The 72,089-nt window shown below is 35.7% G+C and overlaps 4 protein-coding genes across 14 annotated transcripts in view; 3 read left to right on the forward strand and 1 right to left on the reverse strand.

The window, feature by feature from the left end:
- LOC110115942 overlaps positions 1 to 7,272 on the forward strand; it is a 15,011-nt gene extending 7,739 nt beyond the window's left edge. The window contains exons 2-4 of the mRNA XM_020849360.2: positions 5,032 to 5,183; positions 5,267 to 5,608; positions 5,720 to 7,272. Of these exons, the coding sequence (XP_020705019.1) occupies positions 5,039 to 5,183; positions 5,267 to 5,608; positions 5,720 to 6,837 (1,605 nt within the window). The 5' untranslated portion in view covers positions 5,032 to 5,038 and the 3' untranslated portion in view covers positions 6,838 to 7,272. The remainder of the gene's footprint in view (positions 1 to 5,031; positions 5,184 to 5,266; positions 5,609 to 5,719) is intronic.
- A 5,009-nt stretch (positions 7,273 to 12,281) lies between these two features.
- LOC110115947 (zinc finger protein ZAT4-like) lies at positions 12,282 to 13,919 on the forward strand. The gene has a single exon (XM_020849366.2). It carries the CDS (start codon positions 12,495 to 12,497, stop codon positions 13,680 to 13,682), a length of 1,188 nt encoding a protein of 395 aa, XP_020705025.1. The 5' UTR covers positions 12,282 to 12,494; the 3' UTR covers positions 13,683 to 13,919.
- A 4,121-nt stretch (positions 13,920 to 18,040) lies between these two features.
- LOC110115934 lies at positions 18,041 to 59,335 on the forward strand. Of its 11 annotated transcripts, none has more exons than XR_003700854.1 (12): positions 18,041 to 18,731; positions 28,454 to 28,616; positions 34,338 to 34,427; positions 34,524 to 34,620; positions 36,491 to 36,629; positions 39,236 to 39,471; positions 49,872 to 49,895; positions 49,990 to 50,301; positions 53,272 to 53,835; positions 54,011 to 54,112; positions 56,641 to 57,116; positions 57,193 to 59,335. XR_003700854.1 is itself a non-coding variant. In XM_028695173.1 (4 exons), exons 1-4 carry the CDS (start codon positions 28,391 to 28,393, stop codon positions 36,624 to 36,626), a joined length of 549 nt encoding a protein of 182 aa, XP_028551006.1. In that variant the 5' UTR covers positions 28,196 to 28,390; the 3' UTR covers positions 36,627 to 36,832. The 11 variants fall into 11 exon arrangements, 1 of the variants encoding a protein (XP_028551006.1); XR_003700846.1 differs by lacking the exon at positions 18,041 to 18,731 and having other exon boundaries at positions 28,196 to 28,616; positions 57,193 to 57,290; positions 57,391 to 59,335; XR_003700851.1 differs by lacking the exon at positions 18,041 to 18,731 and having other exon boundaries at positions 28,196 to 28,616; positions 57,206 to 57,290; positions 57,391 to 59,335.
- On the reverse strand, positions 22,055 to 22,757 carry LOC110115935 (nodulin-related protein 1-like). The gene has a single exon (XM_020849349.2). It carries the CDS (start codon positions 22,692 to 22,694, stop codon positions 22,257 to 22,259), a length of 438 nt encoding a protein of 145 aa, XP_020705008.1. The 5' UTR covers positions 22,695 to 22,757; the 3' UTR covers positions 22,055 to 22,256.
- Positions 59,336 to 72,089: the final 12,754 nt, after the last annotated feature.

The raw sequence follows: 72,089 nt of genomic DNA on the forward strand, positions 1-72,089 counted from the left end.
TGTTGCAAGTGCTAGATGCGCATTCGTGGGGGCATGTTTCCGTCAATTCTACAGTTCAACTAATATGTAGCTATTGCTAATAGCATGTGTTTGAGAGCGATGTGGGCGCATCTCTCTCTTTTTAATGACCTAGATTGTGGGGATGGGACAATGTAATTAAGTTTATTGAAATTTTCAAATTAAAATTAAAATTAAAATTGGGATTAACTTGAATCTAAATTGAGATTGATCCTTTGCTAAGCTTTTTTACTAGCCTATTTTATGATGAGTCTATTAATAATAGTTTGAGTCATGTAATTTATATCTTTGGTTTGAAGAAAATATCTGAAATATAATTTCAATCTTATGAGTGGAAGTTGATATGAGATTCTTTCAAGTGTGGTACAAGTGCAACAATTTGATTAAGAAGAAAATATCTCATTGAACTAGCACGGGGCTTTTTTTTTTTATTTATAAATATTGGTAGTTTTATTCCAGGGCTATTGGTCTAGTTTAGTTTTCTTTATTTTTGTGGAAAAGTGATTTGTCAAAAATATGATTTTGTGGAAACATATTAATTTATTTGTTGATTTTTTTTTTCAAATTTTGATGAAATTCTTTGATATCTATAATCATTTCATTATCAATTTGACTTAAAATTCTACTATCTCTTGTTTTCGTTTAAAGAATATGATTTTGATTAATTGGTAACTTATTGATATGTGGTTCACTGGTTCCTTAATTTTCCCTTGCATGAAAGCATTCTAGTATTCTACATATCATATCAACTATATTGGAAAATCTACTTAAGTCAACCTACATAAGGACATTTATTATATTCTTAGTAAAATTACATATATACACACAAACACAATAATATAATTCTTATGATTTAATATTTTTACATATAAGAATACATATTAGGATAGAAATATAGTTATTCATGTATTACTGTAACAAGTTATAGATATAATGTATAAAATATTTATATTAGTTTATTATGTAATATGCTATGGATCATAAGTTATGGCATATTATATTATTATTTAGATATGAGTGAATATGTGTTTGTGTGTAATTATATATTAGTTATTCGTTTATGTATATTTAAATATACCATGTATAGAATGTTGAAACATATCTCTATATATTTAGGTAGAGTAAAAGCCCAAAATTGTCTCTAAACTATTAATGAATGCCCAATTTAATCATTGACTTCAATAATGACCCAATCTAGTCTCCCAACTATTTAAAAAATATCCCCATTTAATGCCCTGTTAATTTTTTTTGTCAAATTAGCGGAAAAAACCGCAAGTTTGGCTTTGTGTCGTCGATATTTTAGAAAAAAATACTTTTTTCTTATCATCCTCAATACCTTCCACTATAATCCCTCTTGCAATAATCTCTGGAGATGGAACGCAGAGGACCAAGACTTACTGCTACGAGCGAGACAACATGTTGTATAGATGAAGATCGTGAGCGAGATGAGTTACTATTGCGAGTGACACGATGACTTCGACATCTGAAGACCTTGAGTGAGACAACGGGCTATCGATGTGGAGGCGACGTGTTGGCGACTGTTAGGCCGGTCCAGCCTGGACTGGCCCAACCTGGACCGGCTCAGCCGGTCCGGGTCTTCTCCAGGCGGAAACGGAACAGGGGGGAGGCGGAAGAGGGAAAGGGCCAAGGGGTGGGGTCCACTTGCAATTCAAACATGGTTTAAGTGTTTTTGGAGGGAGAAGGAAGGGTAGAGAGGTCCTTTTGCTTTTGTTTTGAATTAGATTGTATTAAGAGGGAGTTAACCTAGGTTTGAGTTTTTCATGTTGATTTTGAATGTGATTTGGGAGAGAGCTAGTTTTTCTTTTGGGCTCTAAGCTACGGCTAGAGATTTGGAGAGTTATTCCTTCCTCTCGAATCGAAGGAAATGCTAGCTTGGGTATATTGAATGGTTCTAGTCGTGGTGGAACAAGATGGCTGATATGGTGTGATGAATGATTTCATAATACTGATGACATGGATGCATGTTTGTTTTCTCAATTACTTCCTAGTCTGAATTGCTCTACGGTCTGAATTACTCCTGATGCAGACATCCGATCATGAAGATTTTCAGAGGAGATGACAATCGATGGTCGAGATCTTTCTATCTTATCTTAATTTTTTATTTGTAATTTTTATTTTTATTATGAATTTTCCCTTTTTACCCGTACTTAAAAGGGTCATCCTATGTAAGCCCTAGGGGCATATATGCCTTGTTTTAGTTTCTTAGGTCTATATATAGAGGCCCTTGCTTGTGTAATGTAATGATGAATTATTAAGAAAAGAAATTTTGTTTGCACTTGTGTTCTTTGGAGAGAACTTGGGTGAGATTCCTATGGGAGGGAATCAGAGTTTCCACCAGCCACAGGATGGGTTCGGGCTCGTGGCTTGAAGTCCCTTGGAGAAGGGCAACGTATTACCCATCAGCTGCAGGATGCGTCCGGGCTCACGGTTGTATCTTTCTTTCCCTAAATCATTTTCTCCTCCTCCCTTGACCGCCGACCAAATTCCCCCACTTGCCACCAACCGATTCTCCCACAAACCCCTCCAAAGCCACAAGCCTCCTCCAATCTATCCATATCAACCGCCGGTCATAAACCGCTCCACCACCATCTCTTAGTTGGCCACCCCATCTCCTCCCATCCTCCTAGCCGCCGGCCACCCCCATCCCTTTTTTCCTTTTAATGATGATTTCAATCATCATTAATACCTACCAAAATTAGCCTACCTAATTTGGGGTAAAAATTAAATATATTTGAAATTCAAATTTGAATTTCAAATACTTTATTAAAATTAACTAAGCTAAATTAGAAAAGTTTCTGGATTTAAGTCTAATTTGATTTTAAATTAGATTTGATTTAATTACCCTTTTCCTAATTTAGAATCATGATTTAGGTTTTAAATTCCCTCCCAATTCCCCTCTCCCCATTAATTACACCCATTATATCCTTCCTTAACCGCCAGCCTCCCTTTCACTTCTCATTAGATCCCAAATTAAATCCCTATTAGTTATTTCCTTATTTAGCCTCTTGTTATTTGGAAAGAATTTGAATTTAAATTCAAAATAAATTGAATTCCAAAAGTTTTCTAATTAAACCAACTCTTATTTAGGAAACTCCTCAAATCTGAAATGAATTTTAGATTTAATTACTTTATCACTTTTAATGCTATGGTCCGCATACATTGTATGTGGACATTTCTCCTCCCTCCCCATATGGCCGGCTCCATCTCTCCCTTATTTTAATCATTTCCTTCCTTATCAAGGAATCCAATTATGGGCATAAGTAATCACCTATTTATCCTTCCCTCCATCAGCCGGAAATTTGAAAACTACAACTCCAACTAATGAAGGCCACTAATATTATTTTAAATTTGTAAGAATAATTAACAGGAGTTGGGGGGGGGGGGGAAATAAAAAAAAAATCAAATATCCAAATTTTAATTTCCTATCCATATCAACCGCCGGTCATAAACCACTCCACCACCATCTCTTAGTCGGCCACCCCATCTCCTCCCATCCTCCTAGCCGCCGGCCACCCCCATCCCTTTTTTCCTCTTAATGATGATTTCAATCATCATTAATACCTACCAAAATTAGCCTACCTAATTTGGGGTAAAAATTAAATATATTTGAAATTCAAATTTGAATTTCAAATACTTTACTAAAATTAACTAAGCTAAATTAGAAAAGTTCATGAATTTAAGTCTAATTTGATTTTAAATTAGATTTGATTTAATTACCCTTTTCCTATTTAGAATCATGATTTAGGAAGTTTTAAATTCCCTCCCAATTCCCCTCTCCTCATTAATTACACCCATTATATCATTCCTTAACCGCCAGCCTCCCTCTCACTTCTCATTAGATCCCAAATTAAATCCCTATTAGTTATTTCCTTATTTAGCCTCTTGTTATTTGAAAAGAATTTGAATTTAAATTCAAAATAAATTGAATTTCAAAAGCTTTCTAATTAAAACAACTCTCATTTAGGAAACCCCTCAAATCTCTCAAATCTGAAATTAATTTCAGACTTAATTACCCCATCACTTTTAATGCTATGGTCCACATACATTGTATGTATACCTTTCTCCTCCCTCCCCATATGGCCGGCCCCATCTCTCCCTTATTTTAATCATTTCCTTCCTTATCAAGGAATTCAATTATGGAATAATTAATCACCTATTTATCCTTACCTCCATCAGCCGGAAATTTGAAAACTACAACTTCAACTAATGAAGGCTACTAATATTATTTTAAATTTGTAAGAATAATTAACAGGAGTTGGGGGGGTAATAAAAAAAAATTAAATATCTGAAATTGAATTTCAGATGTTTTTTTTTATCCCCCCCCCCCCCCCCCCTTCCCTTCCCCCCCGGCCAATTTTTTTTAAACATTTAAAAAAACAGTTAATTATTCTTACAAATTTAAAATAATATTAGTGGCCTTCATCAGTTGGAGTTGTAGTTTTCAAATTTCCTGCTAACTGGAGGCTTGTATATTTATTGCAACTCATTTAAACTGAGCTCAGAAAAATCTTGTTAAAAAAAGATGAATTTTGGTTCAAGTTGTCTAGGGGCAGCAGCATTGTTTTCTTAAATGGAATAAACTGTCTGCGGTCATTTTTTTAAAATGACTATAAACTTGGCTTTTTTTATTGTGTGTGTGTGTGTTTAATTATATTCATTTGATTAATATCAGCTAAAATAAAATGCTTTGACTCGTTTTAGTTGTCCAAAAAGCTCTTATATGCATTGGAAGCAACTTAAGCTGTGGCTTTGTGTTAGTAATCTTTATCGTTGCATATCTTGTGAGCAAAGCTATATTATACTCCTAGTCAGCACAACCATTGATGGTCATGTTCAATCAATTTACTAAAAATTTCATTTCTTGTTGGCGCCTAGTGAAAATTTTTATGTAATTTTTATTGCATTGCATTTTTCCAGTGGTCTAATTATTCTTATTGCTGTAAATACTATCATAGTTTGTAATAGCAACCTGTATTATTCCTTCTTTTCCAGCTTGAAGATGTACAACAGGCAGCCTTGTGTTACCGACGACTCATACCAGCTTTCCTATGAACACCTGAGGCAAATGGAGTGTGCTGGCTATTTTCGGGCATCCACAGAAGTTTCTCCATTTAAATTTGTTTCTGGGAAACATCACGTGTCTGGTAAAAGGAAATATGACTTCATTTTCTGTGTGATATGAAGGTTCATTTTCTCTATCTGATAGTGTATTTTTGTTATGATGAAGATAAGGAGTGTTTTGACAGCAGGGAAGATCCTAAGGCTAGTCTTGAGGGTGGGGGTTATCATATTTGCTCAGTTGCTAAAGACATGGATTACAGAATGAGAACTGATGGCATATCCAGTATGTTCACTGACGTTACTTCTTCGCTTGACTATGCCGTTACTTCTTCGCTTGCAGCAGAAAGATCCTTGGGAACTGAAGCAGTTGAGAATGGTAAACGGTCTTCAAGCTATTTTTGCGACGACGCGGTGAATAAGCGGGCAAGGCAAGATAATGAAGCAGGGAAGTTGGAACAGCTTCATGAAAACTCTTTTGTTAGTGTTCCCCCCGAGGGAAAACTTCCAGGTAGACCTCAAAAAGAACCGAATCCTTGCATATAATATATGCTATTGTTAAGTAGTGTTAGTATGTGGGCATTATTTGGAATTAAAATATACCATGATTTGCCTATTTCAGAAGAGGCAGAATGGAGAAGAGCAGCAGTTGGTGTGGATGCTCATGATAAAAGCTTTGAAGCAGATAATTTGACACTCCCTTCGTTAACATCCAATCCGGCGGAAATGGCTACCGGGCTTGATCAACCTTCCTGGTTCTCTTTATATCCAGGATATGAAATTGATCACCGAATAATGGGATTTGATCAGCTGGAAGATACTTATTTCCAATTTTCTGATCATTCCCATCGGCGACATGTACCAGTCGGACCAGTTCATCAAGCAGATCTTCCAAACTGGATAACTCGGGATTCTAATATTGCTTCAGACAATGGAACGACTTCATATGCTGGTCCTGATGAAGCTAGTGCTGATAAGTGGCTAGGAACCTGTGTCATGCCTATGCCTGACCGCGACTCCATTGCTAAGGATGTTCCAAGCTGTAAGATTGTTTGTGATTGCACTGATGAAGGTTCCATCAACTGTGTGAGGAAGCATGTGATGGAAGCCAGGGAAAATCTTATTAGAGCATTGGGACAGGAAGAGTTCATACAAATGGGATTTTCCCACATGGGAGAGAGTGTTGCCCAAACATGGACTGAAGAGGAGGAAAATCTTTTCCATGAAGTGGTGTTATCAAATCCTGAATCAGCAGGAAGGAACTTCTGGGCAGCGCTCCGCAAGGCTTTTCCATCCACCAGTTTTAAAGAGTTGGTCAGCTACTACTTCAATGTTTTCGTGCTCCGTAAACGGGCCCATCAGAACCGGTTCGATCGGTCGAACGTGGACAGCGACAATGATGAGTGGCAAGAAAGTAGCGACGTTGAATTTCCGTTGTCCGAAGAAGGAGAAGAGGAATGCGAGGAGCCTCTCGTCGGAATCGAGGGGGACGAAGGTTCGGCCATACAAACCATTGATAGAAACTCAACAGATTCTGCTGAGAATCAACATGTTCAAGTTGACTCCTCTACTTCCTATGAGGGTCTGAATATCTTGGAATGTGGAGATGATGGAATCCTAAACATGGCTGATTATGAGCATAGTAACGCCCATGGTGATTCAAAACCCTGGAAAATGAACTCTGTTGGAGCAAACAATGAAGATATTGATTGCTTTCCAACTCACAATGTAATTGAATAGGTCTTTGTGAAGGGATCTCTTCAGGGAAAAGCTGCAAGAGATGGTTCCTGAATTGCTCTGAAACGGCTGGAAATACTCGCTGCATTCAGGTATTCCATACTGGTGGATCAATCTCAATCCATTTTTTCACTGTAAATCCATGTCGCAGTTTAGGTAGGCCAGGTCCTATCTTCTTAAAATCACAATTTCATGATTCTGCTAGATGCGCATATGCAGAAGTTCAAATTTTTTCTATTGTATTTTTTTTTATTTTATAATTTTAACCTTTCTTTATATTTTTATTTTTATATGGAAGGAAAAAATGTAATGGACTCTAAGAAAATTAAGAGAAATATTCTTAGCCTTCCAGTATTCATTAGAAATACTGTTTTATTGTTTTGATTTGTAAGCTCTTGTTTTGGCAATATCTTGTAGCATTTTTGTCAGTTGTCCTTCTATGTATGCACGGAAACTCATGCTGTAGAATTGGAGAGATTATTCTATGCGGTCACTGGACGGTCTAGAGGTGAATCAGAATGCGTCACGTCATTCGGTACACAACAATACACATCACCGGTACATAGCTAAAAAGTGATGTGGCGTATCCTTATCCGTCTTAGGACGACGTCTGATGACCAGTGGCGGAACCACTTTAGGCTTAGGGGGGGCAATTGACCCCCTCAAAAAAATTTTTTTTAGGACGACGTCTGATGACCAGTGGCGGAACCACTTTAGGCTTAGGGGGGGCAATTGACCCCCTCAAAAAAATTTTTTTTTTTTTTTTTTATAGGAAAGAGAGAAAATTTATAGAGAATTTTTTTTTTGCCCCTCCTAGAAAATAACTTTTGCCCCCTCTAAAAAATTCTTGTCCTAACTTGTCCTAAAATGTTTATATATTTCTTCAAATTTAGTTCTAATATTTTATTCCGTGTTTTTCATGACGGGGGGGGTTGTCCCCCCTAAAAAAAAAATTTTTTTATAGGAAAGAAAAAAAAGAATTTATAGAGATTTTTTTTTGCCCCTCCTAAAAAATAACTTTTGCCCCCTCTAAAAAATTATTTTGTCTTAAAATGTTTATATATTTCTTCAAATTTAGTTCTAATATTTTATTCCGTGTTTTTCATGACAATCTAATTACACTTTTTTTTATTGCTTAATTTTTTTAAATAACTTATGTATTGTACTTGCCCCCTCAAAATTGAAGCTGGTTCCGCCCCTGCTGGTGACCGCACAGAATAATTTCACGTAGAATTGTTTTTTTGTTTTAATTAAAGATAAATAATTTAATGGGTAATCTATCAATTAAAAATTGAAATATATCGCTGAAAAACTTTCAAATTAATGCTTAGAATGGGATTAGTTTTGGCTGTTGACAGTATTTTGTAAAGTTGTTTGTGAAATTATTGTGAATATTAGTTAAGGGAAATATAAAATAATGAAACTTATAAAGTAAATCTTATAGTATTATATTTGCGATCGGATATAACTTTTTGGAATGTTTTTAAAAATTTTAAATGAATTATCTTTCCCTTTGAAGTAGGGATCTCATTTGTTGTGGCCCTTCTCCATTTCTAAGAAAATACAGAGAAAAATAGTTCATATATGATATATATTATTTAGGTTTCGTTTGTGATGGTTCTTTTACTTTTTTTCTTTAATCATTTTTAGTATAAAAAAATTAATATTTGTATTAAAAAATTGCTATAAACAATAGTAAAAAAACAGTCCCAAATGAAGCCTTAACCAACATATGAAAGCACTTAAAAATTTCATGAATTTTATAAGAAGTGGGATATGGCATACAATCCAATAAATTTTGTTCGAATTTTGTTTGAATTTATTGAAGTAAAGAGGAACTGAACACTATCGCAAGAGTGTTCAGTTTCCTCTTTACTTCTCTTGTTTGGATAGGCTGATCAGGAGTATGTATAATGGATTTATATTAGGCTTCATTTGAAACTACTTTCTGTTGCTTCTTAAAATAAATTTTTAGGTAAAAATTTTAAATTTTTATACTAAAAGATTATTTTAAAAAAGTAATAAAAAAATCGTCTCAAATGAAGCTTCTTCTTCAAGTCCATACACCATATTTTCTTCAATGCTAACGTACCCCAAAGGCATCTTAAAATCGCCTTCTTATTTTCAACCGAACCAAACATCACAATGAAAATATCGTTGTGTTTGGTATGATTGTGGAGAACACTATCTATCTACATAGAAATACAGCCCAAATTTTCGCTCAACAATTATCTTAAATTTTGTTTGGAACAACTTTCTTACTGTTTTTTAAAGTAACTTCTTAGTACGAAAATTACTAGTTCAAAAAATATTTGTACTAAAAAACTGCTTTAAAAAATAATAAGAAAGCTGCCTAAAAAAAGAGAGATTATTCTGTGCGGACATCGGACGGAAATAACCATCTGATTGAGACAAATCAGACGGTGCTCCCAGTAAGATATCCGCACAGAATAATTCATACTAAAAAAAAGCCTTTCATATCTTTTTAAATCCCTGAAGAAGCCAGCGTAGGCTGCGAGCAACATCTACAGAACTACAGAAGAGACATGAGAGAAACGCCAAGCCAATGGTGCAGTTGCTCAAATTCTTGCAAGAACTTTGCCTCTTCAAAATAAACGCTGAAGACAGTGTCAAATACCATTATATTTAAATTATTTCTTTATTTATTTTTGTCTATTTCAGTTGAATTTGAGTATCTGAAAATTATTTTTTAAAAAAGTTATATGAACTTCATATTATAATCAAATTTAATAAATATTTCTGATGTGTTAATTTTAAAATTATAATCTATTTGTTCAATCAATTGCTTTATTATATTTAATTTTTTTCATTTAAATGTTGAGATTCTTTAATTATGCTTAAATTTGTTTAATTAGATGAATAAAATATAAAGAGTCTTGATTAAGCAAATGTCAACCTAATTATTCATAAATTATCAAAATGTCCTAAAAAATGGGAATTTCTCTATCAAGAAACCTTCCATTGATTTTATGCAATTTATCTAAATGTGGATAGATCTAAATGCAAATTATTTTTAATTACATTAATATACTTAAATGAAAGAAAAATTGACCTATAATAAAAATCCCCTCCCTTGCTAATATTATTCCCCCCTTGTAAATACACAAATGACCAATCAATAATATATTTTTTTTTCTTTATGAGCAATCAATGATATCAATTAATCAAATTGTCATAAAAAACCTTATTTATTTAATTATGATATGTATGCATATATATAATAAATTGGACATATTTGGATAAAAATTTGGACGTGTTTAATTGGCGATTAGGTTTGAGTTGACCCGTGAGCTTGATAGTGATTCATTTCATTTTTTTCCTTAAATTATTTTACTTGTTATGTTTGTTTTTACTTTTAATCAATTAACTTAAATTTTATAGTTAATGTGTTATAAATTTTTTTAATTAAAATGAATTTTGGGTCAAATTCAAGTTGCCAATAGGTCTAATTCGGCCCCAACTTTTTAACCCATTTATTTATATGATATATGTTATCTATGAAATTCTATGATTGCTCTGACAGTCAGTGGCGATAGTTGTGGCCAATGTTAAGATGAAGACTATTGAGAGAGGTGGTAGGGTTGACGACCAACAATGGTGATGACATGTGGCACCAATTGGCAAAAACGAAAAAGAACTTATAGTGTATTTAAAAATCAATCAAATCTAATGATTTTAAATACATAAAAAATGTAATGAGATTTGCATACATATCACTTTATATCATGCTATTTATATATATAACACTAAAAATTTTTAATATTTCATGCCTACCACGCACATACAACTTTAATATCAAATATGTCACTCCTATATTTCATTTCTATCACTCATACAACTCTATAAACTTCAATATTTCAATTTTTGCACCCATATTTGATCTATGGGTTGTAGGCATTAAATATTAAAGTTTTAGGTGTTATATATGCAAATAACATGATTGATACGTCATCATGAAATTACTTTATCGGGCACGAATCTAGGCGCAAAAATCAAGTTGCAAACTTCATAAATTCAATTTCAGCGAGCTTATAGTCAAACTGAGCGTCTTGGAAATACGAACCCAACGACACCAAATTCAACTCAATCCGAGCCCAAATGAGCCAAAATCAAGCACCCGAAGCGCTGTTGGAAAGCTCGTACCACAATTTAAGTTACCAAATTCTGACTTGTTTAAGTGGCGATTAGGTTCGAGTTGACCCATGAGCTTGATAGTGATTCATTTCATTTTTTTCCTTAAATTATTTTACTTGGTATGTTTGTTTTTACTTTGGATCAATTAACTTAAATTTTATAGTTAATGTGTTATAAGTTTTTTTAATTAAAATGAAGTTTGGATCAAATTCGAGTTGCCAATAGGTCTAATTTGGGCCCAGCTTTTTAACCCATTTATTTATATGATATATGTTATCTATGAAATTCTGTGATCACTCTGATCGACGGTTAGTGGCGACTGTTGTGGCCATTGTTAAGATGAAGACTATGGAGAGAGGTGGTAGGGCCGACGACCAACAATGGTGATGACATGTGGCACCAATTGGCAAAAATGAAAAAGAACTTATAGCTTATTTAAAAATAAATCAAATCTAATGATTTTAAATACATAAAAAATGTAATGAGATTTGCATACATATCACTTTATATTATGCTATTTATATATATAACACTAAAAAAATTTAATATTTCATGACTACCACGCATATACAACTTTAATATCAAATATGCCACTCCTATATTTCATTTCTATCACTGATCATACAACTCTATAAACTTCAATATTTTAATTTTTACGCCCATATTTGATCTATGGGTTGTAGGCATTAAATATTAAAGTTTTAGGTGTTATATATGCAAATAGCATGATATAAAATGATATGTATGTAAAATCTCCAAAATATATTAAAAGTTGTATTATATTTCAAACCAAATATCAATATTTTAAAAAATATTACATTTAGAATATTTCATACCTCTTTTACTATAAATCTAACAATTAAAATTTTAAATTGCATAACAATATGATTAATGTCTCTTTTTAATGTAAAATAAATTTATTTTTTATGCATTTATTTTGATATGGTTGATACTAAAATATTACATTATATAAACATATATTAAAACTTAAATATTAGATGTAAATACATTTAATTATATAAATGCGCACTAACAAACTATAATTCTTCCACCAATCCACCGGAGGTAATACGTGGCTTAATCACGGCCGTCCAATTCACCACCGTAGAGTCCTTAGTGAGGTACACGTGCAGCCCTTTTGGGCTTCTCTTCCGTTTTTTTCTTCCAACCTTTGCTTTCATGCATGGATTTCTCATCCAACCGCACAAACTACACAGAAATAGGAATCAACTTCTCTCTGTTTGAAGAATTCAGAGCTATTCCATAAAAAGATATTGAGTTATTGAGGAAAAGAAGCAAAGTAGAGGACGAGCTTAACTATAGGTAATCTCATTGCTGTCGAAGAAGCTCGCCAAATTCTAAGCTTTTTTTTATCTTCTGATCGATTCAAAATGAGAGGATAGAAAGAAATTCGTTGGATCGTAGGGATTAGTTTGAGTTCTGGTTTTTTTCTCAACTTAAACTCTGCTTCCCTGATCAGTTTTGGTCTGATTTTCCTATTTGAAATGGAGACGGTCCGCTGTGAAGTTTGCGGACGAAGCTTCCCGAGTACTAGATCGCTTGCAGTGCACACGAGGTCTCATGCTGTGCTGAAATCTGAGGAGGAGCCAATGTGTACGTATGGACTTAGAGAGAATCCGAGAAAATCATGGAGGTTGAAGGAGAAAGAGAGGGATATGCTTTGTAATAATTGCGGGGAAGGATTCGGTTCATGGAGTTCTTTTTTTAAGCATACGAAATGTCATTCTGAGACGAGAAGAGATGTTCTTAGCGTGGAGGTTGATGAAGATGATGAGGAGGATGAGGAATTCGAGGAAAAAGAGGAGGATTTACAGAGTAATGAAAGTTATGAAGAGGGAGAAGATGGAATGCAGAGCGAATCTGAAAGCCAAGTTACTGCAGTTGTTTTTCCGGCTAGAGAGCGGAGGAAGAGGAGGAGATCACCGGATTTATCGCCGGAAGATGAGAATGAGATAAAGTTGGGTGCTTTTTGTCTGCTGATGCTATCAAGAGGCACCGAGTCTGTTACAAATTCGTCTGATAAAGTTTCAATTGTAATAGAAGAGGAGGTGGAGAAGCAGAGAAACAATTCAGGTTTCACAGCATCCGATTTTGAAATGAATGAGCTAAAAAATGTTCAATCTTTTCAAAAATATGATTTTGGAATGAATGAGCTCAAAAAGGTCCAATCTTTTCAGACTGAATCTGAGTTTTCCCATAAACTAAAGAAGTCAAAGGCCTCTCCCGATAAGAAGCATCTCAATCCTGTTGTTGCAGGGCTTGGAAAGAGAAGCACATATAATTGTACGTTATGCAACAAGAGCTTTCATTCTTACCAAGCTCTTGGAGGTCACATGGCAAGCCATAAGAAGATCACAGATAGTTCCTTATCTGAAATTCAAGGAACTGGAGAACTCAAAATTCAGAATCAAAGATCAAAGACTACTAAGAACAGCCATATGTGCTCAATTTGTGGCAGAATTTTTGCATCTGGTCAAGCTCTTGGTGGTCATAAGAGATCACACTTGGTTCCAGCAAACAATGCTGCTTTTGCTGATGCTGTTCAAGCTTCACCTGCAGTAATTGAGATAGAACAGAAGAGTTCTATCCTTGATTCACTTGATCTCAACCTTCCTGCTCTTGATGATGAAATTTATGATAATTCTAGTGGAAGTATTGAAGATTGCGTCTGAGGCATTTGAAATTTACGTAGTCTCATGCGAAATCTGTTCGAATTCTCCTTTGAATTTGAATCGGCTATTCATTCATTTCATCCTCAGTTCAGGACATTTGAGGTGTTCTTACAGAAATGATCCAGTGAAGTAGCTGATTACTCGATTAAGAAGCTAAATTGCTGCTGCACATTCTTGTTACTGCTAATCTGTTCTTTAATTCGAATTTTATATTATTTTTTCTTAGAAACAGGAAGTAATCTTTCAGCAAATGGTTGAACAAAATCTGTTAACTTTTACAATTTTTTGAGAATTTCTGTTAATCTTTCAAAGAAAACTTTAGATTGCCAAAGGTTGGTTGGCTTCTTCTCTCATAATTGGCCAACTTTTGTTAAGTTTTTCATTGCAAGTTGACTTTTCAAGTGTTTAGGTTCAAAAAAGTTCTGTTTCAGTGCTAAGAGGGAGAGAGAGAGAGAGAGGATTTTTTTTTTTGTTCTTTTTACCATCATTGGAGAAGATGATTAACAAATAATTAGAATTAAACTAATGATGATGATGATCATTTAATAATATATTATTTTCAGATAAGTTAGAATACCTTCTCTTAATCTTTAGAAAACTTTTGCCCTTTGAAATCATCGCCAACAAGCACTTGTTAATGGTTTCTGTCAACCTTCTGAAGAAATACAAGTGTTAGTTAAAAAATGATCTCAAATTGGTTATTAAATTGCCCACCAAAAGATAAGACAATACTGCTCTCTCCTGCCCATGCTGTCCTTCATTATCATCCTTAGAATCCAACATGAACAATACCGGTTATTGACTGGGGTTTACTATGCCTTGCTTCTGCCTTACTGGATGAATTATTCTGTGCGGATGCCAAACGCCGTTCAGAGCCCAATGAAATTGCTCCACATCATCTCCTACTTGGTACTGCGGCTCAGTACTGCTCGGTACCGAGCTCGGTACTGAGCTCGGTACTGGATGATGTGGCTGCACCTAATTCACCTCTGGATGATAAATTGTGTCCGATATTCGCTCATAATAATCTCTCCTTACTGTGAAGCTTACAAAAACAGAAGAAGCAAAACCTTTTTCTTTGTTAAGTTTTACTTCAGCTTTCTAAATTTGCAAATTCTCAAATTTTTTTAAGAAAAGATAGAAACTTAGAGGTTCTAATGGTTTGATGGTTTCAGCTATAAGACATGTTATAATCCTAATAGTTCTTTCATTCACTAGAAGATAAACTGATATGGACAAATAAAACTTTGTGCAAGCCAATGAAGAAACTGACAATTTTGCTGAAACAACTAGTTTTATTTTCATCAACATGCCTTACTTTAATAGAGAAAAAATGTATTTGATCTGATAACTAAACTGTTTTTAGCTTGTTTTCTAGTTATTATAGCAGAAATATGAGTTATTGTGGTAATTAAGTAAGAAATTAATGTTCAATTACTTATAATTAAGGTTTATTTTTCATTTGAAGACTCTAATTCTGAACTAAACTATATTTCTATCAAAGGCTGAAGTATGCTTGTGCAGGTGCAGGCTTGTTTGCTCAAGCTGAAGGTTCTCTTTGTTAAGTCTGCACTACTGAAACAAAATTTGACTAGCTATCAAGTTATGAGCAGATGATTCAATTTTTCGGTATTTAGACTTCGTTTGGGACGGCTTTCTTACTGCTTCTTAAAGAAGCTTCTAGTATTAAAATTTTAAATTTTGAACTATAAAGCCGCTTTAAGAAGTAGTAAGAAAGTCGTCTTAAATGAAGCCTTAATCAAATTGAAATGTTTATTATGTGGCATATAATGATCTGATTTGTGTATTGTTAGTAGAAAACTTCTTTAAACATAATTGAAATACACTGTTGAAATGTGAAACTAAGAGCTGTAGGCCTTGCTCTGAGCTTGAACTTCTAAAATGTGAATATAACTTATTTGCTCCTCATTATTTGAGCTTATTTATTGATTTTGTTGAATATAACTTGATTTATATTGGCCATTGTCCACTTAAAATAACATTTATCATTAATACATATACGAGTTACAAAGGATTGCCCTTACCTATATTGGGATAAGTCATGAAAACAGAACATATAATAGCTTGTCCTTGTGGCTATCACGTTGATGAGATGAAGAAAATTAATGAGTTAAAAGGAGAAAATCACCTTTTTTTTTTCTTTTTACTAGAGGTGAATGTGGGTGACCTTGAGGTGGTAGGCAAGATGATTAAGAAGGTGGAGCCCATTGAAGACAACAAATTAGTCATCTTCGATATGCAGTGATGACACAAATTGAAGGTAGAGTAACATAAGAAGGGATTGCGGTTTGTTGCATCTTGTTGGTCTGCGGAAGCAATTCCTCGCTGCGATCCCACGCTCGAATCTCCTAATCTGTCCGAAAAAAAAGAAAGGATAGCGCTCAACCTCATTGTCATTTCGAACATCACCGTAATCATCTCCAACCCTGACAACCTTCCTCCGTTACCTCCAAGCGCCTCCAATAGTAGTGTCACCCCCTATTGAGGTCCGTTTTGGTGAAGGAACTAGGATATCATTGATTCATAACATCATCATTAATGTCAAATAATTTGATTGTTGTTGTAGTTCACATTGACTTCACTTCTGTCGGTGCTTTCAACACCCTTTTGATCACTCTTCACATCTCCATTTTTTTTTATTTTTACTTCATCATTATATAAATCAACTAGTCCTCTCTCTTTTTTTTTATATCATTCTTGAAGTAGCTATCAAGTGATCTAGTTGAAGAACACTTGAAATCTTCTTCAAAAGAAACCCCTAATTTAAGCTCAAAATGTCACCATTTCATCTTTTTTACTTGGAATAAAGATAATGAGGTACTCATAGGAAAAACAACCTCTAAAGGCTCTCTACAAATCATAAAATTTCTATCTAAACAAACTAACTATTCTGTCAGAGTTCTAATTACTTGTAAGTACTATCTTTAAAAATAGTTCTATAAACTTATACTAATATACATTGAGTGCATCATTTTATAACCCATTAAGGATAGCTTAATATGATATTAGAGATCATTCATTAATTATGCTAATGAATATGGAAAAAAGGTTTACAAATAACATAGACAATATGATAGCATATCATCTTCTTATAGTGAAGTTAGCAGCAACCACTAGACAGGTACACTGAGGGTCCTCGTCCACAGTGGCGATATCTTTCCTTCTTCTTAACTTATGAAGTGATGCCATTTGATTAGGAATCCAACTTTGGCTATCTATGTATACAAGCTTATATGGGTGTAAGTGTAACAATCCAAACTCTTAACAATCGAGATATTATCTGTTTTGGCCTAAGATTCTCACGGTTTTGTCCTGTTGGTATAACTTCCCAGTAGGTTACCCATCCCAGAATTGCTCCGGGATGAACAAATGTGGATTTTCTTACGAAAATTTCAGTCATTACACCAAAAGGCATATCGATGTTTAAGAGTTAGCTTTCTTTTTATTTAAGGGGTTTCACAGTAACTTACTATACTGTCAGTAAGTGAGTCAAGCTGAATCGTGAACCAGCTCAGAATCGGCTCGATAAATAGCTCGTGAATCTATCTTGATGAGTTAACGAGCCAAATTTGAGTCTACCCCTACTCGACTCGTTAGCTCCTTAGCTGTTCGTTTAAAAAATAGTAATATACAATATACTTCAAAATACTAATATTTAGAGTTTTAACTTTTAAGTATAAAGTTATTGAAAATGTTTGAATATTATATTTCACTCTCTTATATTACTATGATTCTTTATTATTTTTCTTATAGTTTTTCATTCTTTTTATCATTTTATTATAGTAATTGCTTAAATAATAACATTCTCTCTTTCATAATAAACGGGTGCTGGCTTGAACTCATTGAATAAAGTTCATGCTCGATTAATTAATCAAACTCAAGATCAAGTTAAGAGTGACTCAATTTCGGCTTGACTCTTTTCCTCGACTACAAACTTCGATCTAAAATCTATTTCAATAAATCAAAATTTTTATTATTTTTAGTTCTGATTCAAGATATCTCTCCATAACAATCTACTTATTATTACTTAAGTGGGACTAATACATTGCATTCAAGATGCCTTGAGATTTTTTTGGTAATGTTTGGCAAAGATCATCTATAATTTGTTAATGATTTCCTATGTAAAGATAATGATTAAGAATATTAATTATATATTAGAGTTAATTAATATAATTATCCTATTTATTGATTGGTATTAAATTATAATTATATTTTTAAGCTTTTCTTGGGGGAATGAAAATTTTAGTTTACTATATATATAATATTAAGTGATGGTCAAAATTCTAAGTATAATTAATTAATTATATATTATATTCATTACAAAATAAATTTTCATCCAAGAAAAATTTCAGTGGGATATATTCTGATATGAATAGTATTTTAAAACAATTTGTTCTTTCCACTTATAGGTTTGAGGATGATCAGATCTCAAATATAAGCAATCAAATTTCTATATTTTAGTCTCTAATATTTTTGAGTTTAGTCTGTCACTAATTATTTATTTGCAAATATGCCCATTTATTCTTCAAATTTTCTTGTTAGTGCTACCCACTATTCCCTTATATCAACTATGAAGTCCCAAAATCAATTATAAATTACATAAGAAATTATTATGGCTCTTTGATTGACTAAAAAAGAAATATCAGTTTAAATGGAAAACAATGTAAAAGGAATATTTTTTTGAGTTATTTGGATATATAAGTGTAAAGTAAATTCAGTTTAATGTTTTTTTTTTCGTTTGGTTTGAAGTTAAATGAATGTAATGTAAAGTTTGAAAATAGTGATGATCGATTGGCGGTGGCGGCGGCGAAAGTCGAAAGCAGAAGGTGGTGACCAATAGCGGGTAGCGCGGCGGCAACGACGGTTGCCGGTGGCGGGTGGAGATGGCGCCGTTGAAGATAGTAACTGGAGGTGGTGGTCAACAACGGTAGTGGTGACTGACGACAGTCGATAATGGTGGTGGGTCTGGCAAGTGTTGCGCCGGTGGCTGGCAATGGTTGGCGATGATAAAACAAACTTGCTTTTGGTGTAAATAAATTTTGCTCAAAACTGTGCTAGTTTGCCTTACCTAGAAATTGAACTAGAATGATTCATACTATATTTACTTTATTTTATTTTGTATTCCTTTTTCATCTAACTAAATATTAAAATTTTCAAAACCTCAACATTTGAAATACTTTACACCTAATTTGACAGGGTTATAACTCTAACACCTATTTCAAAATAAATACCAAGTGTAATGCATGACATGCAATGCATAGCTGCCTAAATATTTTTCTCAGAAAATTATTGATGCTACTGGTTTTAGCTTTCAGTAACTTTTGTTATTTATATTGAAAATTATTCATATTTTTATTTTGGTTTGTCTTGAGAAGTTTAATCAGACTATGGGTGAAATTGAAAGAGTATCATGCAGAATTCACAGATTTTTTTTTAAATAAAATTTTACTAAAATTATTGAACATTCATCAAAATTGATATTCTAACAAAATTTTAAGATATAATCTTTATATCTTAATATTAAAATCTTGATCTACATTACATTGAGTTTTAAAAATGTTGCATCTATTTTAAACATAGGAGAAATTATTATGTGCAAAGTTTGAATATACTTCGGACTCCAATAAAAACGTGACACTTATCTTTGTGCACATTGTGTAGAGGATATCAAAAGTTGTGAGATGGTAGACGACCAATTTGGTCATTTTTTAATAGGAGGGTGGATAAGGCGAATTAATGGAGGGATTTATGTTAGAGGTTGATGATTGAAGCACATCTAATGTTGTTTTTTGGTAGATATCAACCAACACCAATGTTAGCATGTGTCATATGACTACTAACAAGGAACATATATGTGTTGGTTTATACTTGATAGTGGGTGTCGAGTGTTAGTCAATAATTAGCCACAAGCGATGACCTAGAAGGAGGTGGGCTCCGAAATCTTCGTGTCCTTTTTAATTTAGTAGAAATATAGACTATTCCAATATTTTAAGATGTTCTCATCCTTTCTACTAGACTTCCATCTCCTTAATCGGATGATGCGAACATGTAACCTTGATATCTTTTCATAATTTTGGGCATATCGACAAGTCAACAAAGTTAGAATTGTACATTCTTAGACTCAATGGATTCGTCTAATCAAAACACTATTTCAACTACAAACATACAAAATGCCTTAAAAAATTTCGATTATACTTTTAAATGCTTGATTTATGCTTATTTGGCCTAGCATTCACATCATTTTGGCCATATTCATCTAGATTCATTGAATCAAACTATATCTACTAAACTTGTTGAATTCAAAACCAGTATGGCTATGAAATAAATTTCTATATCTTAAATGTTCAAAGGATAAAAGGTCATATAATGAATATATTTATCTTTAAGAAGAACTTATAACTATTTGCTGCCAAGCATTCTGCATAAGCATTGTTAGAGTATATGATTGAAGCCTAATGTTTTTTTTTTTTTGTGAAGCAATACATGCTTCAACTATTATAAATCAGAGTTTTAGATTTTGTTTGCGACGGTTTTTTATTACTTCTTGAAGTAACTAAAAAGTTACTTCAAATAGTAAAAAAGCCATCCCAAATGAAGCCTTAAATTTAAGCTTTATTTGAGACAACTTTCTTATTGCTTTCTAAATTAACTTTTTAGTATAAATTTTTTAAAAATTTTATACTTGTTGCGTCCAGGTGTATTCGCGGCGGTAGAGAAATATAAAGTTTAATGTCTTAGCATTGTACGAAAATCTGGCACGCAATCAGATAAAAGAGAGGGTGTGTCATCCACTAGAGACAGCAAGATTTTTACGTGAAAAACCCCTAAAAAGGGAAAAAATCACGGGACTAGCTCAGTTTAAATGAATCCACTAGTATTGTAGTTGATTACAAATGAGGTCCTTCCTCGAGGGAAGGCCTTAGCTTGATGTATATCTTTTAGAGTGCATTACATGGTGAGAATACATAGCATCATTATTTATGTGTTTGTTTGGTTTGAAGGAATGTAGTCGGTGTGCGACGTAAGTCAGAAAGACCGTAGTCGGCGGGCGACAGAGGTCGGATGGACTGTAGTCGGCGGGCGACATAAGTCGGAAGGACCATTGTTGGCGGGTGATGAAGGCCGGAAGGACCGTAGTTGGCGGGCGACGTTAGTCAGAAGGACTGTTGTCGGCAGGCGACGGAGGCCAGAAGGACTGTAGTCGGTGGGCGACGTTAGTCAGAAGGACTGTTGTCTGGCGATAGAGGCCAGAAAGACGTCGTCAGGTAGACATCCAGCAATGGAGAGAAATCCAACATCATATATATGTCTAATGAAAGTCCGACAATAGGCAGAAGTCCGACATCGGGTAGAAACTTAGCGACGAGCGGAGGTCCGGCGTCGGGTAGAAGTCTGACGTCAGTTGGAGGCCGAGGAGAATTATGACGTTAGATGGTATTCGGACAGAACTCCGGCGTCACTTGGAGGTCGGACGAAATTCTGGCGTCACTTGGAGGTCGGGCGGAATTCTGGCGTCACTTGGACAGAATTCCTGCGGCAGTAGTCGAGGAGTTCTTCCCTCCTATCCTTCTTTCCTTCTCCTTCTTCTCTTGCTTCTGCCCCCTCACAAGAGAAATGAGAGGTCTATTTATAGATTTATAGAGTGGCATGACCTGTAAATAGGTGAGAGATCAGGGGCGAATCGGGAGTGGTTTGAATGGACGACTGATATTGAATCCCTTGATCGTGGGCCATTCAGCAGACATTTGAAGGTCTTAATGATTTCAGAATTCGACGATCTCGGGCTCATTGGATTTGTCTCGTCGAGTCGCTCGATTAGACTATAAGATCGTTGTGTTTGGAAACCGTTTGATAACTCAATTTGTGGTTTGAACCTTCCAACAGCTCTTTGGGTCCTTGATTTGGACTCATTTGGGCTCGGATTGAGTCGATTTTGGTATCGTTGGGTTCGTATTTTCGAGACGATCAGTTCGACATTAAGTTTACAGAAATCGGAGTTCAGATGATCCCGGATTTAATTTTTGAAGTTTCCAACTTGATTTTTGCCTCGAGATTCGTGCCCGATCAAGATAATTTTTTGATACCGTACAATACTAAAAACTAATTTAGAAAATAGTAAGAAAGTTGTCCCAAAAGAAACCTTAATATTTTATAAAAGTTAAGAAAAATACATTGGATGGATAGATAATTTACATTTATACCACATGATTCTTTTATATTTACATATCAAATCTCTAAACTTTACTTTTTTTACTTATGCAGCACTCAGGTGTCAAAAATATATATACATAATTACATAAAAAGATTTTTTTTTTTTTTTTTCAGAAAAACTTCATATTAGGGAAGCCCAATTAACAGTAGAAATTATTTTAATCAAACCAAAAATAAACATGAAATTCTCATTAATTTCACATAGCATCACTCACTAAGTCAACTCAAGTGCACATAGTTCCAACAAATAAAACTACAATTACAATTCTACCACACTTTTTTACCAAAATAAAAATATAATATCAAGCATATATATATATATATAGTAGCTTAAACATACAGTTACTTCTTGAAGAAGCCCTCTGCTACGTTAACGTAATCTCCAAATCCACCAAAGCCGCCAGATGACTTATGCTCTTCAGGAGTTGACTGTTCAACTGGATCAGTTGACTTTTCTTTGGGAGTTGACTTCTCCTCATGAGGAGGTGGAGGATGAGCGGGCTTCTGATCTGAAGAGTGAAACTGATGAAGATAACCTTGCGCTTTATCTACATAGCTTCCATAGCCCTTCTCTTTGAGCTTTCCATATTCAGAGGCGGCGTCGAGGACGTCTTCGCTGGCCTCAGCCACCTTCGGCTTATCGAGGGCGCCGCCGTCATGGCTGACGGCGGATCTGGCGGCGTCAGCCAGTACCTTTGCGCTTGAGAAGAGATCGGAGGAGGAGGATTTGTGGTGGATGGAATCAGTTGGGGTTTCTGTTCTTTCAGGGTCTGTGGCCATGGCTAGGATAGAAGGTGGAGAGGAGAAAAGACTTTGATGAATGATGAGGGTGGGAGGAGGAGAAGTCTTCGCTTCGTTATATAGGAAGATAAATGTTTATAATTACATAAATATCACATACTTTTTTATGTTTATATATTTAATAATTAAAGTTAATATTTATTTAAGGATTTAGATATTATAAAAATAATATAAAAATTATGTATTAAATATGTAAATATATAAGAATTGTATGATATATATGTAAATTATTCATATAATTTTAGAGAATAATAAAATTATTTTTTAGATGCAAGAGAATATCTGAATTTTTGTATGGCATTATTTTACTTGCAATTAAAATAATTTTTTAAAATAGTAATTATATGATTTAATTTTTATTTATTTATATATCGAATATTTTATAAAAAAAATTAATTTTTTTTATTTTTATAATATCAATAATTGTAGAATGCGTGTTGGTTTGGTTGCCACTCATAATTTATGTGGACCAGTTTTTATTTTATATTTTTGGATGATTTGGCCACTTGAAGGTGAAATCATACTTTATTATTTTGGTCTCTCATTTAAATAAAAAATAAATAAATTTGTGATGTAGAATGGGAGATTTAATAATGGCCGTTGGGGAGTTGAATATTCTTCACTGGGCAAGCTGAGCTTCTAGAATGTCCCTTTTCCCTTGTGTCGGCAGATTTTTAATTATCTATTTATATGATATGGCATCAAAGTCTTAGAGATATAATTTGCCTTTCCATGATATAATTCCTCAAAATATTGGTAAAGCGCATATAATACCCTAAAAGTAGGCATTATAGGACATCTATGCAGAACTAATAAGTCATTCATTTAGCTTTTATATAACTATATGCTTAATTTGGTTGATGGCGAGTACAATTGAAAACCCTCCAACCCATGCTCGTAATAGACCTGCAAGTATTTAAAGATAATAGAAATAGCAGATAGAAAACTTAGAAAGCTTCATTGATGGAGAGAGCTATCTCCAAAGGCATAAAATACTCTGGTTCGAATACAGTGTTTATATAGAGCTGAGGGAAGGAGACGGTTGGAGAAGCAGAGGTCGTTGGCAACAGTCTGCCAGGTCAGACTAGTGCTCTGGACCGTGAAGTGGAAAATGATTATGGTAAGTGGCCGTTTGTTGTGCTAACAGCCCCCCTCAAAGTGACCGTTGGCTTGCCGAATGGTCAGTTTGGATCTGAGCTCGGTGAATCGGGCTGTCGGAAGAGCTTTGGTGAGTATGTCAGCTGGTTGATCGGAGGAGCTGATATGAGAGACCTCAATGTTGCGATGTTTGATGTGATCACTGATGAAATGGTGATCGATCTCAATATGCTTCGTCCGAGCGTGGAATACAAGGTTGTGCGCGAGAGCAATCGCAGAGATGCTGTTACAGTAGATCGGCGTTGGTTGAAGCTGAGGTATTTGGAAATCTTGCAGTAAGCGGCGCAGCCAGAGTACATCTATGGTTGCTGCGGCGAGCGATCTGTACTTAGCCTCTGTGGAGGATTTCGCCACTATTGTTTGCTTTTTCACACTCCAGGAAATTAGATTGCCCGCGAGAAATGTGCAAAATCCTGAAATAGATTTGCAGTCGGATGTGTCCGATGCCCAGTCGGCGTCGCTGTAGGATGTAAGTGTCAGGTCGCCGGTGGAGAAGGGGATGCCATAGTTTTGGGTGCCCTGAATGTATTTGAGGAGATGCTTTAAGGTTTGAAAATCTTTGAGGGTGGGAGCGTGCATATGCTGGCAGACTACGTTTGTGACGAATGCAATGTCCGGTCGAGTGACCGTCAGGTACTGCAGAGAGCCTGCCAACTGACGATATAGAGTTGGTTCACCAAATAATGGATTGTCTGGAGATGATCTGAAGCATTTGGGTGAAAGCGGGGTTGCTACGGGTTTGCATAGATCGAATCCAGAGGCATGAAGGAGCTCACGGGCGTAATGAGACTGTTGCAGAAAGAGGCTGGACTTTGTATGGTCGATCTGAATGCCGAGAAAGAGACTGGCAGAGCCCATTTGTTTGAGCGCAAAGTTCTGTTGTAGCTGAAGCAGAAGCTTCTGAATTGTGGGTGGATGGTTTCCTGTTAAGAGCAAGTCATCTACATAGATGAGCAGATAGAGCTCGGTAGTGGCAGAGTGATACGTTAGCAAAGATGGATCAGACTTGCTGAATTGGAATCCGAAGCGAAGCAGGAAATCCATGAGCTTTTGAAACCACTGCCTCGGACCTTGCTTGAGGCCATAGATGGCCTTTTTCAGCTTGCATACATGATGGGGGTGATCAGTATCTATGAAACCTGGCGGTTGTTGCATATACACTTCCTCGTTGAGCTCACCATGGAGGAATGCGTTGGCTATGTCGAACTGGAGAGTGGGCCAGTTTTTGTGCAGGGCAATGATGAGGAAGACGCGGATCGTCGGCATTTTAGCTACAGGACTGAACGTGTCCTTATAGTTGATGCCATATTGCTGAGTATATCCCTGGGCGACTAACCGCGCCTTGTGACGATCGACTGTGCTGTCTGGATGTTTCTTGAGCCGGTAAGTCCATTTATAGCCTAGGACTGGAGCGTTAACAGGAGGTGGTGATAACTGCCATGTGCCTTGTTTGATGAGGGTTGAGATTTCCTCAGACATTGCATCATGCCAGTGAGGCATTTTGAGCGCTTGCGTGTATGAGGATGAGGTGATGGACATATCTCTTACAACAAGTAAATCGAATATCTTTTTGGGTTTTAAATGTCCTGTTTAAAGGCGTGTTGTCATAGGATGATAATGGGCAAGGGGTGGAGGTGGTGCAGGGGTTTTGTTTGTGGAGAAGTTGATGTGGAATGCGATGATGAAGAGAGGATGTGGGTAGCTTGTTGATGAGGTAATTAGTAGTTTGGATGGCTTCAGCCCAAAATGTAGGTGGTAGACTTGCTGTATGGAGAAGAGCTCGTGCGGTGTCTAATAGATGACGATGTTTCCTCTCGGAAACTCCGTTTTGTTCGGGTGTGTAGGGGCAGCTGAGCTCGTGTCTGATGCCGTGATCGAAGAGAAATTGTTTGAATGTAGAGCTAACGTATTCTTCTCCCCCATCGGAGCGGAGAGCTTGAATTTTAGATTGGAAATGAGTGTTGATTAGATTAGTTAGATGTTTAAATTTGAGTAGCATTTCATTTTTGCTGTGCATTATATAGAGACAGCAGTATCAAATGATGTCATCAATGAATATTGCGTAGTATCTATAGTGTCACAACCCAACCGGACCGGGACGGATCCCGCTCGCATCGGGTCGCGACGGAGCCATTGAAATCCAGGATCTAGCTTTGGAATTTGCTTTATACTTTCTTCCAAATATCGTATAGACAGAAAAACACAGTGCTACTATAAACATCCAAATACAGAACAGTTCATCTATCTTTTCTTTTATCAAAATAATCATATACAGATACAGTTCATGGCTGCAGACAAAAAGAACAGAACAGAACAGAAAAGTCATGACTGTATAAAAATTAAAAATACAAAATACCTAATCACAGATCAGACTCTGAACTTCTAGTCCAAGACCTCCTTCCCTTTCCCAGAATCTGAAAACCACGCAGAAAATAAGGATGAGCTAACAGCTTAGCAAGACACCACTCACCCATCCAAATCATCAGAAATTCACATAAGAAAATACATCAGAAAATAGCCGTACGGAAATCATAGAAAAGACAGAACATATACTTGACCAATCAGAAATCAAACAACTGATACAGAAAACTGAAGTCATTTCAAGTCAGAGTTCAGAACAAATATTATAAAGCTTTCATGTCACAGAGCAGACGGAATCGTATGGAATAACCAGAATCGTCATATTAGATCATTCGTAAAATAAGAACAGATTGTCAGATATCAAACATCAGATTCTCTGACCCTGACAGAATCTCAACTGATTCTGGCTCCTTATGCCTCCATTCCCAGACACTGACAGAATCTCAACGGATTCTGGCCCCTTATGCCTCCCTTTGTGCTTATAGCACCAGAACAGAACAGAACATATATTCGGAATTCCGGAACAAAACTTATTTTTAGATTTCAGAGCTCATTTCAGATTTTCCTGACACAGACAGAATCTCAAAGGATCCTGGCCCCTTATAACTCCCTTTTGATAGCATACAAACACTTTAATTCATTTAATGTATCAATTCAAAAAAATTAGAATTCATACGAAAAATCAGTGGCATAACGACAGTATACAGAATTTACACAAAATTCACAGATTCAGAAATTTACCAAATTACCACAGAATATCCACAACAACATTATAAGATTTTTACTGTACTGAAGTAACATTTTTCAACATCCTGATAACTTGCAAATCAATTAAAATGCTGCAGAATCCAAAATATATGGTAAAAATCTTCCAGAAAATAATCAAAACGTGCACAATTATCATTTCAGAAACATACCAAAAGTTACGCGGTAAAATCTTTGTCATAAGAAAATAACACCAAAAATTCGCTAACGGAAACAAAATTCGGAACAGAAAAGTTGTCAAAATCTCATTTCTGTAAATTGAGAAAGGCGGAATGTGCCTTACCTCGAGTCGGTTAACTTTCCCAACTACGGAGATCGACGAAAACTAGTCGAAGTCGCCCAAAAATCCACTATTCTTCTTTTCCCTTCGTTTTTCTCTCCTGGGCTTTCTCTCTCTTCAAAATCGACACTATTTAGATATTTATTAAGCAGGATCGTCCTTGACGATGTTCCCGATCGTCCCGGGACGATCTCCTCTGGACCAGAGAGTGAAGCAGATCGTCCAGACGAAATTAAATGCCAATTTCGTCGTCAAGGGACGAAACTCTCAGGTTCAGTTCGTCCCGACGGTTCGTCCCGACTGTTCCAGATTATTAAACATATATAATTTGATAGAAATAAAATAAATATAATTTAAATAAAAAGTAATAATATACATGATGTGATATTTTATTATAAAATGTGAATCAAAATTATTGTTTTAAAATTAAAATTGATGGTCTCATTATATGCTACTAGTCAATCTTTCAATAGCTAAAATCAAAATTAAAATTAAAATTAAATCCAACTCTTAGATTATGGTAAAGCCATAAAAAATTATTTTTCTTTTAATATTTTTTCTAAATATAAAAATTATTATCTATGAATAAGAATAATATAAGTTATAACACTAATTGAATGAAAAAAAAAACATTATGTTAAAATATTTTAATATAATATCACAGCTTGAAAGCCATTAGATCTGCTTCGTAATTATATTGCACTAATTTGAAAATAAATTTAGTTGATTCTAAATTTATTTTGATTTAAATTGATTGGTTGAAGAATAATTTACTAAAAATTTTGAAATGATAGAGACAAAAAAGTTTATTCAAATTTTAGAAATATTAAATTTTATAATACAAATAAATATAAGATAATTTAAGCATAAAATTTTCAAATTATATATCCCTATACAAAGTTTTTTTTTTTAAAATCATTGAGAATGAAATTGTAAACCCACCTTTTGGGTAATTACAAACGCACCCCCGGCCCAAGTTTTCGAATCTTCCTTAAAGAGCGAAAGTGTAAATAACGATTGTTGGGGACTTAGTTCGCCAAAAAGCCACAGCCATTTTTCAAAAAGAGAAAATAACAAACGAACCTTTGGCCCTTATCATCTTTGAAGAACGATGCTTTCATCCCGTTCATCTTCTGTAGCTCTCCATGACCATCTTTCTCCCCCAATCTCACAGAGAATATGGAAATCAAACGGGAGACGCTTCAAAGCTTCTGATTCCTCTAAATCAACCTTTGTTCTTTCGTCAATGCGCACTCGGCTTCCTCTGTTATCTCAAGCACTTACTGTGGCGATTCCTATTGCTACCTCCATTTCCGTTCTTCTGTGGACTACTCCAGGTATAACAGGATTGCTTCAATACTTTTTTCCCCGATTTCTGAGTTTTTAGCTGTCTTCTTTTTGGAACACCGGCAAGTTTAGGGCAAGCTTCTTTCACTTGCTTATATTATTATATTAATGTGTTTGATTCATCGTAATGTTTCTTCAATAATGTATTGTTATTTAGAATGACCTGATAAAGGTAATTAAGCTGAAAATCGAGAGAAGTGGAATAAAGAGAGCTGTTTGTGCGAAGAAACCTTTCATTTCATTTTATACTCTCACATCTATAAGAGATACAGTAACCTGCTTTATATACAAGGCATAGCATAGGATGATAGGAAAGGACATAGTTTGTTTTTGATGAAGGGTACATATGGATTTGGTGGTTTTGGATGGATGGATGGATGATTACTACTGCAGTGGTAGTGGACTTCAGGACAGATTTTTTATAATGGCTGCATGTTGTTTTCACATGATCATATTCCCGCAAGGTGGAGGTCGAAGCATGGATGGACAACTTGTCTCGTAAATATTGAAAGCATGTGATGGAGAATGCTTTTATACAAATGTTCACAAGTTGATCAGGAGCGATGTGATCAAGAGAGATTTATTTGGATTTGATGTAGTCTCTGATGCAATGATAGTCTATTTCGACATGCTTTGTGCAAGTATGGAAGACAAGATTGTTTGTTAGGAGCATTGCTGAAATGTTATCACAATATAGTGTTGTTGTTGAAGGTTGTGGAATGTCTAGCTCTTGAAGCAGTCTGCCGTATGATATCTGTAACTGCAGTAATGAGCGCTCTCAATTTTTGGCTTCAATTAATGAGCATGCTATAGTAGTTGCTTCTTGACACACAAGGAAATGAAGGATTTGCTTAAGTATGTGTAGAAACATATAATTGACTTTTGGTCATGCGGGTCTCTTGTTCCGTCAAAGTTTGAGTTGGTTTAAACATGTTGTTGCATTTGTATATGGGTAGGCCGAAGGTGATTGTGCCCTTTATGTAGTGAAGAAGACATTTGAGAAGATGATGATGGACATTGAGAGGTACATGCATGTCCTATCACAACTTGTTTCCAGCAAGAGAAAGACTAGGTCTAGTGGCGGTAAGATATTTAAGTAATTCCCACAAGATGATGATAGTGAGTGGGATTGTTGAAAAACGATTCAAGGAGCCCGTTATAGGTGATCTAGCTACTATCGAGTTTTGAATGGGCTTGGAATTCGACATACTGAGTCAATGAAGAATTTTTTGTGCATATGATGATTGGTTGAGATGAAATACATAAGTGGTGGGTAAGACCTGTTGTCAGAGGAAGTGAGAAATGCTACCAAGGTGATGCATGTTGAATTGGTTCTATAGTTTTTGAAGAAGCTCATTGATGACACTGGTGTTATTATCACTTAGTAGAATATCATCTACATAAATTAGGATGTATATTGTGATGTTGAGAATCCAAGTTGTAGAGAGTCAGTAAAGGTGGTGAACCACTATTGTGGCTCGTGCTTGAGGTTGTATATGACCTTCTATAAAAGACATGTGATTTGAATGTTTTGGGTTGTGAAAACTTGGTGGTTGGTCCATTTAGTCTTTCTCATTTAGGGTGATGTGGGGAAAATCATCGAAAGCATCCAAATGTATGAGTTAGCAATTGTGGGATAGAATTGCTGTAGGTGATGGGTTTGAAGGTTATAGTGAAGCCATTGCCAAGTTCTTGTTTAAAATCTTGTGCGAAAAGTGCTTTGTTTCAAGAAACCATACTATTCGAGTTGTACTTGACTTTCAAAATCCATTTGTTACCATTAATATTTTGATGTGGAGAGGGGGTACTAGTAACCAAGTGATATGCACCTCTAATGCATTTCTTGATGCATGATTTTTCGCTATTTCTCCTTTTTGACAATAGATGAGTAGTAGGTAGGATCACTCGAGGTGCAATGATGGTGTAGGTTGAGTATTTTATTTGATTTAAGGTGACCGGTTTTTGAGTGGGTTTGCATTGGGTGTCTGGTGGGAGTGTTGAGGGTGGGGGAGCAGGAGCCAAGGGTAATGGAGCTTGATGGTAAGTGAGATGTAGGGTGGATGAGTAGTGGATGTGGGATGTTGTGTTTGAAGAGGCAGCTAAGGCATGAGAAGATGTGGCGTTATAGTTTGTTGTTGTATATGGTAGGAATTGGGCAACTATGTTGAGGTTAGAGGGATCATGTTTTTGAAAATTTCTATCATGTTTTGAAGTGTATAAATTCAGAAGTTATTGCTGATTTTGTTCTCAAGGGAAAGACTCGATGGTAACGAGAATAACCTTTAGTTAAAGAAACACAATATTTGTATCCATTAAGTGAAATGATCAGAGACAATCCTCATACATCAGAATGCATAAGTTCAAGAAGTTTATAACTAAGTGACTGGGATGTAGAAATTGAAAAATTATGACTCATTGTTATATGTCATGAGTTACAAAATAGGGTGTTGGGGAAAGTATATATTGTCGGGTTGCTTTTAGTTATAGTAGATAAAATGGAGATGTTGGATTGGCCTAGTCTACGGTGCCACAAGTCCATGGTCAATAGAGTGGAGACAAAAGTTAGGTTCTTAAGTTGAGATATATTTGAAGCAATGTTTAAAATTGCTCAATTGGGTATTGAGGTGTTTTTCATTTGTGAGACGTGACGTAAGCCTCAAGGTGTTTTGAGGCGTAAGCCTTAAAATTAGAAAATTGCATTAATTCAAAATAAATATATTTTTTGCATAATAATCGAATAATATATTAAAAGTGAACATAAAAAAATAAATTACCATATATATGAAACACAAACAATGCATAAAATATACATTAACAAGTAAACTGTGTAAGATTGAATTAAAATTCAAACATTACAATAATAAAATAACATAAAAAATAGTTCAGTTGAAAATTCTATCTTTCCCAATAAAACGTAGTTCATTAACTTTTATGGGCAAATCTGGCTACAAAAATAATCAAATTCACATGCAAATTCTCAAAAAAGTGTAGATTCAACATTTAAGGTAGTAAAACAAGAGCTTTCTGATGACATATGCAAGCTCCAACAGAAAAAAGGAAAAAAAAAAAAAAAAAAACTAAGGGCTATTCACAACACACGAGTTCTTGAAATTGATGTGCACCTCAGCAACGAGCAAACTCTCGTTGTTCGAATAGGAAGAACGTCTTTGAACATTCCTGACTTTCGATCAAACAAAGCAGGTCGTCGAATAGTAGACGAACATGGAATGTCTTCTAAGAAGGTGTTGTGCAGTAGACGAATTCAAACATCATACGTAGTTGAACAGTAGACAAAGTCAAATTGGAACTAAGAGGCGAAGAAGATGGTGTGGTGCATAAGACGAATTCGAACAGGAACGATGAGGTATAAACGCTGCTTGACATTAGGTTTAGGTTTTTAAATCATTTTATTTCATGTTATTTCGAGGCAAACACCTCACACAATTGAGGTGAAGCACGCCTCAATGTGTGCCTTAGTAGAATCAAGACGTATGCCTCACATAACGGGTTCAATCATCCACTTCGACGCGCTGGCGTAGAGGAGAGCCTTTGATTGCACAATTTTAAACCATGATTTGAAGTAAATAAATGGGCTAAATAGAGACCTTTGTGGCTAGGCCTCGATATTAGGAGGTGATTAGTATTTGATTCCTTTATTTGGTAGCTATTGGCATCTAAGAAAATGAAACAAGCATTGCCATTATTATGGCATTGGACTGAAAGATGATTGTAGCGAATATTTGAAATGTGGAGAAATTAGAGAGAAGGATCTTACTAGTTGGCATGGGTAGGATGTCGGTGTTAGCAGTTATAATTGAGGGAGTGATTGTTGCCCAAAGTAACCTATTGGTAGCCTTTATATGCTGTAGGATTGTTCTATTATGGCATCATATTTAATATGTGATGTTGTACCCATATCAAGATACCAGTTTGTTGAGGGTTGGGACAAAATAATACTCAGAGCTTTATGGTTGTTATTGTCAATTAAAGGAGAAGAGGCCTTGCCTCCCCTGGAACCATATAAGGTTAAACGGCCTAATTTGTAGGGACCATGAGGTGTGTGACCACAGTTAGGATAGAATTGAAGAGTGTCGGGTGCCTTCTGCCTTAGGTTATTGCTGTCATTATAGGATGTTCAATGATTTGAAGGAGTTGCAGGTTGCGAGCAATTTCTGTGCTGAGATTGTTTCTTCACTATATAGGAGGGAGTAAAGATCTTCTAGACTTAGAGATTGTAATTTTGTTTGAATGGCCATTTTGAAGGCTTGATTAGCGAAGGGCAGACCATGGAGTGTGTACTGGATAATGTTCTTTCTTTTAACTGTTACATAGTCTGACATTAGCTGCAAGTTATTTTGGCAGCACGTAGATGGCATCAAAATAAATCTTTTATGAAATTATTATTTAATAATGCGAACTAGTTAAGTAATGTAACATTGTAATGTAACATTATGACTGTATTTAGTTCAACTACTAATACTATGTAATGTTATCTTGTTAGTAGCATATTTAAATAGTAATTCTGTAAATTTCAATTAAATTTTATTTTGATGACATGTAGATGTAAGTCATATTCGTTTATATATAAGTTCCATAAATATCATTTATATTTTATTTTGATGACAATTTATCAGAAGTCCATCATAATTTTCATTTTTTTTATCATACTTGAATATACACTTCCCATTTTTGAAGTTGGTAGTCTAACATTTCACTTTTGAGGAGATTATTTAATTGTCTGCAATGTATATTTGATTGTGATTAAAGTAATAACATTAGGAAATGCCTAAAGGCGCAACTTGAATTTCTTATTATGAAAGAGCCCTTGAACTTAGTTCTATTTTCAGGATTTATGGTTCTAAAATATCATGAGTTACCTAAAATAGATCTTATAGTATTAATTAGATATTGCTCTTCATAGACTAACATCATTTAATGGGGTTATGTAGGATTATTTTTTCCACTGGTAAAGAAGATGTCTTTTACAAATTTTACTGTTTTAGGTTTCATTTGGGACGATTTTTTTATTGCGCTAGAAAGCTGCTTTAGAAAGCAATAAGAAAGTCGTCCCAAACGAAACCTTAATCACGAGAGATTAGAATGACATTTTTATCGTACATCCAGCAAAATAGGAAAAAGCCAACTAACTCTTTTAATTGCTTTGAAAATTATGTGATTTAGATAAGTCTCGTATCTATTCATATCTAAATGCCAAGCTATTTGATTGCTAATATAAATAATGAAAAAAAGCATAATCATAATTAATCACTATAAATACAATTGCAGTGTTTAAATATGATAAAACTAAATTAACATTACACTTTATTGATAACAAGATATCTCAATAACATTAATATCTAAATAATACTAATATTCAAATAACATCTAACCAAACCTTATTTTTCAAAATGAGAGTATTTCATGCAGTTCATGACACTTTTAAATTTTATTTTTCAAAAGTACCCTTATTCCACACCTCATTTCGTGAATTTTACATTATGATTTTAACTGTGGAACTATTTTTTATTATATTCGAGTAGTTATGGGACTAAAATTGACACTTTTAAATATTCTGAGACTAAAATAGTTCCCGCACAAATAGTCTAGGAAACATGTTTACCATTTCCTCTATTTTTAGATATAAGCAGCCTAATTGTTCCACATAACCATGTGAGCGGAAATGAGGAAAATGAATTTCTTAATTATTTCAGTGAATGCTGGGTTTCTCTCGGGGTTTACTGGGCTTGAGTCTGTTCCAGGCCCTCAGCTACCAGAGATTGATTTCCTCAAGAAATGGAATGGTGTGCTACGTCATCTCTCTGATTTTGGTAAATTGGTTTACATTTTTCATTTTAGTTTTCAGTGCTTGATAAAGACTGGATTCCTGCTTCTTTAAGATGAGAATCAGAAGAAGTATGCAGAGTTTGATTCAAGGTTTAAACAATCAACTGTGCTCAAGGAACTATTGGAGAAATCAAAGTTGAATAAGGAAAGGTAACTCTCATTAACTACTCATTCCTCCCGTTGGAAGTCATCAAGAAAATCTGTTAAACAATAGTTAATGTGTATATTAGTTTTTCAAGTATTATTTAATTTGCAATGATTATGCAATTGTCTTCATTTGTCATGCATATAGCTATTATAAGATATGAAGTAGACTAAGGCTTCATTTGGAACGGCTTTCTTACTATTTTTTAAAGCAGCTTTTTACTTCAAAAATTTTAATTTTTTAACTAAAAAGCCACTTTAAGAAGCAATAAGAAAGCCATCCCAAATGAAGCCTCCTTATAAGAATATTTTATTTGATCATGAAATATAGTAAGACTTTTTCCTGGCATGGCACTGAAGTTGATTTGTCACTCTTGACCGTGACTCTATTCTTCCTCTTTATTTTTTAGAACTTGTATTTTTTATCTTGAGACATTCAGCCATCTTTGATTCCCACACTAATATAGATACAACAACAACAACAACAACAACAACAACATCAAGCCTTTATTCCACTACGTGGGGTCGGCTACATGAATCCTTTTTCTCCATTGTGTCCTATTAAAGGTCAAATTCTCGTTTTCAGATTTTTCTCTTCTCAACAATATAGATATAAAAAAATTTCATGATTTTCACTTCGTTTGCCCTACTTGCCATGAAAGCCACTAGGAGGCCTTCAAGAGGCATTTCTCAGTTTTGAAGTTGGTACTCTTAATATCGATGCATCAAATTTCAGATTTTTCATTGTTAAATCTTTTTTTTATCAAGTTATATTGTTTGTGATAATACAGTGTGTTAGTTCATCATCAGCTACAATAGAAATGCTTAGCTAAAGAATTAGAGCATGTCAGTACCCATCATCACTTGAGCAGTATGCATTAAGGCTTCTAGCTTGGAAAGGCTTTCTTATTTCTTTCTAAAATTATTTTTTAGTACAAAAATTTTTTGAAATAAAAAATTTCATAGTAGAAAGCTGCTTTAGAAAGCAGTAAGAAAATCATCCCAAATGAAAATTTAAGTCTGTTAATTTGACTTTGAATTTCAGAACACTAAAAAATTAAATTAAATTTTTATTCTGATTTAAATTAACACTCGAATTCATCAGTAAAGCCTATATTGAGTCAAAATTTAATTAATTCAGGCTTGGACAGATCAAATTAGCTCGAGATCTTCTCATGATATACATGCATATAGATTTGAATAAGGCTTCGTTTGGGACGGTTTTCTTACTACTTCTTAAATAAGTTTTTTAGTATAAAAATTAGAACTTATGTTCTAGAAAGCTACTTTGAGAAGTTGTAAGAAAGCTGTCCCAAACGAAGCTTAAATCTATACATACATTCATGTATATGTCTATATTTGTACTCACAGATACATACATTAAAGCTTCTATATGCATGCATTATCTACTTGTATGGATCCTTACATGTATGCCAGGCCAAAATTTCATTTGGGACAGCTTTTTTATTGCTTAATAAGACGGCTTTTTAGTATAAAAATTTCTTGAACTAAATTTTTTTGTGTACTAAGAAGTTGCTTTAAAAAGCAGTAAAAAAGTCAGGCTTCGTTTGGGATTATTGCTTTCTAGTATAAATTTTGTTGAACTAGAAATTTTTGTACTAGAAAATTACTTTAGAAAGCATTAAGAAAGCCGTCCCGAACGAAGCCTAAGAATTTATCTCACCAGTTTGAAAATAAACCGAAAATCAAGTCAAATTTTAGCTTGGATTGAACTTAATGAGCCATATTTGACCTGAATCAAGATATGATAGATTTAATTTGACTGTAACAAGCCCAGATCCAATATCATATCAGCTCAGGAACAACTTGCTAACTCATCTATCATATTAAATGTTTTTCACTGTGGAAATTGCAGGAATAAAAGGGAAATCCAGGACAAATACTGCCTTAGAGGTGCTGAATGGGGTGTAGGTGACTGCTCCACCCAAGGAATGACAGCAGAAGAAAGAGACTCTTTCATTGAAACATTGAAGAAGAAAATCAAGGAATGAACAGTAAGTACATATAAATGCAAAAGCCATCTTTACCAATTAGGGGAGAAAGAGTATATATATCTAACATTTTTCATTTAGGTTGTAAGGTAAGAATAACCATTTATTGGATTCATTAAGATCCTCATAAAGCCCTTCAGCTTGACTATAACTGATTGCTTTGTTGCAATTTTCTTTATGTAATAAATTTTTATTGTTTTCCTTTATGATCACAAATCTCCCTTTCTACATATAGGAAGAATGATTGAATTCATCACTAGCTGCCATTTGACATTCCCAATTCACTATCATGCATTGTCTATCAATATTTGGCATTTGCTAGCCACCAAAAAAATTCAAAGCTAGACTTTTTAGCATCAATGTCTCCTCATATAGCGAAAATATCTAATCATATCATCGATTGTTCTGCGACATTTGATATCACTAAGTGATCATAGTTCAACACTTATAAATTTCTAATATTTGCTAGCTATCGACATCCAATGTCTTCAGTTCATCTATAATGAGAATTATCAAACATATAATTAATAGTCGCCCGTATTTCCAATTTGGCATTGGATAGTCGCTCGCTTTTTAGTCACTTTTCTCCCCCACCCCCCTAAAGAGAAAAAATAAGGTAGCCATCGAACGTTTTTGCCTAAAATCTAACATTTATAGTCGATTCTCATCCATCTCATGCTAATTTTCAACATTTGTTAGCCATCTATGATTAATACCAACCTTCTTTGTTATTTGTCTCATTTGTTATCCATCGATGCTCGTTAAATGATCAATCCCAGTGTTAATCAAGTACCTTCATATGATGTCTATCTTTCATATTAGTTGATTGCCCCTTTTATAAAAAGAGTGATTGGGAAGATTAATCACCATCGCCTAATGATCACTTATGCATCTTAAAACTCTTACTTCCACCATTAAAAAATATATTTCCAAATTCATATATAATATCACCTTAAGCACATCCTTCATAATATATGACTAAAATAAGTAGAGTCATTTTACCTAATCTAAACCCATCATTTTTTCTTTCTTATTTGAAAATTTTACATTAAAGATCTCATATCTCATGAATTGATATCAAGTATTATTCCAAGCAATAAAACTTTTTGAAATTAGTAAAAAAATATTTGTCATATGTTAATATACTTTTGACAAATTTTTTGAACAATATATTTTTATAAAAATTTGATCATTGGTTTGATAGATTTAACTTACATGGAAATTATTCTGTGCAGAGTCCAAACGGAAAGAACCGTTTGGATTACTACTTATTCACAGAGTATTTATTGAATATTTATTATTTATTTATAAATATTTAGTAAATATATAGCAAATCAATAATATTCAGTAAATACTCAATAAATACTCAGCGAATACTCAACAAATACTCAGCAAATACTTATAACTGAGTATTTGCTAAGTATTTACAAATAAATAATAAATACTCAGAATACACAGCAAATCCCGACAGTTCTTTCTGTCCGGACTCCGCACAAAATAATTTCTTCTCTCGAAAACTCATATATTTTTAACTAGGAATATCTTATAGTTGTTCAAGACTTATACCCCTGACTTCATTGGAGATAATTACACATAAAAGCAACAACTCTACTAAGAGGCACCCAAAATCTCTTAAGTGGAAGCTATAATCACCCAAACATTTTCTTCACCTTCCCTGTCATAAATTGTCCTAATTTTTCTGTCTTAAATACCAAATAAGAATATTAGTAAATAGAGGCGTGGAAAATAATTGAGAATTAATTTATTATAAAATTAAATTTGGATTCTTACTTAAAAAATAATGATAAAAAAATCCATAATGCTCTGTACATCATTGGGACCGTATCCGACAGTATTACAAAGCCAGCGCACGATAGCAAATTACAACGCTCAGCAGCCACTAGCCGCCCCGAATCAGAATCCCGTGCACAAACAAATAAAAAAAATCAAAAGAACACGACTTTATAACCCTTGCATTTATTGCCGGCCATCATTCCAAAGCAGTACCGACGCATTCAAAACAAATCGTACTAATCAAACCGTCTAACCGCGTTGCATAAGATTTACGTTATTCGAGTCAGGCGTCGCACTCCCGTTTGAAATAGCGAGTCGTCGAATGCGAAGCGAGGGAGGTGGGTTCGAACCTTTTTTTCCCTCACTTTCCTCCCTCGCTCGCTCGCTTCTTCTGAGATTTCTCCTATTGCTTTCGTCTGAATCTTCCCAGAAGGAAGCAAAAAACGTAGAATTCGAGTTCTTCGATCGAAGTTATCGTCCGCAGTTGATTCAATTACTCCATTCTTTTCTTCTGTTCGTCCTTTCCGCTTTTTCTCGTTCTTTAATCGGTGCGAGGGTTAGTGACGGCGATCCATTCTGTTTGATATTTGGTTTTGTTATATTCGATCAGAGAATCGATGATTTGATTAGCGTTGGAGCAATTCGATGGGAATTTGGGGGTTGTTTTCGTGTTGTAGATCGTAGCAGTGTTGAGTTACTGTATTATTATTGCTCTCTTATGGTTTGATTTTAAATAGGGTTGGGTTGTGGTGTGTTACCAATTGTGTTTGGTTTAGGGAGTAGATTGATGCCCGGAATCCTTGGGTTGGGTGTAGGTGCAGATGGATTCGGGCGGGAATGATGCTAAGATGTGTAATGGGGATATCGCTGTGGTTTCTAAGGAAAGGGCGGATAAGGGGGATGAGGAAGACGTGGAGGCAAGCTCACTTTTGTCATCGGCGTTGAAGAAAGGAGGGATGAAGGGGAGGAGACAGAGGAGCAGGAGGAAGAAAGTCCGGTGGAATGATTGTAATGGCAACAAGCTTGTAGAAGTTATGGAATTCCAGCCAAGGTTTGAGCAATTATCCTTAACTCCTTTTTTTTGCTATTCTTTCCAGCTTTTGTTCTACTTGATTTTGCGGTGAATATCTCATATATGTTGCTAGTATGATAAATTTAATTTTGCGTGTGTTTTTATTTTTACGTGAGCTGATTGTATTTTATCACTTTGCACATAAACATGAACTCGTTTTTTTACATTTCTTTTGCTGCTTGATAGTTTTGTGGCTATGAAGCAGATTCATTTTTGTTGTTTGCTTATGCCATCGAAGTCTTGTGAAAAGTTGCAAGTCTACTTTTCAAATTTTTACGTTTTTTGTGTCTTGTAATTTACCTTCATTTGTGCTTAATGCAGTACTGATTTTCATATCATGGATTCTGCTGTGAGATAAAGAAATCTTTCAATGCAATGCACGAGGTCATAACTTTATTATAACCCTGGAATTCAACTCTTAGAGATTATATTGATTTGTTAATTGTTTGTTTACCTACTCGCTAGCTCATATGACTGAGTACCCGTTGCTGGCCTCCCATCCTACCCTAAGTATTCCTTGTTAATGATCTCTCAAACTTCTCCCCAATCGCCTTATCTTTTTTATTCTCAATTGCCACATCATCACCCCCAAGGTTGCACAAGATCTATGTTCTTATATATATTTTTTTTCAAGTGATATTGATTCAAGGGCCAAACCAGAAAACCACTCATCCTGATAGTTCCAGTTCTTGTTCTTCCATATGGGAGGCACTATTTCTCTCGTGATCTTCTTAAATAAGTTCTTCTTTGAAAGAATAACTTGGCATCTTGGACTAATATGGCTGGAAATTCAAATTCCATATCATTAAGTTTATCAATTTAATTTTATTGAAGATTCTAATTACTAATGCTTTGCTTTTTAGCAAATTATTAGATTAGTTCCTTACATGATGTGGAATGTAGATGATTCCTTTTTGGTTTCTTTTAAAGGTTTCTAAAAAACGGGGATATACATGAGGAAAGGACTAATAAAGTAAAAAAAATTGTTGTTAAAATGGTGGACCATCTCAAGATTATAGAAGACTCAAAGGTATATTTTATAAATTTGTAGTTAAAGTGGATATGCTATTGTAGAGCAGAGTTTTGGGCAACAAGGAAGACACTAATAGCTAAAGCGAGTGTGGAAAAAATGAGAATATTTGGCTTGATGTGACTTGAAACAATGGATGGTATAGGCATAAATGCTTATTATTAGAGTAGTGAGAGTATAACCTATTGATGATAAGGTAGTGAGAAATAGAATTGATGTGAGCATGAAAAATGATAGATGAAAGATGCACCAATAAGGTGAAGAATTATGAAAAAAATTGTATACCATAGGTAATGTAGCAAGAAGTGTAAAAAGGTTTGCTTACAACAAAGTTGTAAACTCATGCAGTTCTTAATTAGAATAAATGTAGGAGGATTCATCAAGCCAATCCCAAATAGTTGGGATCAGGCTAATGATAATGATAATGTTGTTGTAGCTTATAGTGGCTAATTGTTTTTTTTTTTCTCTCAATTGATTGATGGTTAATATATTTGGAACTCGGTCTTGTCTTGAGTGAAGTAATGTGTCTAAAAATAGTAAAGTATGTTGATCATTATTAATTCTTAAGGCTCTAACAAAAGAATAAGGATTTTACAAAAGGATCAACGGCCTAGTGGTTGTGGAAGGTTGTTTCTCTACATCGTGAGTTTGAGCCACATACTATGCGATTTATCTCTTATCTCATTAAAAAAAGAGTCAAGGATTTGATTAAATTTTTTAGGAGGAAAACCCAAAATGGTCCATAGACTTTTTATAGGGAGCCGGTTTAGATCTATACTATCTAATGTGTTATAAAAAAAACCCTTGATTCTTCAAGTCTGATCTATAATAGTTTATTGACTTCTCAAATATATTTGAAAATAATATATTGAAGGGACTATTTTAGGCCATATTTAAGGATTTATGAGACTAAATTGAACACTGACTATTGCGACCTTTTTCTCTATTTTTTTAATCTACTCGTCATTCTTGAAAGTCAATTTATAGGAGAAATTTGAACCAACGTTTTAACTTAAATTAATGATACCTTTGTATTTCTCTTTCATTATCTTGTGAACTTCATATCATTATTATATTAATTTTAAAACTTTGGTTATTTTGATGACATCATGCTATTCACAATTGGAGTAGTTTGCAAATTTTGAATGCTAGTTCGTTTTCAATATGATTGGTCCAAAAGACGAGTAGCCATGCATAACTTTCTTAAGAATTGTGAAAACAATTGTAATTGTGCTTTTATTGTGAGCACTATCTTTTAAATCACACAAAGCTTGATCATGACCTATTAATGTTACTAATTAACTTACAATTGTAAGTGTTATCATATCTAAATTGTCACATGTTTCAACATTTTATAGTATTGCTTCTATTGAAAAAAACTTATTTGCGTCTTCTTCATCTTGAATCTCATTTCCGACTCATTTTAATTAATTCACATTTCACGAATCGGTCACACTTATTTACAAGAGTTGTAATCTCTAGGTTAGAATTTCTCATTCATTATATATATTTATTGTTCTCTTCTCTTACCAACATAAAGATGTATATATATACTTTTATTATGAATATGATTGATTACTTTTCAATTCTCTCTTTAATATGGTATTTTAGAGCCATGACCTAGAATAATTCCAATCTTCTCTAAGCACCTTCAGGCAAATTCCAAACTCCTCAAAATTTCTATCTCCATTGTGATTTGTCTATGTGTTAGACCGATCCAGCTGGTCCATGCGGGACCGGCTTGCGGGCAACAGAGGCAGAGAAGTTCCACCTCCTGCATAGGTCCATCAAACCGCATAGTCCAAAAGAGTAGATTAGGAAGGTTTTAGGAGAAGTTTAGGATGGAAATTTGAATGCAGGGATTGTTTAGAGATTTCCTTTTGGATTGTATGCGTTAAATAGTTTGTTTTCCTAGAGTTAGGGCATTTTGAATTTGGTTGATATTTGAGATCTCTCTTAGGTTTTGGGCTCTAGTGGCATCTAGAGAATTGGGAGAGATAGATCCTCCTCTCGAATAGAGGATCAAGTATTTTGGTATTTTTTGTTTCCATTTCATCAAATAGTACAAATTATTTACTGTTTTTCCTAGTTTTGTGTGGATTTTTGGTGGAGAATTCTCGTTGTTTCCAAAGATTAATAGGAATTACTTGAGATCTACAAGTGCTTCCTATCACAATGCTCCATTGACTTCTCCTTTTATGTGATCCTTCTCTCCATCTCAAATGTGGTCATCTTCGATGACTCTTACCATTTGCAGACATGGTACTATCATGACCAACCTTTCCTTGATCATCTATATTAGCGACATAATCCAGATCTTACTCCGTTAATTCTTTATAACAATAGTCTTTGTCAACAATTTTCTATCGATGATCTCTTTTTATACTTTTATTTAAATATAATATATTTGCCATATTGGCATTTTGAGTCCAATTTATGTCAGTTCCCTTCTCATGATTCCATCATATTCCTCTCGCAACATTTGCAACCTCTAGGCAACAAAACCTTCAAGTACTTCATTTATGATCACTGTTGTTTCCAAACATAAGTTATATCTTTTATGCTACATTGTGTCCGTGTTATAATCTTTAAATTATTACATGTGCTAACTATTTATTATTATTATATTTCTCATTATTGAGTATTTATTTTATTTTATTTTCTTCTATTATATATTTTTTTAATATTTTCTTATCTTACCTATATATAGGAACATATATGCTTGTTCTATGAAAATAACTAAGTAAATATGTAGTCCTTTCAATTCTCTCCCGTATAAAAATAAGTATGCTTCTTGCCTATTTTATTTTATATCTTATTTGTATTGTGATCTTTTTCCTCCTTCATTTTGCATCAATCGCATTTGGTGGCATTGTCCTTATGGTATTCGGATCGCAATTGGTCAGAAAATATTCTTGCAAAACATAAAGTGGTTTATTTTTTTTTCTCTTTGTTAAGTTTTTTAAATGTTAATTTGATAGTGATAGCTCAGAAAAATTTCTTACTTTCATCTAATTATGATGGTGATGTCTCAAATTTCTTTATTTAGTAGCTTAGCGCTTTCAAAAGCATATGATGCACTAAAGGCAAAATGGCTGTGTAATGCTCGAGACATTAGGTGCTATCATGGGCCCTCACCCAAGCGAAATGATACGCAAAAAAAAGTTATATTGCTTTTAAATGGCGTTACAAATTCCCGAATGATACCTAATGCACCACGATGTTGCACCACCAAATCTGCAACATGCATATAAGCAGACATAAGGTGTCTATAAGGTCTCAAATAGAACTCACGTACATTTAAATGACGGTAACCCGCACGACCGCTCAGCGTCAAATATTCCAAAAATGCCCCCACATATATATTACGATATGTATACACATAAGCACAGAAGTGCACATGCAAGCACATTAACTTAGATACATTCAATAATATACACCCGCATAGGCCCAGACGAGCATGTCGTATTTACACACGTGACGTTTGAGGATGCTGTGTGGGTCAAGAAATGAACTTAAGTTTAAGTTCAATCATTCTCCTTGATAGGTCGGGAGTTGACACGACTTGAACCAATGAACAAATATACAATCATGACATCGAACATGATATTTGGTTTTATACATTCATATCAGGCCTTCAATGTCCATAATAAGAAAAAATTACTAATAAAGGCACAAAACTAACAACGAATCCGATCATCTGTTAGCAATTAGGTAGTGTCGACAAAGTTCAACAAATAATTACAAAAATGCCTCCCTAATACTCGCATGGGTACCGACGAGCGTATTATGGGTAACACGTGATGTCTGAGGATGTTGCATGGGTTAAATGATAAATTTAAGTTTGAGCCTGATCCTTCTATGCGAGTATATTAGAGTCAACACGGCTCGAAGTATTAAACAAACGTACGGTCACAGCGTCGACCAAGATATTTATTTTTATACGTTCATATTAGGCCTTCAAGGCCGATAATCAAGAAAATTCACTAACAAATGCATAAAGCCTACGAAGAGCTCGATCCTCTATCAGTAAATAGATAGAATCAACAAGGTTCAACCCATAAATAAAATTTCTCATAAATACCCTGATGTTGCCGTGTTGAATGTATCTCAACCGGAGGAGACCACAAGCATTTAAAATACCCCCAAATTTTCAAATGCCCAAAAATTCAAAGATCCAAAAACTACTAAATCCAAATATTCAAAGATTGAAATTAACCATCAGATGCTTAAGGCAAAACAAATCCACTTCGCAACAGTTTGCTGAGGTGGACAAATTCAAATATCACTCAAGCTCATAAAGAGCTAATGTCTAGTCAAGAACATCACTACGATTCATTCTCAATTGTTAGCAAGAACGTGGAACGTGTCTTTTGACCGACAGTTTTGGTCGCCAAATGGCACCGCAGATAAATAATTATGATCGGGGCCCTTTGAACCGGTTGGTTTGCTGTTAAATGACATCGCTAAATTACGATAATATCTAGAGCCCGTATGCTCCCTAATGACTCTAAATCCCTGAGTTATGAATTAACAAGATATAATCGATAGGGCACAAAGTGCTCTGTTAGCTAAGGTGGATTCAAATTTATCCCTTTAGACAAAGTCCCCGGGTCTACAAGGTACCTTTGGACGAAGCAACCCATGGCTGCCAACAAAGATTCTTTTGTCAGGTTGGGTTGACTACCTCCTATGACTAAGTAGACCAGAGACCAAGATGGCTTGGGATGATGGAATCATGGGATCTTGATCAAGCTCATCATCATTCCCTCCACCATTCGCTTTAAGTGCAAGGTGGTAAATTTTTTATTTTAAATATTAAATTTTCAAATACCAAACCCATGTGCTGCTACTATATGCCAGATACAATATCTCTACATATCTGATCGACAACTAGCTTTAATTGAAAGTTCTCTATCGCTATCGGGAGAGGTAACTAACAATAGGGGCTTGCACCTATAGGAAACCAGAACTCAGATCTAAAGTCCTTGCAAGTTGAGGGCGAAATCTCTATGTAGTATCTTATTTCAAACCCAATATGCCTTCTGAAAATTTACCCCGGAACTTATTCCTGAAAGAGGGGAGACCGAGGCGGAAATTTTCGGAGCTCACAATTCATTATTCTGATCTATTTGACAAATGCTTTGGTTTACAGTATACATCAAACGACCCATATCAAGTTTATGGTTTTTCCTGAATGGATAGCCATTGAACTAATTGACAACCATTGAAATATGTTATACAACACTTCCTTTGCAACCTCTTTCTCTCACTTCTATTGAGGGATATTTGTTTTGGTGTTGTGATGATTAGACAGTGATATGCGTCCACATTGACATTTGGCACTCATGAGTGTTGTTGATTTGTTTATGAAACTCTTTTATTAGAGTTGAATACCTATATTCTCCATCTTTTAAGATTTTAACAATCCTTGTTATCAATGAAGGGCTGCAACAGGCTAGCCGTTGTATTTACAGGCTTGAGTCCAGTTCAGAATTTGATTAAGTACCTAAATTTTATGGTGTTCAAATTTTTCGATATATTGGATGTTGGGCGCCGTTTGAGGTATGATCCTCTGGACAAAACTTTCTTTTCTTTTTTAATTTTTGATATTGTTGATCTCCGTTCATATTTCACAAATCAATTCGACCAAATGAAAAAAGACCGTGAATTACATGATAGGATTAAATGCGGCATCTAAGACAAACAAGGAATGCAGCATCACTCAGAAGTTGCTTGTTTCTCAAAATAGTTCTCCTCCAAAATATCAAAATTACTATAAAAACCCCTACAATCAATATAATTGAACATGACGAAAACAATGAATAATATACACGACGTCACTGAATCCGCAACGCGTACATGCAAGTGGAAGGTGATCTTTTTATTTTTCAAAATGAAATTTTGTGTGCAGTTTAACAAGAAATGCTCGCACAAACTACCAAAATTCAGATTTTTTTAAATCCCACATGTATCAAAATATAATTAGTAAATTCAAGTATGTCGCTTCGAGATAAGTGCAATTGCTTTAAGAATTGTGTGCCAGCCTTGAGAATCATGTAGCTGCTTCAAAAAGCGTGCTATTGTGTCGAGAAGTGTGCAATTGTAATGACAAGCAAATTGATAGGTCACAAACTTTCTTTCAATTGTAAATTTAAGCTCCAAGTTTACACTATTTCTTGATCGTTTGCCTTACATGTAGGGCAAAGCCGTAAGTCTTGCATTTTAAGTCCGATCTTTCTCATCGCAAAGATTAGAGTTGATAAGATTTAAGTCTTAATGATAGCTATGTTGAAAAAAAATCTCAACCAACAGGGACCCTACTTTCTAAATTCTCCTAAATCCCATATTTCAGGGTCACACCTAGATATAAATATTAAATTCAAAAGAAATTATAAATCATAAAAATTGAAACAAAATTTATTCATCATTTGCAACTATTTGTCAAGGGTGAAAATTTTAAAAATAACCTCAGCTCACAAAAAGTTAATGTCTTCTCAAACTCATTACTACGATTCTCTCTCAAATAATCTATTGTTAATGACATGCTCTCAAGTTTTTGGTTTTGCTTGATACATATGATAGGTCTTGAAAGTTGCATTTGCATTTATCGAAAAGGCAAAAAGGCAAAAAATATTACTGTATGAGCAATGTTATCATCATCCTCCCCCAACAAAACTAAAAAAGTAGGTGGAGGATTTGTCAATACAAAGATCATTCCACAAAAAAATACATTGTAAATCAAATTTTGGCACAATAGTTGGCTACTATGTTGCAGCATCATTAGATTTGATGAAAAATAACCTGCTTGAAATGGGTGAGGAAGGCAATATCAGGTCCCTCTTTTGGAAGGGCTGCCCATTCAGCTTTCTCCAGAGTGTGCTGTAAAAGCGTAATGACACTAATGTTATCTCTTTCAACAATTACTCCATCCAGCTCAAGCATCCAACATGTCTTCCTGGGCGAGAAGGCAGTGATTAGAGATGGAGCGATTGGGGATAAAAGTGCCTTGTTCTTTAGAAATTATGGATGGAAGCGGATTCTAAATAGTTTGACACAAGTTAATGGGCATTATCAACTTTAGGAATCCGAATGACATGTGTCTCTTTCCAATGCTAAGGCATTTGATCACTAAGAAAGAATTTAGACACAACAGCCCGAACTTCCCTCTTAACAATGTTCTAGAAACATTTAAAGAAAGAGGAGGTGATCTCATCGGTCCCATGCGACCTATTACTAGGGGTTCAAATGAGTCAAGTCGAGCTTGAACCAGGGGTGTTCGAGTCGAGTTCAATTATCAAATACTAAGCTCGAGTCGAGCTCAAAATTTGGGCTCGAGCTCGACTCGTCTTCATGTCGAGCGGCTCGTCGAGCTCTGCTGTTGAGAATCTAGATCCATCGCTCGTCATGGTGTCTGTCGTCGTAGTCGTCGCGTCTACTATCGAGATCGTCGTACCGAGCTGTCTGAGCGTAACCTTTGTAGTCCCAAGGTCTGTTTGTCATTGTCCCGAGGTCCATCCCTCGTCATCGTCACAATATTCACGAGGCGGTTGGATTTCCCGCCCAAGAGCTCTGCCGTCGAGCTGACGAGTCGATCAACAGTCTGTTTGAGCTCGAGCTCGATAAGCCTTCGAGCTCGAAATCGTGTCTAGCGTGACTTGCGAGCCCGATAAGCTCGACTCGTCGAGCATGTTACCGAGTCGAGTCCGGGCCGGCTCGTGAGTAGGCTTGACTCGTTTGCACCCCTACTTATTACTATTCATGGATTAATGGGTTGTTGTTTCCCCTTAGCATTGAATAATTGATAAATCTCAATAATTACAGCCGGCTTCTCAGTGAACTGATTCTGAGGAAATTTAAGTTGGTTGATTTGGTTCCCCCATCTTTTGGCAAATGCCAGATAGGAAAAATTGAGTATTGGCATCCCCGTCTTTTGAGCCAACAAACCTTACCTCCTTGCTGCCACCTGGAGCTGATGCATATGATAGGTCACAAAGCCTTTTATCACGATGAGGAAAACTAAAGTTGAACTCTCCATCAGCTTTCACCCTGATCTATGAAGTCCCTTTGAACAAAATAATCCGTGATTGCCAGCAACGTTCTTTCAATTAAGTTAGGTTCATTGACTAAATAGAATATAGCTCATGACTACTTTGGATAATGGAACTATATGATTTTGATCACAACATAAGTCTATTAGAGAGCTCATATTCTTAACCTTGATTGAGGGTTCTTTACCATACTTAGAGGTAATTGACCAAAGGGTTTTGTCCTTGTAGGAAATTTTCAAATTAGAAACATGAAGTCCTTGCAATAGGGCCAATTATCTAAGTAGTACTTCATCACTATTTAATATACTTCATGGAACAAATGCTCTTCTTCATATGTTCATTTGTGAACTTCGGGGTAGCTTTTTAAGAACTCATAATAAAACTCGTAGCAAGAGTCACACCCTCAGAATTATAAGATTTTAATTGCTTTTAAATTATAAATTTAAAGGATTTTCTTGATTATAAAAATGGGTTTGAGGCATGTATATGCATGACGTATTTCCAAGATAATATTTTTATTAAATGTGTAATTTCTTTTAGTCTTCTTCTCTATCAAGCAGGTAATTGAATATTTTTTATAGTGGCAATCTCCTTGTATTAGCAGGAGGCTTGATTTGATAATTTATTTTCCTTATTCATTATTTTTATTCTCTTAAATTTTAATTTTTCTTGCATGTTTGATTGATTTTTATCAAGTTTAATGCACCAGAATTTCTAAAATGACAAGACTTTAAGTAGATTGTACGATTGTTAGGTTTCTAAATTTTTATGGATTTTTCCTAATAAAAGGTATTAAATTATCATCCATAAGGATTTCTTCATACTTATAATTTTCATCTTAGGAAGCAAGAAGAAATCAAAATGTAGAGTTTTCGATCTGCAAAGTTTTGTGTGCATTTGCACAATTTGATGCGCATCATAAAAGACTGGTATTCGCAGACCATTCATTTTGTTATCTTCTTAGGACAACCATAGATGCTATGAGTTTCTTAATCTCATTGGTATTTCATTGATAATAATAATAACAAGGTAAGTTAGCATTATAAGAAAAATAAATAGCTTAATATCCTTTTCATATGCACTCAGGAAATTGACAGTTTAAACTCTGATTTTTTAGATATAACCTGCAGTGCTTTGTACTAGTTTTGGCATTCCAAAAGCTGTGAATATTACCTTTTTTTTAGCAATAAACTTTGGAATATTATTCCTTAATATATTTTTACTGTATTTTACTCTAACTTTGTACCACTTGAGCCTTAAAATTTGTTCTAACTTATTCGCCTTTTATTTGCTTACAGTGATTCAAGCGACTCCGAAGACGAGTATGCTGATTCTTGCATCTGTACAATAATGTAGATAGATCTCTTATTTATTTTCATTCTTCTTATCATCACGAGAGACGAACTCTTATCGCAGATATCGTTCAACTGACTCGATTTGGTGTGATGCTTTCGTCAGTTGCATGCTCATTTGCTGTTGCCTTCGAGTACAAAGATGACAAATCTCAAGCAGCCAAAATCATTCATTTTTTTTCATGATGGAAACATCCTTCTTTCCCTTCATGTTTGTTTTGAGAACTCTAACAACTGTTTATAGTTGGCATTTTAGATTTATGGGTGGCATTGAGAAGCACAAAAGCAAAATTTCCAAATTTAAAGCTGCTGGCTCTGCAGATCAATGGAGAAGAGTTTCATAGCAGCTGGTCTATTAACCTTTTATTTATAAGCAGTGAGTTCAGATTTCTCCTCCAAATCTATTTATTTTGATTTGTGGGCAAACTGTTTAATATCCAATGCCAGTCCAAAACTCCCACTCGAGTCAGTGTGCACAATAGGTTTTGATTTGATTTATAGCTTATCTTGAAATAATCAATATTCAAGAGAATAAATATGTTGTTAGATATGTTTTTTTGTTGCCATTTCTTAAGAGAGGATATGCCCATATTGCGTCATTTGTCACTATTTTTCTACCATATCTCTATTTTATTAGCAATATTCATGTAAGGTTGAGGAGGGTTAAGTTTGAGGCTTTGAGCATGACTATTTATTTTCATTACTTTCGTTTGTCCTTTGTTTTCATTTTTAGTTTTTTTCTACTAGCTATTTCCATTAGTCAAAACATTTAAGGCACATTTCGTTGGGCTATTGATGTCAATAAAAGTCATTTGCTATGATAGTGTTTAATACATGTAAGATATAGTACACCCACGTCATGTGTTAGACATGTCGTAAATTTTTCTATTAGAAAAATAATAAAAGAAGTGACATCAATAGCTCAATGAAATGTGACATCAATGATGTTAGACATAGTTCTAACATGTGTTGTAATTAAGGGTTGTTTGATTTGAAATAAAGTGGGTGTAAAGTAATCATTTTACATGAAAAGTACTGATGCTAGGTTGGATTAGGGCTGTCAATATTTGACACGACATGAAAATCCGACTCGAAAAATCCGGGCTGGACCCGACCCATTTGAAAAACGGGTCGGGTTCGGGTTGACCTGACGGGTTGCCAGGTCAACCCGCATTCAGCCGCCCGTACGAGTCTGCAACGCGCGGCTTCCCGAGCACCTGCGTGCACGAGTTCGTGCCTGTGCAGGCGCGTTGCAACGCACCCGGCCGCGCACACAGCCAACCTCGCACCCGCCGCCCCAGCCAGCCGCGCACCCGCGCAGAACTCGAGTTAGTTCCGACTTTGCCCCGAACCTGCCTCGTGATCCGAAATTGACACCCCTAGGTTGGATGAAAAAAGGATGCAAAGTGAAGGAACATAATATTAAATGTTTTAGTTCATTTTTTGTGCTAAAATAAACTCGTTGAGTGAAAACCAATATTGTCGCAAGCAGGGATGTCAATTTCGGGTCACGGGTCGGGTTCGAGTTTAACCCGGAATTGACCTGACATTATTCGGGTCAGCCTGTATTCGACCCATTTTTGCAATTGGGTCAGTTTTTCATACCCGAACTTGAGTTGCTTCGGGTCCGTGTCAATCTGACGTGACATACATGACCTGACATAAATGACCTGGGGCTAACAAAAAATTGCTAGTTTTCAAGTAAAAAAAATGTTTTTATCTCCGATTTTCGGATAAAAAACCGGTCAATCTCGGATTTTCGGGTAAAAAATGGGTCAATCTTGGGTTTCTGGTCAACCTGAACCCAACCTTGTTTTTGAAACTGGTCGATTAGTTGAACCTGAACCTGACCCAATTCGGGTTCAAGTTGACCCATTTCGGGTTCAAGTTGACCCTAACCCAGAATTTTTGAGTCGGGTTCAGTTCAAATTTTTGGGTCGTGTCAGCTCCTAATTGCAAGCAAGTTTTGTTTGTCATTTAACTGCCGTCGCTGCCACCATCACTCTCTTTTTGGGTGGAAGATTTTAGTTTAATAGTTTCGATTAATAATTACATCTACTGCGCAAGACTCATTTTGAATTTTTCATTCCGAAATGCATTTTATATAAAAAAAAAGAATCTCTAACATTTACATTCTTCTATGAGAGGGAGGAACAAAAGAAAGTTCATATGAATTTTCGGTGTAAAATCACTTTGCCTAATACTAAAGGGGGTATTGCTTTATATTATATCTTCACTCTCGATCAAATTTTCAAAATGAAAATTGTGGTAAAACATTGAAATCCATAAACTTATTGTGGGAACAATAATTTCATCAATTATATCATTTTAGAATCTATCACAGTTGAAATCTCCTAATCACAGTTCTGCATTCCCTAATGAAAATATGATAAATGTAGATTGATCAATCGATTGTTTGGTCGAAGATAGTTAAGATGGTGAAGGGAAACGAGGAATAGAGAAAGGCTTTGTTGATAAGTTACCCTAAACCCCGATAACCACGGTAGAAACGCTTGTCAGCAAATTATAGGCCCTTTGTCTCCACTTGTTGATCTCTTGTGCTTCATCAGTAGTGAGGTAGCTCCAGCACTGAGAAAGGGAATGTTGTGGCCTCATTTTGGAGAGATTATTACCAGCGGAGTTCGGATATAGAGAATCGTTCGGTTTTGTTATTATGAACTATAAATACGCATGAGTGAACAAAAATTACGCTTTTACTGTTTATAGTTGTTGACCTTTTTTTTTGGCAATTAGTCACTCGCATTTCATAGGTTGATTCACTTGTATGCATGTTGCACCGCTTTGTGTGTGATAAAGGATCAAATCATGTATTTTATCTCGATTCATCATCGCCTTTGGAATTCATTCTTTTTTATCACACATTGTTCATTATCATGTTTTAAAATATGTGTGATCGGACCGACGTCGACTTGATGTGTAATTTACTTGCATTTGAACATTTATAGCACATGTTTGTTCCATGAGAAAAATCTTTTAATTAGTACCTCATTTTGCGAAACGGATTGCACAAGCACGTCCGGATCGTCGAGATCTCTCAAATAAACTTATTCATGCCTACATCGGGATTTGTTTGAGCTATATCAACCGTGTTGGATGGATCTTACTATTTTACTATTATTAATTTATTTTTTACTAATATTATCATTTAAATATTATTTAATTAGTCATATAAATATTATATTAATCATCATTTAAATATTAATTTACTCATTACTTAAAATTAATAGGGTCTGGTTTAAGCTTGATTTTTGCCATATTGGTTCAAATTGAAATCAATTTAACTCCCACCTACTTTTCGAGCTATTTAAATTCATGCACATATCAGGAAATTGAGTTAACGGCTCCGATTTCGTCAACGGCCCGGTTGGTCAGACAAGGTAGTCCCGTGATATGCCCATTTGAGTATGAATTCAGGCAGCTTAGCCAAAAAACCCGTTCTTCCTTCTTCGTTTCTCCCATTCGGACACCCAGCAGAAGACTTCTCCTGGTCCGGCTCGGGGACCTCCCTCCTCTCCCTCTCTCTACACTCCAACCCCTCTCGCGCAAGAGAAGACGAGCAATATCAGCCCTTCTATAGAAGCTCCCAGTGGCGGAACTACTGTAGCAGCAGGGGGGGCAATTGCCCCCCCTCAAAAAATGTAAAATTCCCTTAAGAGTAAGGGTTGTTAAGTAATTTGCCCCCAAATATGTTAAAACTTGCCCTAATATTTCATTTTTCCGCCTCATTTGTCCCTATTCCTCTCCGAAAGCACAGAACGGCGAACGCTGAGTACGCGACCCTCTGCCATCTCCGGCTCTCTACCTGATTTTTCGTTCTTGTCTTCTTGACATTCGAATCGGGGAAGAAGACTGAAGAGGACATCATTTTTCATCATTCTTAGGTGCTTTGGTAAGTCCTCTTCATTACTTCTTCATTTCTTCGGTTGTTCTTCCAATCTTCCGCCCTCTTCGGATAATCGGCTCTTCATCGTTTCTTTGGTTGTCAACCAGACTACCAGTCAACCAGATTTTGGTTTTTCTTATTGATTGGACCTTACAACCACATTCGCTTTTCGATTTTGCAGCAAGGGATTGGACCCTGCTTCGACTTCGCAGCAAGGGATTGGATCATTGGAACTCGCCGGAGGAAAATTAGCCGTCAAAGTGAAGATTATACAGCCATACAGGTAATAAAAATTAAGCTTTAAAATATTCTTGAATCTTGATCTTGCTTGGCTGCTTCACAATGATAATAGTAAACTTCTCTGTAAATAAAACCTTAAATTACTACTAAATGTTTGAAATTCTTAGCCCATAAAGATCTGATAATTTTTAGAACCTTAAAAAATAAAGATATTTATGATAGCTACAAAAATAGATAATTAAACTTTACAGAATGAGTTATTTTAAGAGTTTCTAATACAATTATTAGAAAAAAAAATGTCATATTCGGATGGCACAATCACAGAAAAAAGAAGACAATAATTGGAGCTGAACCTAAATAATATAATTGCTAAAATCTAATAAATAATGGTGAAAGGAGTTTGAGGTTTGTACAGAATGAGTTATAATTTAACAGAATGAGTTATAATGGTAAATAACATAGCTGTAGCGGTTTATACTTGTTGAATGTTGAGGTTTGTACATGTGAATGTTATCAGCAAATTGATATTTAGGTTTTCTATGAGATCGTGTTTGTACTTGTTAGGTTTCGATGCATAGCATTAGCCATGTTTTTGGAAATAGCGGTATACTTGTTGTATTGTTACAGTGTCTCGAAATTTTTTATTAACGATTACTCTTCTTTGGTAATAAATTTCATTATAGGTTAAATAAATGGAGCGTTATTTAAAGAGGAAAGAGCGAATAGAATTTGATATTAATATTCTCCCAGCAGATCCAGGACTACGACTTCCTATTTGGAGTTATGATCTAAATGATAGAGATAAGATTCGGAGATCATATTTATTGAAGGGACCCCATCAACCCAGAAGTCATCAATTTCCCCAAACTTTATATGGTAATATTGCACGTAGATTCAATCCGAAATGGTTTGATGAATTCTCTGATTGGTTAGAGTATAGTGTTCAGAAAGACGCTGCTTATTGTCTTTACTGTTATCTGTTTAAACCTCAAGAGCAGATTATTAAAGGTCAAGGCGGCGGGGATTCATTTATTGGAGATGGTTTCAAAAATTGGAAGAAGAAAGAGAAATTATTATGCCACATTGGAGATCACAATAGTATACATAATAAGGCTAGACAAAAATGTGAAGATTTGATGAAGAATCAAGAACACAATCTTCCAGCTTTATGGCTAAGCAAAGATGATAAGAACAAAAAACAATATAAGATCATGTTAACTGCAGCTATTGATTGTGTTAGATTTTTGTTACGTCAGGGATTATCATTTCGTGGGCATGATGAGTCTTCTAATTCAGAGAATCGAGGAAATTATTTAGAGCTACTTGACTTTCTAGCTGATCATAATGAGGAAATTAAGACAGTGACTTCTGCATATGCGAACTCAAATCTGAAGTTAACTTCACCAAAAGTTCAGAAAGAAATATGTTTTGCTGCATCAGCTCAAACTTTAACATAAGAAAATTTTGCAGAGGAAAGGTGTTCTGATTGATATAATGGAGTCTTTTGATTTTATTTTTACAATGCATCTGATGATTGATATATTGGGCATTACGAATGAGTTATCACAATCATTGCAGAGGAAAGATCAATTGAAAATGCAATGAAATTGGTTCAAATTTCTAAACAACGACTGCAACTACTAAGGGAGAATGGATGAAATACTTTACTAGAAGAAGTGTCACGTTTTTGTGGTGTTTTTGAAGTTGTTATTCCAAACATGAATGAAACATACAAAACTCGTCGTCGATCAGTGAAAAGAGGTGAAGATAAAACAAATCTACATCATTATCGTGTTGATCTATTTTATACTGTAGTGGACATGCAACTACAAGAGCTAAATAATCGCTTTTCTGAATCAAGTGAATCTTGATCTTGCTTGGCTGCTTCATCAATGATAATAGTAATAATCGCTATTTTATACTGTAGTGGACATGCAACTACAAGAGCTAAATAATCGCTTTTCTGAATCAAGTACTAAGTTACTTCTTTATGTGGCATGCTTAAACCCAAGTGATTCATTTTGTGCTTATGATGAGAGGAAATTAATATGTCTAGCAGAGTTATATCCAAATGATTTTTTTATAGTTGAGGTTGTTGCTCTTAAAAGTCAATTATCAACGTACATTATTGATATGCGGACCAGTAATGAGTTCTCCTGTCTAAGAAGTATTGCTGATCTTGCAAAGCATATTGTTAAGTTCAAGAAGAATGACGTGTATCCTTTAGTTTACAGACTTATTACTTTAGCATTAACTTTACCAGTTGCAACTGCTACCGTGGAGAGAGCATTTTCAGCCATGAAAATTATTAAACATCTATTGCGTAGTAGGATGGGTGATGATTGGCTCAACGATTGCCTTGTGCCTTACATTGAAAAAGATGTGTTTGATTTGGTTCCCAATGAAGATATAATCCATTATTATCAAAAAATGCAAAATAGATTGATAAAATTGTAATGGTTTTTAATTTATCTATCATATTGGAATAGAAGATTTCACTTTGAATTATATCTTTATTTTGTTTTTTTTTTAATATTTGTCTATTAATAAGAAAATTTTGCCCCCCCTAAGATGAAAGGCTGGTTCCGCCCCTGGAAGCTCCCATGCCGCCGGCTTCCTCCATTCCACGTACAGCAGCAGCCTTCCAGGCCTTCGGACGTCCTGCCACGAGATCTTCCGGCCTACCACCAGCCCGAGCTAATCTGCCTCACAGTGATCTCCCTGACAGCTCAAGTAGCTGAATCACTTTCGTGTCTTCCATATTCTGCTTCAGCAGTTGGGGCAAAGCAAGGTTAGTGGAGCTATTGTTGTTCGTCCCTTTTGAAGAGGGGAGTTCTGTCGTCTACAACAGTGCGAGGCGAGCAAAAAGAACAGAAGAAGAGAAAGGAGACCATCTCATCAGGTGGATATTGATGGAAGAGAAGATGAACACATGGCTTCTTTAGTATCAGATTCCCATACGAGCCATCAAGATCCTTGGGGTGACGAGAAGGAGATTGGATATTTTGGCTTTTCTCGGTTTACTGCTCAGAGGGCACAGTGAGTAGGTATTTATCATTACTTATAAGCCATTACTTAGTCTTATTACATGCCACTATAAAGATTGCAGTAAGTGTGGTGTAGGTTGCGGCTACAGCCGGTGAAGCAGAAGAAGAAAGCAAGAGCTCTGATACCATGATGAATGCTTTAGCTAGATTCAAGAACAGTAAACAAAACAAAAGGTAAACCATAAACAGAGTATAAAACTGATTTTGAACTAAACCATATTCTGTATTCCTCAACACATTTGATACAACCCAATATATGTATTTAAATCGGCAGATGAGATAAGAAGGTAATGTAGAGAAGAAAAGCAGCCGTTAGATAAGTATATTAGAGAACAGTTGAGATGAGTGCAGAGGAATTCTGCATTGGGCGGCTGAGGTAGGCGCTGTAGTTTCTGGTGTTAGTGTACAGAGAAATGGTTAGTAACTATGAAGCCGCCTCCACTTAACAATTGTACCTTCAAATACGACAGAAGCGCCGCCCTATCATTGTCTTTCATGTTCAACTTCTCCCACCATTGTCTGTCACCCCAAATCTTTTTTAGCTTCCTTACAGCCATCTCCTTCCCAAAAGGCAGTGCCTTCATCTCCGGGTAATCCATAACATGCATCACTTCCAATGAAGAGAACACAAATGACACTCCAAACACTCTCAAGCTTCTCAAATCTCTCACGCAGAGCCTCCTAAGACTTGGGAATGCCCATCCGACTGCCCCAACGCTATCTCCTCCTCTCCACGGAGACCGATTTCATTATCAAGTTCGACTATTTGCTCCATTTCGCTGCAACGGTACGAAGTCAGATCTTCCAAGCTCGATAACCGGATCACCCACGAGAGATTTGACAAGTTGTGGCAACCAAAAATCATCAATACTGTCAGACTCGACAGCATTTCCGCATGATAAACTCCTCTCCAAACAATATCCTTTATCTCTGACAAGCTCCTGAGCTCTACTTCCACGAGAGGGAATACTTATTGTTACCATCTACACCACCTCTAAACTCTCGCAAAACTCGATTTTCAGCATATTGATACTGAAATGAATGATTCGGCTCCCTCACTACAAAGTCAAGAACCTGACAGACTTATGGTGTTGATGTTGCTGCTAACATAAACGAATGTTGCATCTTCATAGTCGTATCAGTCGTTTTAGTATCCAGATGCTAAAAGTGGAGTTTTGTGATAGTTTAGAGGTGATGTCGATGGTATGTGACGGTGACGGCGATAAGTGTTCCCACTCAAGACTGGACGAAGTAGAGCTCAGAAGCATGCCAGAGCTAAAGGAGATTGTTTGGAGAGGAGTTTGCCCTGCCGAATTCGATTGTGCTGACGATTTCTAGTTACCACAACTTGCCAAACCTCTCGTGGCTGATCTGATTACTGAACTTGGAATATCTCACATTGTACAATTGCATCGAAATGGAGCAAATAACTGATATTGATAATGAAATCGGTCTCGATGGTGAGGAGAATGACGTTGGGGTGGCCGGTTGGGCATTCTCAAGTCTTACGAAGCTCTGCTTGAGGGATTTGAGAAGCTTGAGAGTATTTGGAGTGTCATTTGTGTTCTCTTTCATTGGAAGTGGTCCATTTTATGGATTGCCCGAAGATGAAGACGCTACCTTTTGGGAATGAGATGACTATAAGGAGGCTTAAAAAGATTTAGGGTGATAAACAATGGTGGGAGAAGTTGGACATGGCAGGGGAAGATAGGGCTGGACTTCTGCCATATTTGAATACATCAGCTAATTACACGCCACTGATCAAAAATACATTAGGTAAATCCTACAAATAATAAGATTTCATTCTTAGAACTACAAACACCGACCTCGAAAGCATTGCTAGACCACAAAAACATATCCTTACCCGCCAAACCACCAATGATCGATGCCTACAAGACGGAGCGTCAAGGAGGCTGAAGTCGCTAAGTTACGGTTGCAAGACAACCAGCTGCCTTCTAATCCATAGAGAGAGAGGAGCCCTTGCCCAATTATGTTGGACTTGAGGTATATAATTTCTTAATCTGCACCTCAGGTCCTCAAGTGGCGATAAAGCCGCAGCTAACTCTGGCTTTTCATTGGTTTAACTATGGATATATATGGTATGTTGCTTCTTTCATATTTAAAGGATTTTCATCAATTCTTTTGATGGTTTATGTTGTTAAAAATATGATCAAATAATGTGCATTACTGAATGATTTCATCATCATATTACAAGTACGTACGATATTGTCTATTAATTGTCACTTTTTTATCTATTAATTGTCACTTAATCCCAATCTAATGATAATATGTAGGTGTACACAACTCATTTTGATATGTTAGTTGAGCGCTTAGACTATCAACTAAGAGGTCTTGGATTCGAGTTTTGTGTATGCGATGCATGTATAAATATGCCTTAATTGGCCTATATATCCCCCCAAAAAAGTAATACATAGGCGTGGAGTGTTATTAACGATGGTGCAGCTTTTAATCATAATATTTTGATACAAACTTTTTCAAAATACTTTAGGTTAGAACAAATCACACATGCATATTATTGTGTGTTGGAACATTCACAAAAGTAAAGAAATTGAGAGTTTAACATCTTAATATTATATAAATAAGAAGAGGATGTAAGAATTATAATGGGCGCTAGAGTTATTATGCGAAAACACATAGAAATGGTAAAAATCATGGGGCATGGCCTTGTCAAAAATATTCCATTGGTATTGATATTTGATTACAAGTGAAGCCTTTCTTTGGAGGAAAGTATTGATACACAATGAAGTACACATTAGCTGGCTAAAGTTGAAAGAGTCATTTGGTAGAAATTAAATATAAATAAAGACGACAGAGTTGATATCGATGACGTGCATCAATCTTATATGACAACATGTGTTGGCATAATTAGCGATGATAGGTGATGAAGTTAGTAGGAATTTGAGTAGCCATGCAATAATGATCAGAAGATTGTAGGTCAATGATGTAACACCCTATAATCTAGGGAAAAAAATTTAACTTACTTTATCTATAAGCTTCTAAACCCCCAATGATACTCTTACCTCCCAGAGTTATCTAATCATCCAATAAATAAAATAAAATATAATATCAGGAGATAATATTTCTCCTCTATTTTTTTTTCATCCATAATTTTATATTTCATGATATTAATTTCAACGAAATTCCTAAATAAATTCTTGCTCACTATCATAATCAACTTATTTGATCGGGTCCATTCCATTTTCTAAAATATTTTAAATAATAAAAAGAGTACAAAACTCAATAGACAAACCTTTCTCCTTAATAAAACTTAATTCACAACTTATAATTAAAATAAGCAAGATAACAAAGAGTTTATATTTTTATTATAATTTATAATAAAACATGATTTACACATTATAGAGCATGACAATATGACGATTTATACTCATAAGCAAATATGAATATAAAAAATACACATGTATCAATGCAAGTTATAACTCTCCCCTTTTCCACCACCCACCTACTTTAGACAGGTGTGAAGCAAAATTGTAATAGAGCAGAGTATTTTCAACACAGAATCATTATAGAGTCGTAATAGATTAAGAGTTGTATAGAGTTGATATATATTTTTTTGAACTTCCCTTTCCATCTTTTTTTTTAGTAATATCAATAACTATAAATAATAACTATATCACTAATAATAATAGTAAACATTAACAATATTGACAACAATAAACACTATTAATGAAAAACATAAACCTAACATATGGACTACGTTGGGTTGATTTTGGATTTGGGATGGGCTTCAATGGGCTGTTGTTTGGGTTTGAAACGGATTGAGATGGGTTATTGCGGTTGGCTGTTGATATGGGGAACTGGGCTATTGTTTAGATGGATGTATAGTGGGCTAATTTAAATTTAGGGTTTGTATCAGTTACGAGGAAGAGGGATGTGGGCTGATTTGAACCTGTTGTGGGCTTTTGAGTGGCTTTCAAATTTTAGCTTGTAGATTAGGTAAAGGGAATCAGATGGGGGTTGTGGCTATCTAAGGAACGGAGAGGGGAGGGCAGCTCTAGGTCGAGTCGGGTTATGTTATAAAGGCCTATGACCATTTTTTCATACATGATAGTGCAATCATATTCTTTGCATTATGTTCTCCGCTAAGCAGAATCTTTTCAAAGACTCACAACAGTCACAAAATTGAACGATTCTTTGTAAAAAAAATTATTCAGAAAATAATAAGAAAACTATCCCAAACAAAACGAAACATTAATCTTAACCAAAAATCTAAAACATAATATACTCTTAAAAAATCATTAAGTTTCAAACTCCCTATGTTTAAACAATCCTATTGAGGAGAAGATTTTACGCATGTAAATATTTTAATGTGACAGTATATTTGCAAAATATCGCGCCTTAAGAACCCAGGCTCAGTAATTAGTAGTTATGAATCCTTATAAGCATAATATTCCTCTTGTATTTCGAATTCCATTAGCACCCACCCAACAATTTATATGTTCTTTAATTTTTTTAGACTCTAATTTAAAAAAAAAAAGAGTATGCCCAAATAATGATGCTAGAGTTAGGGATGGCAACACAAATCATCGCCGCCAGACTTCCGCGGATCACCGTTGGACCTTCATTGATCTCCACCGGGCCGCTGACTACCGCCTGGCTGTCAATTGATGTCGGACTTTTACCTAGCTGCCGACTGTGATTGGACTTCTACTCGACTACCGCTGAACCACCGCCCATTTGCCGATCACTGTCGGACTTCCACGAACCAAAGCTGAACCTCCCCTAGTCACTGCCAGACCACTAACTGTCGCTCGATCGCTGTCCACCGCTCGAATGCTGACCACCGCCAAACATCCACTAGACTGTTGTCCACCTTCCAAAATATCTGATCACTGTCTGGCCATTGACCGACGGCGAACTTTCGTCCAACTGTCATTGGACTTCCGCCCAACTCTCCAAATTAGTGTAATTACACCGCCTCTAAGTTAAGGGGTATGTTAGCTCTTATAAGTCACCTAAATTTAGTGTTATCTTTTCATCTGGATGAGACCCTGTAGTTTTTCCTGCTTCGACTTATAACCTCATTTTTATATAATGCATATGGCCCTATGTATGTTTTAGCCAAAAAAAAAAAAAAAAAAAAAAAAAAAAAAAAAAAAAAAAAAAAGATCAGTTAGCAGCTCTATTAATATTTTTAAAGAGATGGTAATCAACATCTCAATTCTACATTTATATTTCTAAAGGAAATTAGGTTAGATATTCTGGCCCTTTTTTGTAGTTACTCATTAATGAATTAAATGTCATTAGAAGTAAATATTTGATTTGAATATCTTACCAAAACCCACATATTCAATATTTAGTCGGTTTAATAAATAATAATGATGATAGCTAATTATATAATCGCTATTTATAAGTAACTATTAATTATATATGCATGTATAAATTTGTGTCAAATGCTGAAATAAATAATTTTCAGGCTCATGACATGATGAAGGCTTTGTTTAGGACGGTTTTTTTTCTGCTTCTTAAAGTAGCTTTATAGTACAAATATTTTTAATTTTTGTACAAAAAAATTGTTTTAAGAAACAGTAAGAAAGCCATCCCAAACGAAGCCGAAGTTATGTTGAAGACTTTTTTAGAAGCTTAGTTGGGAGAGATGACCTAATAATGGAATTGTAGCTACAATTGGTAGGTTCAAAATTAGATGATATATATGGAAGTGCGGGTAATAATGCAATATATGCATGTGAGGATAAGATGAACATGAGGAGTATTTGGGATAGCATGTGCCCATATCATAAGTATTATATTTTTACACGCACTTGCATCTTATTTCGAATCTATATATTGCATTGCCAGTCTTCATCTTTTTCTCAAGGTCTCTTTTTTCCTTTCACTTCGCTTCCTACTAAGCTAGTCTGGTCATGTGCGTCAACATCATCCAGTTGGATGCACTCCAAATTTTCACTCAGATTTGTCGTGGCAAATTGGATATCTTCGAGATCCTGCACCCAAAATTACTCAGCTTACCGAAGCCATGATCCATCTCCGATGCAAGGTCGAGGACATCAATAACAGAATTCGCTCCGCCGAGCGGCACGGCCAAACGGTGACCTATGAAGTCTGAGACTGATTAAAAAAGATCGCCACCATTAACAAAAGTGTATCTAAAATCCAAACTGACCATGAAAATGACACCTTTCGTTGGTGGCAAGACCATGGTACGGTTGGCCGGCGGCGGCTCGGCCGGGACTTCCTGCACTCCGTTTGGTGGCAGCCTGGTGGCAACGATGCCAAATTCGGAGGATTTAACCAACGAGCTGACTTCAGTGAGACTTTGTACAGCGCGGTGGTTGATGGACCAACAAAAGGTGCCATTTTCATGGTCAGTTTGGATTTTAGAGACATTTTTGTTAATGACGGCGATATTTCTTAACCAGTCTCGGACTTCATAGGTTACCGTTTGGCCGTTCCGCTCGGCGGAGCGGATTCTGTTATTGATGTCCTCGACCTTGCATTGAAGATGGATCATGGCTTCGGTGAGCTGAGTAATTCTGAATTAAGGATCCCGGAGATATCCAATTTGTCATGCCAGGTTTGGGTGATAAATTTGAGTGCATCGAACTGGACGTTGACGCACATGGCCAGACGAGCTTAGTAGGAAGCACAAGTGCAAGGAGAAAAGAGACTTGAGAGAAAGATGAAGACGGGTAATGCAATCAGGTCTGTCCATATGACGGTAAGAAAATTGAGTGGATGGAACTGGACGTTGACCCGAAGCACAACTGCAAGAAACAAAGAGACCTTGAGAGAAAGATGAAGACTGGGAATTAATGGCGGAGGAAGCTGAATGGGAGTTGCAAATGATAAAAGGGAAACTGCCGTGCAAGACTTTTTATTTTTATTTTTTATTTTTGGTTGAATTTAAGACTTTGGAGTCAATTCGATCATTCTGAAATTTAAGACCTTAGATTATCTTGTTGCAAATTCCAGGATTCCAAGATTTATAAGTATTTAGGAGATTTTGTAATTTAAAATTATTCATATTAATTAAATTTTCAGTTATGTTAATTTCATAAATCCATTGTAACATAAAACTGTTAGTAATTTAATCCAATTTGTATGTTTTTATCGATTTACTATTTTACCCTTTCTTTAGGTAGTTTTATAGTTTAAATAGAGAAGGCTTGTATAGTTTGAATGAGCTGAATTGAATAAAGATTAAGGCTTCGTTTGGGACAGTTTTTTTACTGCTTATTAAAATAGTTTTTTAGTACAAAAATTAAAAAACCGTTTTAAGAAACATGAAAAAGCTGATCCAAACGAAACCTAAATCTTTTTTCTCTCCAAAATCTAAGTGCTCTCTCCCCTCCCCATCTCATCCAAGAAGAGCAGGGCTGATTCAAAGAAGAGTTATCTTCCTCAAGAATTTACCCCAAAAAAAACAACATCAGCATGCCCTTTCTCCACTCCCCGGTGACGAGATCTACAATTCACACATCTGGCATCGGATCGAGCATCATGGGATCCCATCCGCCGACAAGGATCAGCCTCATTTTGATGGCGACGAATTGAGCGAACATCGGAATCGGCTATGGTGGTGAGGCGGTGCCAGGAATCGTCCGTGGAGATATAGATGAATAAAGCGTAAACTGGCTGGTGGAGATCGACGGCGTTGGCAGCGATGGAGGTGGCGGTGCCGCATAGGACTTGGACGATAAAGATAAGATGCTCCGCCGAGAATTCTCTCACGGCGACGGTGGAAGGAGCGAATTGTTACTAAATCGCGCTAACGCCGGCAGATCAATCGGAGGCTGGGGAGGTAGTGGTGCGGTACTTTGGCGATGTAGTCTAAGGCTATGTTGTCCGGGAGGCCATCAATGCTTTCTCTTCCTCCATTTAACTGAAATAAACAGATGTTGAATAACATATCTCTCAATAAAATATAGGTGTAGATTTTATTTGTATTTCTTGTGAGGATCCACGATGTTATCATCAAGCTCAAAAAATAACATCAGCGCATGATTAAATCATGTAATTAGAAAAATGCAACATTTGAATAATAAGTAATTATAATTACTTATTATTTTAATTTTTTTTATTAGTATAATCATTTGAGATTGATGTTATTCAACATCTAGAGTCTAAACCTATTACAGCTGTTGTTTATTTCAGTTTTATGGAAGAAGTGCAAGCATTGATACCTAAACTCCCGGATGTCATAGCCTTAGACTACATTGTCAGAGTACCGCTTCCTCCACGCCTTCGGCTGAACTACCAGCATTGGCACGATTTAGTAACAACTCGATCCTTCCATTATCACCATGAGAGAATTTGCTCGGCGGAGCATCTTATTTTTATCATCCAAGTCCTAGGCGACACCGTCGTCTCCATCGCTACCAATGCAATTGATCTCTACCTGTCGGTTTACACCTTTTCTATCTATATCGCCCGCCGGTTTATGCAAAGAGCAAATTTAGCTATAATTCATTTAGGGTACAACAACATCAAGCCTTTATCCCACTACGTGGGGTCGGCTACATGAATCCTTTTTCTCCATTGTGTCCTATTAAAAGTCAAATTCTCGTTTAAATCTATAATTCATTTAGGGTAATTGATATTAATTGCATGCCACCTAATTTATCCATATTCTCATGGTTGTCAACCAACTAATCAACCAACATCAATTTAAGAGGAGATAACAATGAATGCAATTAATATCGATTACCCTAAACGAATTATAGCTAAAATGCATCGTCAGAGTACCACACCGCTTCCTCCTCGCCTCCATTTTGATTGATCTCCGAACAACGTTCTGCATCCAGTCTTCATACAGAATAATTTCTCCTCTTTCATAGATTGTAACAATGGATATATATGATATATTGCAGGTCAAAGAAATTGAGATTAATCCAACTTCTTTTCATATTTCTTCTAATCCTTATTATTAATATATCTTCTTTTCATTGCAGCACGTGATTATCATCCTTGAATACCTGCACCATTAACTTCCATTAAATCAAATCATTAGGCGCTCCTTCTATGGGTTGGCATTCATGCAAAGCTAATTAATTCACAAAAGGAAAATAAGAAGTTGAGCTGAGGGAAAATTATTACGTCCAGTGTCCGGATTCATCCGGACACCAATCCAGATGCGCCACGTCATCAAAATACATTGGGACCCAATATATTCGGGTGGCATGACACATCTGGATTGGGTGTCCGGACGTCTGGTGATCGCACTTAATAATTCGCCTAAGCTGAGAGCAGTAATTTTAAGCCATAAGACATTTAAATACAGAAATTATCTAATTATTCTTTTACTAAAATGCCTCATCGCTTAAATTTACTGCTCTTAGGCTCTTAGCTCACCATCTTTTCCTCTTATGAATTAATTAGTTTTGACATGAATGTCAATCCATAACAGGACCGCCTAATGATTTAATGGAAGTTAATGGTGCAAGTATTTTTAAATAAAATCGCTGTGCCTTTTAGTTTTAGCATGTTTATATACTCAGGGTCAATGTGACTGCCAGCAGCATTAATTACATCAATCTTGGATTTAGCCAAAGATAAATATTGGGTCTTTGACATATCCTTCATTGGAGAAATTATCATGTGCGGACGCCGAATGTAATTCACTGTTCGGAGACCAATTAGAATGTGCAATGTCAGCAGTATCTCGAGTATTGTACTGAGCGCAGAACCGAGCGGTACCAAGCACGGTACCTAGCCGTGGTACCAAGCGGGGGTGACATAGCACATTCTGGTTGGTCTCTAGACGGCATTCTACGTCCGTATAGAATAATTTGCCCCTTCATTGAGCACATAGGGTAGAAAAGAGAAATAAATGATAGAGTCTAGTGCAGCTATCAAGTTCTGATCTATTAAGATTCACTGAGTATAAGAGGGATTTGAAGAAGAACCACTGTCATCTATTAGGAACTTACTGTGGGCTCTTAAAATTCCATAAGTGCGTGATACCCCAATCTCTCTGTGCTAGCCGTCTATTTTTCATTTAAGTGTAATGATGGCGGAGACAGAGATTTTAACGAGATTAAGTTCTGGGTGAATTTTCATAGTGCAGATTGGGTTTTAGATAAGACACTAACCTGAAATTTAGCCCTCATTTTGGGAGAATTTTTTTTATCTAAGTTATGGTTTCCTACAGACGCAAGCCTCTATAGTTAATTACCCCTCCCGATGATAGGAGAAAACTTTCTAATAAGACTAGTCGTTAAAGAGGTCAAATAGGTTGTAAAACCATCATATAATAACAATAGTTTTAGGGTTTGAATCTTGGATTTGAATTTTAAAGTTTGAAGACGTGCCTAATCAAGATCCCATGGTTCCGTCATTTCGGGCTGTCATGATCCCTGATCTACTTAGTCAGAGGAGATAGTCGACCCAACCTGACAGAAGAAACCTTATCGGCAGCCATGTGTTGCTTCGTTTAAGAATACCTTATAAACCTATGTTGGTATTTGTCTAAGGAGATATATTTGAATCCACCTTAGCTGACAGAGGGCTTTATGCCTATCGAATATACCCTATGATTCTTCGCTCAAGGGTTTGACGTCGTTAGGGAATATACGGGCTTTGGCCCTGATCATAATATAATGATGCCGTTTTGCGGCAAAACCACCCAACTAAAGGGCACATGTCACGTCCTTGCTGGCAAGAGATTATTTGAGGATGAATCGTAATGATACATCCGACATGCATTCACTCTTTGTAAGCTGAGGTTAATTTCAAATTTATCACCCCCAACAAATAGTTACGGGAGGTGAACGATTTTTATTTTTAAGTTTTCAGCTGATAGATTTTATTTCAAGAGTTTAGGCTTTTGTTTGATTAGAGATTCGACCCCTCTAGTTGAGATTTTTGATTAACATGGCCATCATCAGGGTGACTTATGGGCATTTGCATTTTGTGGATTGAACCTTGTCGACTCTGATAACTTGGCGACAGAGGATTGAGTTCGTACATGACTTTAGTTGTTGACTCGCGCAACGTCTCTAGATGACACGTTTGTTTTCATAATACGCTCGTCAGGACCCATACAGGTATTTGGGGGGCATTTTATTATTCAAATCAGGTCGACTATAGTCCTTTCGAGGAGGATGATGATACTTGAATATTTGGCCAGCGCATCACTCTTGAATCATTGGATTGAGATTCATATATAACTATCGGAGCACATGCGAGTTATAGTATTTGAACCTACGTAGCATTCTCAGACATTGGTATTTATAATTGTAATAGATTTGTCGGAGCACATGCAGGGTGTAACATTTGACCCTACGCAGCATTCTCGGAAATTTATGTTTATACTTTAACACGTTGACTGGAGCACTTGCATGAATTTACTTAGTTCAAGGGATCATATTTAATACATAATGGGGAGTTTTAAAATATTTAAATATGATCAATTTAACCAAGTAATTTCATTTAGAAAAATGCCCGAGATTTCATTTATGGGCCTACGAACGCCTTCTGTCCACTTGTACATATGTTGCGAATCTGATGGCGTTAATTTAAGAATTTTAGATCAACACGATCCTTTCCCTTTCTCATGTATTCGTAATATGCCTCTTTATGACAGGGCAATGGATAACCATAATGAGAGAGTGTTAGAAAGAGGACAAGTGAGGCTTCTGTTAAAATGCTAGTAGCACATACATGATCTAGTGTATTTAAATCAAATGTGACATCTCATGGTATTGATATAACCCTTTGAATAGATCTTCTCAAAACTATTGTTTATCTGTTAGAAGATATTTATCCAATAGAAAGAGTCTAAAGACGACTATAAGGTTTTTTAATTAGAATAGAGTCTATGAAATTTCCTAAAGAACCAACTTTAATCATACATTGCTAAGATAAGAGGAGATGCATGATAAATGTTTTCAAGCAAAGACTAATAGTGGCATGATTTTGATTTGGCTAAAAGACACATCAATTTAATATTCCTTGATTTCATGTAATCTCAAAATTGTATATTTCCAAATTCCTTTTTAATAGTATATTGAAGTCAAAATAAATTATTAATTTCCTTTAATTCTTGAAACAAGATTGTGTCACTTGTCATTAATACAATCTACATTGTTAGATTTGGATTGATTTAATGTTATTATTTTGATTGAATAACTTGAGTCATTTTGACTTATCATTCATTACCTACATGCCATTTGAAGGTATGTTCTCCATTTATCATGAATCTCTTGTTCATATGTTAACTTTCACTTGAATGATTATGATTAATTAACATATTCACTTAAACTTATTAATTCATGATTTGTATTTTCATTAATTATTTAGTATAATATTTTTGGCAATCATAAGTCATGTTTCCTGTAATCCAATTTGGTTCAAGTTAAATGTTCTCCAAAATCCACCTAAGTCCATAATTTTTCAGAAAATTTTGGCAACTCGGTCAGAGTGAATCAACGGCGAGGAGATTGGGTCTTCAGAAACTTTGATTGACGAAGATTGATTGTTGATTGAATAGTTGCATATGATTGGATACAGATCGTAGTTTATTGCTGATGCTGGATTGAAGATCCCTTTCTTTCTTTCTTTTAATTGATTAAATGAACAAATTAAATTTTCATTTAGTGTTTCTCCAATCTTTCAAAAATTTGACCAAGTCCCGATTTTTTCTTAAGAAAATTTTGGCAGCCTCCCGAGGTCTCCTCCCCGATGCCCGGAGGTAAGGAGGTCATTTGTCCTTTCAAGTCAGCTTGGTCGCAGCGAATCAACGGCCGAGATCTTCGAGATGTTGTCGGGTCATGGAATTGATCTTTGGAAACTCCAATTGACGATGATTGTTTGCAAATAATTGGATGCCAGTGGCTTGTCAAAAATTTGGTCAAGTCCCGGTTGGCGTGGTCAGAGACGTCGGAGCCGGAGCTGGCAGGCGACGGTAAGATTGGAGGCCTGCTAGGGCACGGGTCAGCCTCGCTGTGCAGAGTAGGCGGGGTTCGACGGCTCCTACTCCGTCCATGGGTTTGAAGTCGCGAAAGCAGCAGATCGGAGGCTGACGGATGATTGGGTTTGCAGAGGAGTTGTGGTCGATAGCAGTAGGCAGCGAGGCGGCGGCTATGTGCAAACGAGAGGGAGATCGGAAGAGGCCTTCGTTCTTGTGAGGTCCGTTTCTCTAAAACTCTCCTCCTTCTCTGTATGCGTGTATCTCTGAATGGGAGAGGAGTCCTTTTTTGTGTCGTAGAGGAGATCGTGGGGAGCGGTTTGTTCGTCAGTTCTAGGTCGTGGGTGAGTTGGCTGTGGGTGTGGAGCCATTCAGAAATTCATAGAATCCATTTGCTGTAAACACTTCAATAACTTGAGCTCGCCAAATGGGACGATTTTCAGAAGTTAAAGGACAATATTGTTTATCAAGAACTTCAGAGAGGCTAGGATGGACACCTCTATAAGTGCGGGGTAGGTTGCGGCTACTGCCGGCGAAGCTGAAGAAGAAAACAAGAGCTCTGATACCATGATAAATGCTTTAGCTAGAATCAAGAACAGTAAACAAAACAAAAGGTAAACCATAAACACAGTAGAACAGAGTATAAAATTGATTTTGAGCTAAACCATATTCTGTAGTCCTCAACACATTTAATACAACTTTATATCTGCAGATGAGATAAGAAGGTAATGTAGAGAAGAAAAGCAGCCGTTAGATAAGTATATTAGAGAACAGTTAAGATGAGTGCAGAGGAATTCTGCCGAGCGGCTGAGGTAGGCGTTGCAGTTTCTGGTGTCAGCATGCAGAGAAGTGGACGTAGCTATGAAGCCGCCTCCACCTAACAATTGCACTTTCAAATAGGCAGAAGCGCCGCCCTATCGTCATCTTCCATGTCCAACTTCTCCCACCACTGTCTGTCACCTCAAATCTTTTTCAGCTTCCTTACAGCCATCTCCTTCCCAAAAGGCAGCGCTTCCATCTTCGGGCAATCCATAACATGCCTCACTTCTAATGAAGGGGATACAAATGACACTCCAAACACTCTCAAGCTTCTCAAATCTCTCAAGCAAAGCCTCCTAAGACTTGGGAATGCCCATTTGGTTGCCCCAATGCTATTCTCCTCCCCACCATTGAGATCAATTTCATTATCAAGATTGACTATTTGCTCCATTTCGCTGCAACGGTACGAAGTCAGATCTTCTAAGCCCGTTAATCGGATCACCCACAAGAGGTTTGACAAGTTGTGCCAACCAGAAATCGTCAATACAATCAGATTCGGCAACATTTTCGCAGGATAAAATCCTCTCCAAACAATCTTCATTAGCTCCGGCAAACTCCTGAGCTCTACTTCCTTGGTCTCGAGAGGGAATACTTATCGTTGTCACTGTCACATACTATCGACACTACCTCTAAGCTCTCGCAAAACTCGATTTTTAGCATATGGATACTGAAACAAATGACTCCATAGCCGCAACAGTCGTTTCAGTATCCAGATGCAAAAAATCGAATTTTGCGATAGCTTAGAAGTGGTGTCGATGGTATGTGACGGTGGCGGCGATAAGTGTTCCCACTTGAGGTTGGAGAAAGTAGAGCTCATGAGCTTGCCGTAGCTAAAGGAGATTATTTGGAGAGGAGTTCGTTCTGTCGAAATGCTGTCAAATTTGATTGTGTTGATGATTTATGATTGCACAACTTGTCAAATGTGTCGTGGGTGATCTGATTATTGAGTCTGGAATATCTCAGATTGTGCAATTGCAGCGAATGGAGCAAATAGCCGATGCTGATAATGAAATCGGTCTCGATGATGAGGAGGAGAATGGTATTGGGGCGGCCGATGGGGCATTCCCAAGTCTTAGGATGCTCTGTTTGAGGGATTTGTAAAGTTTGAGAGTGTTTGGAGTATCTTTCCCTTTCATTGGAAGTGATGCATGTTATGGATTGCCCGGAGATGAAAGCACTGCCTTCTGGGAAGAAAATGACTGTAAAAAAGTTAAAAGAGATTTGGGATGACAGACAGTGGTGGGAGA

This window comes from Dendrobium catenatum, unplaced genomic scaffold (assembly GCF_001605985.2).
Source record: "Dendrobium catenatum unplaced genomic scaffold, ASM160598v2 fragScaff_scaffold_621, whole genome shotgun sequence".
Lineage (NCBI taxonomy): Eukaryota > Viridiplantae > Streptophyta > Magnoliopsida > Asparagales > Orchidaceae > Dendrobium > Dendrobium catenatum.

Bases quoted from the DNA above. Each gene is read 5' to 3' on its own strand.
- LOC110115934 (XM_028695173.1), top strand. From the start codon at position 28,391: ATGCTTTCATCCCGTTCATCTTCTGTAGCTCTCCATGACCATCTTTCT. The intron at 34,428-34,523 runs GTGTGCTACGTC...TGCTTCTTTAAG, and splicing joins TTTCCTCAAGAAATGGAATG to ATGAGAATCAGAAGAAGTAT. The intron at 34,621-36,490 runs GTAACTCTCATT...TGGAAATTGCAG, and splicing joins TCAAAGTTGAATAAGGAAAG to GAATAAAAGGGAAATCCAGG.
- LOC110115947 (XM_020849366.2), top strand. From the start codon at position 12,495: ATGGAGACGGTCCGCTGTGAAGTTTGCGGACGAAGCTTCCCGAGTACT.
- LOC110115935 (XM_020849349.2), bottom strand. From the start codon at position 22,694: ATGGCCACAGACCCTGAAAGAACAGAAACCCCAACTGATTCCATCCAC.